Raw genomic sequence first — 71,336 nt, 5'->3', positions numbered from 1 at the left:
CAAAGTGCTGGGGTTACAGGCGTGAGCCACTGTGGCCGGCCTTGATCATACCCTTTTTTCTAATCACAATTTTACAGGTTGTCCACGCTTCAGTTATGCCTATCCAATGAAGTCTCCATAAAGCCCAAGCGGACAGGGTTTAGGGAGCTTTCAGAGAGCTAAACACAAGAAGGTAAACAAAAACTCACCCATGTCTACAGTGCAGGTCTACAGAAAAATACAAAAACAAAAACAAAAAAAATCCAAACTCATCTGTGTCCTGGGAGGGTGGCGTACCAGAACTCGGGGGGGCATAGAAGTTTCTGTGCTCAGGACCCTTCCAGACCTTGCCCTATGTATCTCTTCATCTGGCTGTTTATTTGTGTCATTATCCTTTGTAATAAACCAGTAAACATAAGTATTTCCCTGAGTTCTGTGGGCAGTCCTAATGAATTAATCAAACCCAACAAATGTCATGGGAACCCCAACTTGAAGTAACTGGTCAGCAGTTCCAGAGGCCTGGACTTGTGACTGGTGGGAGGGTGGGGATGATCTTGTGGGACTGAACCCTCAACCTGTGGGATCTGAAACTATGTCCAGGTAGATAGTATCTGAATTGAACTGGAAGATACCCAGCTTGTGCCTGCTGCAGAATAGATTGCTTGCATTGATTACGGAAGTGTTCTCTGTTGACTGTTGCTGTGGTATGAGAACAGAGGGAAAAACAGTTTGTGTATTTTTTCTGCTCGAGAGTCTAGTATCCAGAACATATAAAGAACTCTTAGGTTGGACATGGTGGCTAATGTCTGTAATCCCAGAACTTTGGGAGGCTGAGGAGGGAGGATTGCTTGAGCCCAGGAGTTCAAGACTAGCCTGGGAAACATGGTGAGACCCAATCTCTACAAAAAACTTAAAGAAATTAGCTGGACAGGGTGCTGTGAGCCTGTGGTGCCAGATACATAGAAGGCAGAGGCAGATGATCTCTTGAGCCCAGCAAGCCGAGGCTACAGCGAGCCATGTGTACACCACTGTACTCTATCATGGGTGACAGAGCAAGATTCTGTCTCAAAAAAAAAAAAAAAAAAAAGAGAGTGAGAGAGAAGAAAACTCTTATAATACAACAACAACAGACAAACAACCTCATTTAAAAATGGCCAAATGGCCACTTAAAAGACTTAAGTAGACATTTCTTCAAATATTTACAAATGGCCAATAAGCACATGAAAAGATGCTCAATATCATTAGTCACTAGGGACATGCAAATTAAAACCACAATGAAATACTATTTTATACCCACTAGGATGGCTATAAACAAAGAAACAAACAAAAAAAAACCCAATAACGAGTACTGTAGAAATTGGAATCCTCATATATTGGCTGGTGAAAATATAAAATGGTGCCGCAGTTGTGCAAAACAGTTTGGCAGTTCCTCTAAAGTTAAACATAGAATTACCGTATGACCCAGCAACTCTACTCCTGGGTATATATCTAAGAGAATTAGAGACATGTGTTCAAACAAAAACTTGTACAGGAATGTTCAAAAAAGCATATTCATAATGGCCAAAGAGTAGACACACTATCAACTAATGAATAAATAAACAAAAGGTGGTATATCTATACAATGGAATTTTATTCAGCCATAAAAATGAATGAAGTGCTGATGCATGCTACAACATGGATAAACCTTGCAGACATTGTGCTATGTGAAAGAATTTAGACACAAAAAGTCACTCATTGTATGATTCCACTTATATAAAATGTCCAGAATAGGAAAATCCATAGAGACAGAAAGATCTGTGGTTGTCATGGACTGGAGGGAGGGGGAAATGAGGAGTGTCTACTTAATGGGTATGAGATTTTTCTTTTGAGGGTGATGAAAATAGCCTGGAATTAGATAGTAGAATTATATACATTTTTTAAGTCAGTATGACTTTTTTGGTTTTTTTTTGAGATAGAGTCTTACTCTGTCACCTAGGCTAGAGTACAGTGGCATGATCTTTGCTCACTGCAACCTCTGCCTCCTGGGCTCAGGTGATTCTTGTGCCTCAGACTCCTGAGTAGCTTAAATTACAGGTATGTGCCACCACACCTGGCTAATTTTTGTATTTTCAGAGAGACAGGGTTTCACGATGTTGGCCAGGCTGGTCTCAAACTCTTGGCCTCAAGTGATCTGCCTGCCTCAGCCTCCCAAAGTGCTGGGATTACAGGAGTGAGCTACCGTGCCGGGCCTGTCAGTATGACTTCGAAGTCAAGTAAACCTAAACTAGAGTTCTGGTTCCATGTGACAATGGGTTAGATATTTAATCTCTGTAAAGCCTTAATTTCTTTCCTCTCTGTAAAATGGGTCCATTAATATTAACATTTCATGTATCTTTGGCTTTTGCCTGTATCTCAGCACTTTGGGAGGCTGAGGAGGGTGGATCGCTTGAGCCCAGGAGTTCGAGACCAACCTGGGCAACAGAGCGAAACCTCATCAGTACAAAAATTACAAAAATTAGCTGGGCTTGGTAGCGTGGACTTGTAGTCCCAGCTACTCAGGAGGGCTAAGGTGGGAGGATTGCTTGAGCCCAGGGGGCGGAGGTTGCAGTGAGCCATGATCACACCACTGCACACCAGCCTGGATGACACAGTGAGATCCTGTCTCGAAATAATAATAATAATATTAGTATTATTATTTTTGGTAAGTATTAAATTAGACAATAATAGAAAGCTGATGCTGTCTCCCTGAATGGCACTGCCATCCTTTCTGTTTGCAAGCCAGAAACTTAGAAATTACCCCTGACCTCACCCTCTGCCCCCATGGCTAGTTGTATAAATTTTGTTTTCTAACTATCTCTTGAATTTACGTTTCTCTATCTCCTCTACTATCCCCTGAGAAAGATGAAAAGAAAGCAGCCCCTGACAGTTGAAAGCTGGCTTGATACTCACAGCTAAGACAAATTATTTTCCTATTGGACGTAACAGTCTCCCAACCTCAGAAAAAGTTACTCTAAGACTATGATAAAATAAGAGAAAGCAAAGCCTCTTCATAATTTTTTCTAAATACACAAAACGAACAAACAAATATGTTCACTGTGCCACCCACAAAATATCAAACACAAAATATCAAACATCCCTCTCTTGGCTAAAAAGGAATGACTGCTACATTTTCTTTTTTCTTTTTTAATCTTAAATTGTCCTTTCCTGCCAGCCCTATTCTTAGGAGACGGCCCTCCTAAACTGAGAGGGAGATTGCTGTGTGTCCTGCCAGACTACTCTGCTAGGACTGAGCGCGGGGGAGCGGAAATGGCCTAGGCCAGGACAAGTGACTGCTAACTTCTTTACCAATTACAGCTTTATCCTTGTTCTAACCTGCCCTCCCTGAGATAATATCTATTCACATCCCCAATTACAGAATTGACCCGATTCCCTAACAACATCTAATCCAGAGCAAATCTTCATTTTATTTGACCTTCCCTCCAAATCACCCGACTGTCATGAGTGGTGTAAGGTTAGAAATAACCAAGTCTATGTATTTTTGTGTGTTTTTACAATGTTAGGATTTTATCGATGTTATTTTAATCACAAAAGTTACAGATTATATGGAGTTCTTAAGGAGGCCATTTTTTTAAAGTACTTTTTGTTTCTTTGGTAGTCAGAGCTGCAGAGACACGGGCTCAAGTCACTTTATAAGTCAGTCAATATTGTAAACCATACCTTATTATAGTATATTAAATTAATATATAAATATTATAGGTTAAGTATTTTACGATAAACAAAGTAACATTTAACATTAAAAAAAGAGAGAGAGAGAGAGCTAGGAGAAAGGGTTAATGAACTAGTTTAGTGGGAGTGAAGATGATAAAAGGAGTCCGGGTCTGGGGTGGGTGGTTTGCTGGTCATGTAAGGAAAACTGGGAGGTGGTAGAGCCTTTGGTGGCAGATGCCAGGTTTTTATCATGAGTGACTGCAAGAAAGTGTCACTTAGGATGGCTGTTTTGAGTTGTCGAAGGCCTAATCTGTTTCATATTCATAGAGTATTTGGTGAGAACTGATAGTGGAAGAGTGTGTTTGTGTTTTTATCTGGTTGTATGCAGCCTTTAAAAAAATTAATTTATTAAACAAAACGTGTTATTCTTATTGGCAAAGTGCCCTATGAAATGTAAAATGGTGTCTTTTTTAATAAGATGGCGTTAGTTATGTCTTTTTGTTGTTTTTTTTATTTTGAGCTGGAGTCTCACTCTGTTGGAGTGCAATGGCGTGATCTCTGCTCACTGCAACATCTGGCTTCTGGGTTCAAGTGATTCTCCCGCCTCAGCCTCCTGAGTAGCTGGGATTACAGGCATGCATCACCACACCCAGCTAGTTTTTTTTTTTAGTAGAGATGGGGTTTCTCCATATTGGCCAGGCTGGTCTCGAACTTCTGACTTCCAGTGATCCTCCTGCCTTGGCCTCCCAAAGTGCTGGGATTACAGGCATGAGCCACCACGCCCGGCTGGAGTTAGTTACATGAAGGGTGCTCTATACGCTTACCAAAGTCCAACTTCTATTACTCGTTCTTTCTAACACCTTCTTACTGAGACAACTCATAGCTCATGTCTCCCCATGATGTGTGCTCTCCCCTCACTGCAATGAGTAATAGACCCAATTTGTTCAACTCTAGGTGCGCTCCTGGTGCCTTTAGGCTGGAAGCCATTGACACACTTTAGTTCAAGCCATCAATAACTTTTGCTTAGTCTATTGCAATAGTCTGTAATGTTCACTGTTTCTTATACATTACTGAGAATCACTTCGTAATAGAGACAATGACTATTATTATTATTATTATTTTTTGAAACAGACTCTTGCTTTGTCGCTCAGGTTGGAGTGCGGTGGCGTGATCTCAGCTCACTGCAACTTCTGTCTCCTGGGTTCAAGTGATTCTCCTGTCTTGGCCTCCTGAGTAGCTGGAACTACAGGCATGTACCACAATGCCCTGGTAATTTTTTGTATTTTTCATAGAGATGGGGGTTAGCCATGTTGGCCAGGCTGGTCTCGAACTCCTGATCTCAAGTGATCCACCCACCTTGGCCTCTCAAAGTGCTGGGATTATGGGCATGAGCCACCGTGCCCAGCCAACAATAATTATTTTTAAGATTTCATGAGAAATAGAGTTTGTTAATTATTTATTTATTCTTTCAAATATTTGCTGATTACTCTACTATGTGCATAGCATTGTGACATCATGAAGATATATAAAGAAAACTTTTAATTCAAAAAAGTCTCTGCCTTCAATAAGCTTTGGCAATCCATGTACATGGATAAAATATTATATGAAGTTTTAAAATGAAAGTTGGCAGCTGGGCACAGTGGCTCACACCTGTAATCCCAGCGCTTTGGGAGGCCGAGGTGGGTGCATCACCTGAGGTCAGAGGTCGAGACCAGCCTGGCCAATATGGTGAAACCCTGTCTCTACTAAAAATACAAAAATTAGCTGGGGTTGGTGGCGGGCGCCTGTAATCCCAGCTACTTGGGAGGCTGAGGCAGGAGAATCGTTTGAACCCAGGAGGCGGAGGTTGTAGTGAGCCAAGATCGTGCCACTGCACTCCAGCCTGGACAACAAGAGCGAAACTCCATCTCAAAACAAAAAACACAAAAAAACTTTTCATCACAGAAAGCATTATTCATAGTATTTTGGAATTTTAAGCCTTTATTTCAAACTTTTTTTTTTCTTTTTTGAGATGGAGGCTTGCTCTGTTGCTCAGGCTGGAGTGCAGTGGCATGATCTTGGCTCACTGCAACCTCTGCCTCCCCGCTGGTCAAGCAACTCTCTTGCCTCCTGAGTAGCTGGGATTACAGGCATGCACCACCATGCCTGGCTAATTTTTGTATTTTTGGTAGACACGGGGTTTTGCCATGTTGGCCAGGCTGGTCTTGAACTCCTGACCTCAAGTGATCCGCCTGCCTTGGCCTCCCAAAGTGCTGGGATTACAGGTGTGAGCCACCATGCCCGGTCCTATTTCCAACTTAAAAATTGTGTTATATGACTTACAAATCTAATTTTTTGCATTAAATGACAACCACTTTCACTTGTTCTTTAATATTGGAGCAACCCAAGATAGAGATTATATTTTTAAAAACAGAATTATTATTATTTTTGAGACTGAATCTTGCTTTGTTGTGGGGGATAGGTCAGAGTGGTGGAAGAACCTATAGGGAAAGAAGCAGACCTTTTGAAATGTCAGAAGGCTCTGCAAAGCTTCTGGGGAGAATAAGCTGGAGGCACCTGTTCTCTTACCCTGAGGCAGAGGGCAAGAAATAGGTACAAGGAAGTATAGCGGAATTTATCTAAATAGGCTTGTTTACCCATGTTGTCCAGAAACCATCTTTGGCCAACCCCGAGTGACTGCTCCAGGTAAGGGGGAACAATAATGTTAATTACCTGCAGATTGTGTTTGCTCCAGACTTTCGCATTATGTCTGTACTAAATAAATGCAAGCAGCTCCAGCTGCTCAAGACTGCTTACTCTGCCAGCAGTCCCCTAGCGGCTCTGACACTGCATACCTGTGTCTGAGTATTCCTTTCATCCATCGCTCGGCCAGGGTCTGTGGGACAGATCCGGCATTCTATCACCAAGGCTAGAATGCAATGGTATGATCATAGCTCACTGTGCAGTCCCAAACTCCTAGGGTCAAGCAATCCTCCTACCTCAGTCTTTCAAGTAGCTGGGACTACAAGCATATACCACCATGCCCGACTACTTTTTAAAAAAATATTTGTAGAGGCCGGGCGTAGTGGCTCATGCCTGTAATCCCAGCACTTTGGGAGGCCGAGGCAGGAGGATGGCTTGAGCTCAGGAGTTCAAGACCAGCCTGGGCAACATGGTAAAACCCCATCTCTACCAAAAATACAAAAAATTAGCCAGGCGTGGTGGCACGCATCTGTATTGCCAGCTACTGGGGAGCCTGAGATGGGAGGAGCGCTTGAGCCCAGGAGGCAGAGGTTGCAGTGAGCCAAGGTCGTACCACTGTACTCCAGCCCCAGTGACAGAGCGAGCCCCTGTCTCAAAATAAGTAAATAAGTAAATAAATAATTTGTAGAGGGCCGGGCACTGTGATGCATGCCTATAATCCCAGCACTTTGGGAGGCCGAGGCGGGAGGATCACTTGAGCCCAGAAGTTTGAGGCCAGCCTGGGCAACACAGTGACACCTCGTCTCTATATAGAAAAAAAAATTAATTAATTAAAAAATAATAAAATAAATAAAATATTATTTGTAGAGATGGACACTTGCTATGTTGACCAAACTGGTCTCAAACTCCTGGCCTCAAAGGATCCTCTTGCCTCAGCCTCCCAGAACACTGGGATTACGGGCCTGAGCTGCCACAACTGGCTAAAAAATCCTATTGGCAAATTTGATTACACTGTTTCCTTCCTTCCTTCCTTCCTTCCTTCCTTCCTTCCTTCCTTCCTTCCTTCTTTCCTTCCTTCCCTCCCTCCCTCCTTTCTCCCTTCCCCTCCCTTCCCTTCCCTCCCTTCCCTTCCCTCCCTTCCCTTCCCTCCCTTCCCGTCCCCTCCCCTCCCCTTCCCTCCCCTCTCCTCCCCTCCCCTCCCCTCTCCTCCCCTCCCCTCCCCCATCGTCTCCTCTCCTCTGGTTTCCTCTCCCTTCCTTTCCTGGAGTCTTGCTATGTTGCCCAGGCTGGACTCAAACCACTAGGCTCAAGTGATCCTCCTGCCACAGCCTCCCCTGTAGCAGGAACTACAGGCACGCACAACAGCACCCAGCTTACACTAATTTTAATGTTTTAAATTACATCGTGCATATTAACATAAACTCTTTTAACCAGCTTAAATGCTTTACATGGCAGATTTGCAAGTAAATCTAATAAATTAAACCTACAAAACGGCAAAACAAGTTTTCTTAAATATCCTAAATATCGCAATGATGTTAACAGCTCTAATCAAATTTTCTCAGCTCTTTCATCATTTTTGTTCATTTTATTTTATTTTTTGAGACGGAGATTTGCTCTCGTCGCCCAGGATGGAGTGCAATGGCACAATCTAGGTTCACAGCAACCTCCGCCTCCTGGGTTCAAGCAATTCTCCTGCCTCAGCCTCCCTAGTAGCTGGGATTACCGGCACCCGCCAGCATGCCCAGCTAATTTTTGTATTTTTAGTAGAGAGAGGGTTTCACCATGTTGGCCAGGCTGGTCTCGAACTCCTGACCTTAGGTGATCCTCCCACTTCAGCCTCCCAAAGTGCTGGGATTACAGGCATGAGCCACCAAGCCTGGCCCATTTTAAGGACTTCTTTTTAAAGACTAGTCAAGTGCAGCAGTGGGAAGGTAGGGAAAGAATAGAACAAGGAGTTTCATCTGCAACTGTGAACAGTCAGTTGAGGTAACTTGCTACCTTTGGATCAGCCAAACTTTTCATCTTAAAATGCCAACATCTAAAAGATCAGAGTCAGCCAGATGCAGTGACTCATGCCTGTAATATCAGCCCTTTGGGAGGCTGAGGCGGGAGGATCACTTGAGGTCTGGAGTTTAAGAACAGCCTGGCCAACATGGTGAAACTCTGTCTCTACTAAAAATACAAAAATTAGCCAGGTTTGGTGATGGGTGCCTATAATCCCAGCTACTCAGGAGGCTGAGGCATGAGAATTGCTTGAACCCAAGAGGCGGAGGTTGCTGTGAGCCAAGATCTCACCACAGACCTCCAGGCTGGGCAACAGAGTGAGACTCTGTCTTTGAAAAAAAAAAAAAAAAAAAAAAAAAGCAGCCGGGTGTGCTGACTTGTGCTTGTAGTCCTAGCTACTCAGGCTGATGGAGGAGGATTACCTTAGCCTGAGAAATTGAGGCTGCAATGAGCTGTGATTGCGCCACTGTACTCAGCCTGGGTGACACAGTGACACCCTGTCTCAAAACAAAAACAAAAAACTGGACAAATAATTTGCATAGCTTGATCTCATTTATGTTTTAACGTGTGTGTGTGTGTGTAGATAGATAACACACAGAGACACATATAGCCTTCTTTTCAAACATATCCATACATATATACATATGCTTAGCAAAAGGGCTAAAGAGAAACTCCAACCTACTAGCTGTGGTTATCTCCAGGAAGACAGAGTAGATGAGAGAAAGAAGCATTGGCTATCTTTAATAATTAAAATTGAAGAAAAGAAATGCTATTTTAAACTTAGGAAGCAATATAAAATTTCATTATTCTATATTCTCCAGCATTTTCTTATTACCCTATAGGATATTTCACAGCTTTAAGGAATTAAGAAAATTTCAGTAAAATTGAAATCTAGCAGAGGAGAGGGCATGGTTCTCTGAGTGTCTAAAAACTGTCCTTCCACATGTAATAGCCTGGGACAGTGATCATAAAGCTACGTCTGTGGGACCCCTGTGCTGTAACATTCCACAGCAATGGGATCAACCTGGATAGGATGGCCTCAAGCGCTCAAGTCCTTATTCCAACAATGACTTACAAAACATTTTGTGAGGGTTGAGCAATCTGTAGGAAAGAGTTTAACAGTCAGGGTTAAACGGGAGAAAGAGGACTGTAGGTGGAGCTATATTGGCGTAGGTGGTTATGTGGGATGGCAGGGGAAGTCCCAAATCTGCAGGGGAGGCTGTCAAGAAGGGCAGGCTAGAACTCTAGTACGTGAACAATGCTATATTCCGTAGGTGGAATTTCTTCTTCAGGGAAGCCTCACTTCTGTTCTTAACTTCTTTCAGCTAATTCAATCAGGCACACCCAATGATCTAGAATCATCTTCCATACCTAAAATCAATGGATTATGAACTTTAGACGTATCTACAAAATACCTCAGAGCAACACCTACATTTGTGTTGGATTGAATAACTGAGATGGCTGTAGTGATTGGCTACTTTTTCTGTCTGTTTTTCAGGGACCACACAGCCTCTGTCTCTCTGAATATCTCCTTTTCTCTCTAAGGGTTTCCTCTGCTCACCTCCCTTGTCAGCTGAATTCCTGGCTTACTCAGTTTATGTTCTATAAGATTTTAACTTGCATGCAACCCATCATACCTGCCCGTTTCTTCACTTTCTATTTTATATTCTTAATCCTATAGCTACTGGGCATTTTTTTCCTCAAATTCCCCAAAGAGGGTCAATATTATTCTCCCTACTCATCTTTTCACTATGAAGTGATAGTAAGGTGGTAGTGAGAATTAGAATGACAGCTATAAAACAGTTTATGAAGAATCAACTTGAAGAAGTGAATGACTAGATATGAAAGTTGCAAAAGGAAAGCGAATTAAAAGCAAACCACCATTTTCTACACTGACTGGAGCTTTGCTCCTTGTTAACAGTCATACTCAAAGAACAAATTGCATCTGAGCCTGGGTCTTACCCAGTGGCTGTAATTCCTTGCCTAACTGGCTGTCTCTCCTGTCCCTGGTCCCATAAGCCAGTATGACTCACAAACATGTACCTAATAGCATTTAAACTCAAAGCCCAAATACTAGCTTATGTTTCTCGCCATCACCCCAGGACACTTTTGGCTTATTTCCGTCCTACCTATGCTCTGATGAGCTCTGCTAGGTCTGTATTCTAAACTCTAGTCTCATGAAAATACCTCAATTCTAGTCTCTGTTGTTCTAGACTTTTGTTTTTGAGACAGGGCCTGGCTCTGTCACCCAGGCTGGAGTGTCATGGCATGATCTCAGCTTACTGCAGTCTCCATCTCCCGGGCTCAAGGCTTCCCACCTAAGCCTCCCAAGTAGCTGAGACTACAGGTACGAGCCACCATGCTGAGCTAATTTTTGCATTTTTTTTGTAGAGACAGGATTTCACCATGTTGCCCAGGCTGGTCTTGAACTCCTGAACTCAAACAATCCGCCAACCTTGGCCTGCCAAAGTGCTGGGATTACAGGCACAAGCCACCATGCCCAGCTCTTGTTCTAGACTTTGAATTTCCATGTTTATTCCTGAAATGAGCATGTTGGTTTTCCTCTACTCAGGCTTAGCTCAGCTCTACAGTTTCTGATAAAGTTGTTGTTTTGGGTAGGAACAGAACTCTATAGCACAAAGGCTACAGAATTTAATCTTACTTTCTGGTGACTGTGACTGGCTAGGTTGGCCATATCTTCCTCAAGCAAGGGAGATCATTTGTTTCTGTATCACATATCTTTTGAGCGCCTGCTGTTTGTCGAACCCCATTGTAGGTGCTACGAAGTTAGTGAAACACAGCCTTTCCCTTTAAAAATGCTCCTAGAGGAAGGAGAGACCAACGATACCCAATTTCAAACACAAACTTTGACACCAGCATGCACAGAAAGCACATGGAGGATATCATCTTAAATCAGCTTAAAGGTTCAAAGGCGGCTTACTGGAGCTTATAGCACACTACGGCCTTAAACCCCTGGGCTCAAGCAATCCTCCTGACTTAATCTCCCAAGTAGCTGGGACTACAACCCCACGCCCCCATGCCTGGCTAATCTAAAATAATTTTTTGAAAGGGGAAGTATGAGTTTGGTGCAAAAGTAATTGCAGTTTTGGCAAAACAGCAATTACTTTTGCACCAACTTAATAACTAAAGTTGAGGATGGTTGTGTGTTCCTCTAGTCCCAGCTACTCAAGAGGCTCAGGCAGGAGGATCACTTGAGTTTGAGGCTGTAGTGTGCCATAATCATGCCTGTGAATAGCCACTACACTCCAGCCTGGGCAACATAGGGAGACCATGTCTCTAACAAAAAAGTAGGAGTAACTTCATCAAACTTGCAATTTATTTATTTATTGTTTACGTGGAGATGCTAATGTGACAGAACAAACCTGTTACTTAGAAATATTCTGGCAGCAGTGTGGAGGATGAATTAGAAAGGGTGGACTGGAGACTAAAAGATTTCCTAAATGCTAATGCAGTTAGGCCTGGATAAAAGGGATAAAGCCTTCATGATAAAAGGAGCTAGTGAATACGGTGGGTGGGGGGTAGCATCTACCTTTGGCTGATGAGTTGGCACAGGTGAGGAGGGGGTTAATCCCAGGCACCAAGAGAGAAAATAGAGGAGAAAAGAAAATAGGGTGATAAAAACAATGAGTTTACTTTGGGACATGCTGACAGGTAAATAATTGTATACGGAGGTATGAGTTGGAAATAATAAATCTGGTGATTATCAGCCTCATATTAATTCAATGAATCCACGCATGCACATGAGGCCCCCAACATGGAAAGTCTGTAGAAATGAAAATGATAGAGGAAGGAGAAGCACAGATGTGTGAATTATGGGAGAGGAAAGAATGAGTCTTAGAAGAGATACCCAAAGAGAAAAGGGAAACAAAGGGAGTGGTTTATACAGAGACAAAAAATTAGCAAGTTTTCAGAAAGAGGGAGTGCTTACAGAGAGATAAGATAAAAAGTGCTGACTGAATTTAACAGTATAGAAGTAAATAAGGCATTTAGTAGAGTGGTAAACATATTGGATTGAAGACTGAATGAGCAGTAAAAAATTGGGGATGATGAAAAACAATCAGATATTGTTCTTTTGTGAAATTTGTGAGTGAGAGAGAATGATAGGATTTGTATTGTTTATTTTGTCCATTATCATCTTAGAAGATTGTCTGAAACATAATAGGCTCTTGATATATGTTGTTCTGATGGACTGATTAAGCATCTTAGACTGAGCTACCAATCAAGCCCATCAACAAATTCTTAATTCTCTCAACATTGCTTGGGACCAGGCCATCCCTTCTTTTGCTTGGGCATCCGCACATGGTAAATACCTACTTGTTCCATGGAGGGCAGGACAGTTTTATCCAGCCCATAGTGGGTCAGGTGAGTTGGTGCCTGGTATCAGAGCAGGCCAGGGGATTACACTGCCCATTTGTCAACAGCAAATTAGCAAATTAGTCTGGTCTTACCAAGTTGACAGATGCTAAGATACTCATCAAAAGTTGGGGGTTACATAAGCCATCATTCCTAAACAATGTGGAGGTAGATTCAGGACATCAGGCAATTTGATAGACTAGGTTATGGCCGGGAGTCTGAGATAACACTAGGGTCTATGAGTTTTTCAAGGGTCTACAAACTATTTGAAACCTAAAATCAAACAAATGCCTCCAAAATACCCATCTCCCCAGTGCCAAATTCCTGCAAAATCAAAGTAAATAAATGTTGGATTAAACGTCAACAAAACATAAGATGCTAATTAGCCAATTGTAATTCAACTCATATATTAGTTCTTTGTTTTTAATTTTTTTTTTTTTTTTTTTTTTTTTTTAGAGATGAGGTCTCAGTATGTTGCCCAGGTTGGTCTCAAACTCCTGGCCTTAAGTGATCCTTCTGTCTCAGTCTCCCAAGGTGCTAGAATTACAGGTATGAGCCACATGGCCTGGCCATATATATAAATTTATTTTGCAGGCTGGGCGTCGTGTCTCATGCCTGTGATCCCTGCACTTTGGGAGGCTGAGGCGGCTGGAACACTTGACCTCAGGAGTTCAAGACCAGCCTGGCCAACATAGTGAAACCCTGTCTCTACTAAAAATATAAAAAGTAGCTGGGAGTGATGGCAAAAGCCTGTAGTCCCAGCTGCTCAGGAGGCTGAAGTAGGAGAATCTCTCGAACAGAGGTGGAGGTTGCAGTGAGCTAAGATTGTGCCACTGCACTCCAGCCTGGGTGATAGAGTGAGATTCCGTCTCAAAAAAATAAAAATAAAGAATAATGTTGCACATGAATATGGGCAATTGATATGATGCACAGGAGGGCCTTCTGTAGTGTGTGTGTGTATACACATATAAAATTTTATGTATATCAGCCAGGTGAGGTGGCTCATGCCTGTAATCCCAGCACTTTGGGAGGCTGAGGTAGGCAGATCACCTGAGGTCAGAAGTTCGAGACCAGCCTGGTCAACATGGTGAAACCCCATCTCTACTAAAAATACAAAAATTAGCCAGGTGTGGTAGCAGGCACCTGTAATCCCAGCTACTCGGGAGGCTGAGGCAGGAGAATTGCTTGAACCCAGGAGGTGGAGGTTGCAGTGAGCCAGGATTGCGCCACTGCCCTCCAGCCTGGGCAACAGAGCGACACTCTGTCTCAAAAACAAAAAAAAATTATGATGTTTTAACATGTTAAAAAATCTTTCTGGCTAAGTGGAGACTGTCTCTCCTAGGGCCAGCCAATTCTTAGAGATAGCAGTCTCAGCCAGGAGCACATCTTTAATATGCAGACTAATCAGTCGAGAGCCAAACCTCCTCTATCTGGTTCATAAACCCCAAGAGGCACTATTTCTCTATAGTAATCATCCCAGCACTAGACACCAGGCACCATGTATCTAGTATATTCTAGGTGTACTCTAGACTATAGGTGTGGTTCCTAGTTGCCTGGTATCTAGTGCTGGGATATCTAGAGACTAGATATCTAGAGTACACTAGATACCAGGCAACTAGGAACCACGCCTATAGCTTAGAGTATTCAAATTAGCCAATCCTAAACTTACCCCACTCTGTCTTACCTCTTCCCTTTCCCAAAACTGCAAGAAACGCTCTGTCCTAAACCTTCGCTTGCTCCTGTCTTCAGCATCCTGACCACCCTGGTGTTTTCCATGTGGCCCTGCATGCCATGCCATGCCTCTGTGTCTCTAGGATCTAGTATAATAAACTTTTCTCAAGCCTCTCCTCTGACTTCTCTTGTGAACTCACCAGACTAATCATCCCAGAAAAGAATACAAAACACTCCCAAAAGAAGGACCATCGAAGGCCTATAGGTCTTGAAATGGTTTTGCCATCACCTTGATCCATCGCTAGTGATTTTATCTTAAATTCACCTCTTTCCCAAGGACATGAGCATGTCTAGTTGGTGAAAGATACCTTCACCCATCACCTGGGCTATACGCTACACTGGGTATTCCCTTTAACCCCTGATTATAGTCCTTGTTTTATCAGATACATGTAGCAGTCTTTTTCTTTTCTTTCTTTCTTTTTCTTTTCTTTTTTTTTTTTTAAGCAACATAGTGTTGCTCCATTGCCCAGGCTGGAGTGCAGTGGTGTGATCATACCTCACTGCAGCCTCGAATTCCTGGGCTCAAGCAATCCTCCTGCCTCAGCCTCCTGAGCAGTTGGGACTCAAGGGGGGAGCCACTGTGCTTGGCTAATTTTTTTGTTGGTTTATAGAGATGGGGATGTAATTATGTTGCCCAGACTGGTCTCAAACTCCTAGTCTTGAGCAATCCTCCTGCCTCAGCCTCCTAAGTAGTAGGGACTACAGGTATGAACCACCATGCCCATCCCTATAGCAGATTCTTAATCATTCTAAGGTTTAACATTTTCTGGGGTTTTGTTGTTTGTTTGTTTTATTTGAAATAGGGTCTCCCTCTGTTGCCCATGCTGGAGTGCAGTAGTACAATTATAGCTCACTGCAACCTTGATCTCCTAGGCTCAGGTGATTCTACCAGCTCAGCCTCCCGAGTAAGTGGGATTAGAGATGTGTGCCACCACACCCAGCTCATTTTTTGTAATTTTTGCACAGACAGGGTTTCACCATGTTGCCCAGACAGATCTCAGATACCTGGGCTCAAGTGTAGGGGCCAGCCCCACAGGGTCGGTGGGTCTCTCCCTGTGTACGGCGACGAGAGAGTCTAGAAATAAAGACACAAGACAAAGAGACAAGAGAAAAGGCAGCAGGGCCCGGGGGACCACTACCACCAATGCGTGGAGACCGGTAGTGGCCCCGAATGTCTGGCTGCGCTGTTATTTATTGGATACAAGGCAGAAGGGGCAGGGTAAAGAATGTGAGTCACCTCCAATGATAGGTAAGGTCACGTGGGTCACGTGTCCACTGGACGGGGGGGCCTTCCCTGCCTGGCAGCCGAGGCAGAGAGGGAGAGGAGACAGACAGAAAGACAGCTTACGCCATTATTTCTGCATATCAGGGACTATTAGTATTTTCACTAATTTACTACTGCTATCTAGAAGGCAGAGCCAGGTGTATAGGATGGAACATGAAGGCAGACTAGGAGTGTGACCACTGAAGCACAGCATCACAGGGAGACGGTTAGGCCTCCGGATAACTGCAGGCGATCCTGACTAATGTCAGGCCCTCCACAAGAGGTGGAGGAGCAGAGTCTTCTCTAAACTCCCCCTGGGAAAGGGAGACCCCCCCTCCACTTTCCCGGTCTGCTAAGTAGCGGGTGTTGTTCCTTGACACCTTTTGCTACCGCTGGACCACGATCCGCCTGGTAATGGACATCTTCCCAGACGCTGGCGTCACCGCTAGACCAAGGAGCCCTCTGGTGTCCCTGCCCGGGCATAATAGAAGGCTCGCACTCTTGTCTTCTGGTCACACCTCACTATGTCCCCTCAGCTCCTATCTCTGTATGGCCTGATTTTTCCTAGGCTATGATTATAGAGCAAGGATTATTATAATATTGGAATAAAAAGTAATTGCTACAAACTAATGATTAATGATATTCATATATAATCATATCTAAGATCTATATCTGGTATAACTATTCTTGTTTTATATTTTATTATACTGGAACAGCTCGTGTCCTCTGTCTCTTGCCTCGGTGCCTGGGTGGCTTGCCGCCCACACTCAAGCAATCCTCCCGCCTCAGCCTCTTCAAGTGCTGGGATTACAGGCGTGAGCCACCACGCTTGGCCACATTTTCTGGTTTTATTATTTCCCTAGAGGACTGCTTGAACTTTATTTTAAGACTGGTGTAAAGGAAAACATTACTTAGCTAGTGAGTGAGCCCAGCTGACCATCCAGAATCTATATTTCAGCATGGCTCTGTTGTTATTTATTTTTTCATCATGGAGGAAGTAACTTCTGTTTCCTTATTTAAAAAACTGCCTTGAAATGATATATTGTGTAAACATTCACTGAAGTTGGCAAAAATGATTACTCTGTGGGATGAGGATATTAATAGGAAGCATATGATTCCATCAAAATGTAACTTTGGATATGACTAAGAAATTGTACATTTACATACTCAGGGATTTGGATATTCAGTAAGGTGTAATGTTCCTTATTACTTTAAGACTCTAGCTTATTTTATCCCTACTGTTTACCTGGTATATTAGGCTGATCTTACATTGCTATAAAGAAATACTTGCCAAACATGGTGGCTCACACCTGTAGTCCCAGCATTTTGGGAGGCCAAGGCAGGCACACTGCTTGAGCCAAGGAGTTCAAGACCAGCCTGGGCAATGTAGTGAGACCATGTCTTAATAAAAAAAACCAAGAAGTTAGCCGGGTGTGGTGATGCATACCTGTAGTCCCAGCTACTTGGGAGGCTAAGGTGGGAGGATCACCTGAGCCCAGGAGGTCAAGGTCAAGGTTGCAATGAGCCATGATGGCACCACTGCACTCCAGCCTGGGTGACAGAGTGAGATCCTGTCTCAAAAAAAAAAAAAAAAAAAGAAAGAAAAGAAAGAAATACCTGAGCCTACGTAATTTAAAAAGAAAAGAGGTTTAATTGGCTTACGGTTCTGCAGGCTGTACAGGAAGCATGACACAGGCATCTGCTTCTGGGGAGTCCTCAGGAAGGTTACAATCATGGTGAAAAGTGAAGAGGGAGCAGGTGTCTCACATGGTGGGAGCAGGAGCAAGAGAAAGAGAGTGAGGTGCCACAGTTTTAAACAGCCAGGTCTCATGAGAAGTCACTCCCTATTGTGAGGACGACACCAAGGGGATAGTGCTAAACCATCACGTGAAATCCACCCACATGATCCAATCACCTCCCACCAGACCCCACCTCCAACAGTGGGAATTACACAATTCAACATGAGATGGATTTGGGTGGAGGCCTTATATCCAAACTATATCACCCAGTTGTATAATCTCTCATATGGCTCTTTATTATTATTATTATTATTATTTGAAACGGAGTCTTGCTCTGTTGCACAGGCTAAAGTGCATTGGCACAATCTCTGCTCACTGAAACCTCCACCTCCTGGGTTCAAGTGATTCTTGTGCCTCAGCCTTCCTAGTAGGTAGGATTACAGGTGCCTGCCACCATGCCTGGCTAATTTTTGTATTTTTAGTAGAGATGGGGTTTCACCATGTTGGCCAGGCTGGTCTTGAACTCCTGACCTCAAGTGATCTGCCCACCTCGGCCTCCCAAAGTGCTGGGATTACAGGCATGAGCCACTGCGCCTGGCATAGCTCTTACTATTATTATTTTTTTTTAGAGACAGGGTTTTGCTATGTTGCCCAGGCTGGTCTTGAACTCTTGTCCTCAAGCAATCCTTTCGCCTTGGCCTCCCAAAGTGCTGGGTTTACAGGCATGAACCACTGTGCCCAGACCCAAGCTTTCATTTTATATCATCATTACAAAAATCACTGTTCAAATCCTCTACTTAATGGCCAATCAGAACCTGGGAGAAAATATATGTAATTAATCTATCAGAGAATATGATTGGTCCACCAATCTTGCCTTCAGAAATCCCGTAGAGTAATTCATTTGTCTACCACGAGTATGTCATGGTGTAGAAGCTCTGGCTTTATCCTAAGCAACTGGCTCATACTTCTGTCACAAGCACAGCAAGAGCTGCAAACTATTCACTACATTTTTTTTTTTTTCTTTTGAGACAGAGTTTCACTCTTGTTCCCCAGGCTGGAGGGCAGTGGCGCAATCTCGGCTCACTGCAACCTCCGCCTCCCGGGTTCAAGTAATTCTCCTGCCTCAGCCTCCGGAGTAGCTGTGATTACAAGCGCTTGCCACCACGCTGGGCTAATTTTTGTATTTTTAGTAGAGACGGGGTTTCACCATGTTGGTCAGGCTGGTCTTGAACTCCTGACCTCAGGTGATCCACCCACCTTGGCATCCCAAAGTGCTGGGATTACAGGTGTGAACCACCACGCCCGGCCATCCACCAAATTTTATAAGATACTCAGTATACTTAATAAATTGTAGCATAAAGTGAAAGCATCAAGCACCAAGAGACAATCCAAGCCAAATATGTTGACTGATTTGCTTTTTTATTTTTGAGACAGAGTCTTACTCTGTTGCCCAGGCTGGAGTGCAATGGTGCTATCTCGGTTCACTGCAACCTCCGTCTCCAGGGTTCAAGCGATTCTCGTGCCTCAGCCTCCCAAGTAGCTGAGACTACAAGCGACTGCCACCAGGTCCAACTAATTTTTGTATTTTTAGTAGAGATGGGGTTGCATCATGTTGGCCAGGCTGGTCTCAAACTCCTGGCCTCAAGTTATCTGCCTGCCTTGGCCTCCCAAAGTGCTGGGATTACAGGCTTGAGCCACCGTGCCCGGTCGGTTTACTTCTTATTATGTCTTTCCTACCTATTTCAGCCCAAATGAAGCTGTCCTCACAGAGTTAAGAGGAATTCTGGACAGAAATATAATTATAATTAATCATTAATCAGGCTGCTCTTTGGTCCCCTTCCTTGTAATCGATAGTCAGTAGCATTAGACGCTGACCATTTGAATCCCCATTGTCACTATAGATAGGGTCCCTGACATTAGAATCATAAGGCTTTTGTTCAAGAATTGCTTAAGATGTTTTTCAGACCCCAAATTCCAGCGAAATAGCTGAGCTAACCAGTTTGAAGGCCACCCCCCTACCCCCAGAGGAGCCAAATCAGCCTGAGAAGGCAGGTTCTTCCTGTGTCCCATGACTTCACCCTGAACTCTGACCTATCAATGATCTCCACACTTTGGCTCACTCCAAAACCTTTAAAATCCTTAGCCCCAAACTACTTGGGGAGAGAGGTTTGAGGTTTCCTCCTATTTCCTTTTCAGGCAGCCTTGCCATTAAACATCTTTCTTTGTTGCAACTTGGTATCTTGGTGCATTGACTTGCCATGTGCACTGGGGAAAGATCTATTATAGTTCCATGAATTAGAAGACTGGCCCTTTTCTTTCTTTCCTTCTTTATTTTTTTTTTCCTACAAAATGACCAATGCAAAAGTATTTATTAATACATTTTATCTGGTTAAAAGATTAATATCTATTGTTTGGTTAAAGGTTGTTAGGCAGAAAGAAACTTAAATAAGCAGACTAGAAGACTGTCCCTTTTCTTTCTTTTCTTTCTCCTTTCTTCTTTTTTTTTCTACAAAATGACCAATGCAAAAGTATTTATTAATACATTTTACCTGGTTAAAAGGTTAATAACTATTGTCTGGTTAAAGGCTGTTAGGTAGAAAGAAACTTAAATAAGCAGAAAGATAGATTGTATGATGATTAAAATTATTTTAAAAGTTTAATATTACAAAATAGCTATTTTATGCATATATGTCTAGATATAAGAATGGACAAATTAACAACCTGTTATTTTCTCTCTCTCTCTTTTTTTTTTTTTTTTTTGAGATGGAGTCTTGCTCTGTTACCCAGGCTGGAGTGCAATGGCGTGATCTCGGCTCACTGCCACCTCCGTCTCCCAGGTTCAAGCAGTTCTCCTGCCTCAGCCTCCCAAGTAGTTGGGATTACAGGCATATGTTACCATGCCCGGCTAATTTTTACATTTTTAGTAGAGGTGGGATTTCACCATGTTGGCCAGGCTGGTCTCAAACTCCTGACCTCAGGTGATCTGCCCGTCTCGGCCTTCCAAAGTGCTGGAATTACAGGCGTGAGCCACCGCGCCCGGCCTATTTTCTCTCTTTTTTAAAGCTACCTAAAGTGATGGAAGTAATGAATTCCTTAGATTTCCTCTCCAACAATCCCTCTCCATTCAGATACACCCTTTCTGGCTCTTCTAGTCCACAAACCAGCATCCAGCCCCAGTAAAGATGAAAAAAAGAGTAGATACTTGAAGTACTGGCCTTCCTCTGAGTTCTTGGCCGTGTCTAATACTTGATGCAGTGGGAAGGGCATGTGGCCCAAAGACAGGTTCTGGGTACTTGCATACTGTAGTTGAGTGTGCAAGAGATGTGCCTACCTTCTAGTCTATTTAGGTATTCATGTCTGCTTTATTGCTAGTTCTGTAAACCATAATAACTCATGCATCCACATCCTGGCCCATAAAGACAATCACCAAATATTACCAATGCCTACAAAATCTGGGGAAAGTAAGGATGTATCTCCTATTGATTTCATAAAAACAGTCAGAATCCTGGCAGGAACAGATGGCACACTTTACCTAGGAAACTTGAGAGATGTTTAATAAAACAATGTTTGCAAAAGTGAAGCTTAAAGGAGCCAAAAAGAAAGAGTGAAGTGTCCTGGGGCTAGCAACAGCTCAGGAGCTGTCCCATTCCTTTGCTTGAGAAGCCTGGGGGAAGGTGTGATTACCAGGATCAGGAGGTGTTGACTGTAGTGAGGGGGCCACCTTGGGAACTTGTCTGAAGTCACATGTCATCAGGGAGATAGGCACAAAGACTGGCTAGCTTGATGCATAGCAAGCTGTTGTAATCTTTGGACCATGAAATCTGCACAGCAGAAGTAACCACCTTTGATTGCTAAAAACATCAAATCTGCCCCTAGGGTTTTAAAGTTGTCATGGTCCATGAAATTTGGTTTCTTTTTCCTTCTAATTGAAATCCTGCAGAGGCTTCATGTATCCTTTATCATAGATGAGATCTGGATACGAAATTAAGCCAAAAGAGATAGAGTACATTGAAATCTGTGAATTACGGAAGGTTGCAAAGACATTAACAAAGATCTATGAAGTTGAACCAGTCTTAGGGGAAAAAAAATCAATGATAAAATAATAAAATTAGAAGGAATCTGTGGTGATCATCTACTTGTATTACAAACCACCACACTTATTTTTTCCTAAGAAGGTTTCAGTGACTATTTCTAGTAAGATGTGTCACACTGATTCACACAAAGATGAGATTTCATAAATATGTACCACCTAATAAATATGGCAGTAACTTATACAGCAATGGAAACTTGAGCTTAAAATTCCATCTTACATTCCAGGATGCCTCAGTTGTTCCATAGTTGTTTTTTTTTTTTTTTTTTTGAGACGGAGTCTCGCTCTGTCGCCCAGGCTGGAGTTCAGTGGCACGATCTCGGCTCACTACAAGCTCCGCCTCCCAGGTTCACGGCCATTCTCCTGCCTTAGCTTCCCGAGTAGCTGGGACTACAGGCGCTCGCCACCACACCCGGCTAATTTTTTTGTATTTTTAGTAGAGACGGGGTTTCACTGTGTTAACCATGATGGTCTCGATCTCCTGACCTCGTGATCCACCCATCTCGGCCTCCCAAAGTGCTGGGATTACAGGCGTGAGTCACTGCGCCTGGCCTGTCCCATAGTTTTAATTTTATGAAGCTACCACGAATCTTTCTTTGACCCCGTGCCAGCGCTCTCATTCAGGCTTCCCTGAACATTGGCAACTATTGGTTATGAAACAGTGATTCCAGATGAACGAGTGTATGAAAGGTTGTAGTGTACGCTGAGAATTTAAGAACCTAAATTTGAGAAACACTGCCTTGGCCAGTTTCAGAAGATGCCAGTTCTCAGCAAGTACAGGGTCTCAGTAAATCTAAGTGATTATCCTTGACACTGGACACAGAAGTAGCACCCTTCTTATTATAGTCTGTAGGAAGTGTAGACTTTCTACAGGCAGATTAAAGTCCAGCATCCAAGTCTGTACACAGATGTGTACATCTGTGTGTTCACTTGCCCTGAGTCCTGGGGACGAGGTAGGTAGTCAGGAAATGACTCCAGTTCATCTGTCTCTGGCTTCTATTGTATTTGTTTGCTCTTTAGTAATTAGGCAAGGAAGGAGGACTGTTCAAGCTCAAAGAGATTATTTTGTTCCAGAAAATTCGTTTTATAATTTAAAGTGAGAAATATATCTTTCATGATGGAGGATCAGATGTTTAAAAATAGTAAATCAGAAAACAAGTCACCACTAGGGTGTCGATTCCAAGTATAGAAAGGATGCATTGCTTTACATTAACTGGCAGAATAGGAGTCTACAGCTTGTTTCCTCCAGGGGATATTTTGAATTGTAAAATCTGAAAAAAAAATAGATGTGATATGTAAAGAAAGTTGTAAGAAATGCTCCTTTTGTCACAAAAGACTGCTTCCTCTCTGGTGAGACGGTACAGTGGTGTGACAAGAAACGTAAGCTCTGGAGGCAGAGTGGCTTAAAACTTAGTAGCTATATTCCCTTGGTCAAGTCACTCGAACCTTCTGTGCCTCGGTTTTCTGATCTATAAAGTGAGGATAATAATAGTACTTGCTTGGTGCGGCAGCTGTTAAGATCATATGAGTTCACACATATGAACCCTTAGTACCTGGCACATGGTGAGGACCCTATATGTGTTTTCTGTTTTTATTATTTCTACCATCTGACTCAGTACGTATAATCAAGTATATATAAAATTTATTGTTCCTGTTTGTTTAGAAGTCTACCTCCACTAATTATACTGAGAGTTCCTTGTAGGAATAAGCACTTAGGGTATATTTGGCGGAATAAACAATCTATAACTTTGCTGCTCAGGAAGAAAAAGATAGGATTAGAGACATAGCTCTGGAATAATAAATAATAACAGCGATCATTTATTGAATACTTATAATATGCCAAGCAGTTCTAAATGCTTCACGTGTATTATCTCATTCAATTTTCATAACAACCTTGATGATGAGTTACTTTATTATGCTCATTTTGTAGAGGAAAACAACTGGTACACAGACAGGTGAAGTAACTGCCCAAGGTCACACAAGCAGGATGCCACAGAGCTAGAATTTGAGAGGCCCTGTGGCTCCCATCTGCACTCAAAGATGTCATTATATTATCATAATATTGATGTTTTATAGGGTGGGCTGATATTCAGCCAGTACAACAGAGTGTGACGTTGTCTATTTGGTTGATACCCTGTTCTGATTTAGTTGGTGCTTGGATGATATCAGTTGTTAAATAAATTATGACTATTACTCCTGATTATAGGTTGAAGCTGTGAAAATAAATGAACTCTCCTGGGAAGTGTATTTATGAGTAAACTAATATTTAAGCACCAAGAAAGCAAAGATAGTGTTTTTTTCCCTTCCATATTCTCAGTTCCTAGAAAAGACTGTTTTTACTCAATCTATTGAATGAATGAATGATTAACAGAGGATAACCTTGTAAAACATCTCTATTTAGGGCTGGACAGAGTAAAAGAAGCCTAGAGAAGAAAAATAAGAAGACAAGATAGAGGACAATATATGTTATGCATGTCAAGGAGTTTTAAGAATAATGTGGGCCAGGCGTGGTGGCTCATGTCTGTAATCCCAGCACTTTGGGAGGTCAAGGCAGGCGGATCACCTGAGGTTAGGAATTCAAGACCAGCCTGGCCAACATAGTGAAACCCCGTCTCTATTAAAGATACAAAATTAGCAGGGCATAGTGGTGCATGCCTGTCATCCCAGCTACTTGGGAGGCTGAGGCAGGAGAATCTTTTGAACCTAGAAGGCGGAGGTTTCAGTGAGCTGAGATCACGCCATTGCACTCCAGCCTGGGTGACAAGAGTGAAACTCCATCTCAAAAAATAAAATAAAATAAAATAAAATAGAAAAGAAAAGAATAGTGTGGTCAAACACGTGGACCACATTTGTGGTCCACATTGTACCTATGCTACAAATAGGTAAAGGAAGATAATGATAGAAAAGAACCCATGAGTGTCCTTAGCAAAGGGTTTCCAAAGGAGTGAGGAGCAGAAGATAAGGACACAGACTAAAGAGTATTACACTATTATTTTTGAGAAACTTGGCAGAGAAGAAAAGAACACATGTGCCAGGCACAGTGGCTCACCCCTGTAATCCCAGCACTTTGGGAGGCTGAGGCAGGCGGATTGCTTGAGCCCAGGAGTTCAAGAACATTCTGGACAACATGGGGGAGACCCTGTCTCTAAAAAAAATTTTTTTTTAACTAGCTGGGTTTGGTGGCACATTCCTGTGGTCCTAGCTACTCAGGAGGCTGAGGGGGGAGGATCACTTGAGCCCAGGAGGTTGAGGCCACAGTGAAGTGTGATCACACCACTGCACTCCAGCCTGGGCAACAGCAAGACTCTCTCAAAAAACAACAAAACAAAACAATAGAAAAGGACACATGTGAGTAACACATACCTGGAGAATAGAAGGAAGATGATCTTTTTTATCTGGTTTTTAAAGTTCCATTAGTGACAGTTTGAAAATTCTAATAGATCTTAGGAACCCCACAAAATTATTCTAAAGTTAATCTGATAGAAGAAACATGTAGAACACAAAAAAAATTCTGTAACAGAAGACCAATGATGGGGCTTACCTTTTAGTTACTTGGCCTCCTCATTTCTGTGTTTCTCCTCTACCTCAGCTGGGACTCCGTTAGTCACACACTTGCATTGTTACCAATTGTAACTACTTTGCTTTCAAAATAGTTAATCCATCCTGTGTCTGACAATAACATACTTTTTTTTTTTTTTTTTTTTTTTTGAGATGGAGTCTTGCTCTGTTTCCCAGGCTGGAGTGCAGTGGCATGATCTTGGCTCACTGCAACCTCCACTTCCTGGGTTCAAGTGATTCTCCTGCCTCAGCCGCCCGAGTAGCTGGGATTACAGGTGTGTGCCATTGTGCCCGGCTAATGTTTTGTATTTTTAGTAGAGACGGAGTTTCACCATGTTAGCCAGGATGGTCTTGAACTCCTGACCTCGTAATCTGCCCGCCTCAACCTCCCAAAATGTTGGGATTACAGTTGTGAGACACCATGACCAGCCTCTAATAACATACTATTCTTTAGCTTGTTTGTTTAAGCACACACACTCCACTTATTTGATGACCTTATCAAGATGGCTGCTTCATTATCTTTCTGGCTTTTCCCAACCCACCTTTCTCCATTTTCCTTCTTATCCAGCTCAGAGACTCCTTCCTACCCGAAGCTGCTTTCCTGTCAGTCTTTGCATTGATTCCACCTGCCAAAATTCTAAACCTGGTTAGCCCTAACCATCAGTATTCTCCATGCCTGCACCTGAGCAGCTGAGCACTAGAGACAGTCAAACAATAGATCAGAGACTATAAAATTATAACCACTATAGGCTCACTCCTGTAATCCTAACACTTTGGAAGCCAAGACAGGGGGATTGCTTGAGGATAGGAGTTTGAGAACAGCCTGGACAACAACAACAACAACAAATTAGCCAGGTGCATGCCTGTGGTCCCATCTACTTGGGAGCTGAGGCAAGAGGATCCCTTGAGGGGTTGAGGCTGCAGTGAGCCATGATTGCATCACTGCACTCCACCCTGGGCAACAGAGTGAGATCCATCTCTTAAAAAAAAATACAAACTATGACCACTATAAACTTATAACCAAAATTCCAAATGGGCTCTTATAACTACAGTATAGTAAATCTGCTCTAGGCCAGGTGCAGTAATCTCAGCACTTTGGGAGGCCAAGGCAGGTGGATCACTTGAGGTTAGGGGTTTGAGACCAGCCTGGCCAATATGGTGAAACTCTGTCTTTACTAAAAATGCAAAAATTAGCTGGGCGTGTGCCTGTAATCCCAGCTACTCGGGAGGCTGAAGAAGGAGAATCGCTTGAACCCAGCAGGCAGAGGTTGCAGTGAGCTGAGATTACACCACTGGACTCCAGCCTGGACGACAGAGCAAGGCTCTGTCTCAAACAAACAAACAAACAAACAAAATCTGCTCTATTTATCTTGTCAACTCACTATCCCCTCCCCAAGTAGCTGGAGATGGAGATGAATAAGTGTATTTATTTATTTATTATTCATTTATTTATTTTGAGACAGGGTTTGTTCTGTCATCCAGTGGCATGATCAGGGATCACTGCAGCCTCAAACTCTGGGGCTCAAGTGATCCTCTCACCTCAGGATCTCAAGTAGCTGAGACTACAGGCATACGCCACCACAGTTGGCTAATTTTTAAAAAATTTTTTGTAGAGACAGAGTCTCACTATGTTATCCAGGCTAGTGGTCTCAAATTCCCAGGCTCAACTGATCCTTCCAAGGCTGGTCTGGAACTTCTAGATTCAAGCAATCCTCCGGGATTATGGGAATGAGCCATTGTGCCTGGCTGACAACTTCTTAAAGTTTCTTTTTTTTTTTTTGAGATGGAGTCTAGCTTTGTCACCCAGGCTGGAGTGCAGTGGTGCGATCTCGGCTCACTGCAACCTCTGCCTCCCAGACTCAAGCGATTCTTCTGCCTCAGCCTCCCGAGTAGCTGGTGTTACAGGCATGCACCACCACACCCGACTAATTTTTTTGTATTTTTAGTAGAGACGGAGTTTCACTATGTTGGCCAGGCTGGTCTCGAACTCCTGACCACAAGTGTTCCACTTGCCTCAGCCTTGCAAAGTGCTGGAATTACTGGAGTGAGCCAACTGTATTCCCATTCTTCTCCTGCAACCCCTATGTTCAATTCATTATCTTCCCTACTTTTACATCCTAATAACTCTCTGGATTCCATCCCCTTCTCTGTATATCTACTATCTTACCCTGATATCATTTCTTGCCTGTCCTACAGTGGAGGAAAGGCAGGATGTGAAAAGAAGAGTGAGATTTCTAGGCATCTGTTCTTTGGTTTGAGTGACTGGGTAAATAGTGGAGTCATTTTACAAAATCAAGAATATCTCCTTTTAGGCTGGGCGTGGTGGCTCTCGCCTTTAATCCCAGCACTTTGGGGGGCCAAGGTGGGTGGATCACTTGAGGCTAGGAGTTCAAGACCAGCTTGGCCAACATGGAGAAACCCTGTCTCTACTAAAAATGCAAAAATTAGCTGGGTGTGGTGGTGCACGCCTGTAGTCCCAGCTACTGGAGGAGGCTGGAATTACAGGAGTGAGCCACCTGTAATCCGAGAATTGCTTGAACCGGGGAGGTGGAGGTTGCAGTGAGCCAAGATCACACTACTGCACTCCAGCCTGGGAGACACAGCAAGGCTCTCTCTCTCTCTCTCAAAAAAAAAAAAAAAAAAAAAAAAAGAATATCTACTTTTTAAAAACTGAGTTTGAATTGCTTCTGCCTTCATGCTTGCAGATGTTTTGTAGGGAATTCAATATAATTTTCTTAGGAGAGAGGCCTAATTAAACGTGCAGATTTAGAAGATGTCAACATAAAGGTGGTTGGAATATAGAGGTATATATGAGAATTCCTATTGCAAGTGTATATTATGAGATAAAGCCACAGATACACTCTAGAGAATACCATCATTTAAAGACAAGTAGAGGAAAAGCAAGCATAAAGAAATTGAGGAAGAATAGTCAGGGTTAAGTTGTTTCCACTGTCTCTAGACAACCAGTGAACGGCCCTTCCCACAGGAAACCAAGGTTACGTGCTATTGTTACTGTGTGTGGTTTTTTTTAATGGCTATCTTCTTCTAAGAAGGTTGCATGAATATTTAAGCAAATACTTGATGTGTGATGACACACAAGTATCCTATGGAGAGGCCTACACGGCAAGGAACTGAATCCTCCTGCCCATAGCCCTGTGAGTGTTCCATCTTGGAAGCAGATCCTCTGACATGAGCCCAGCTTTCGGAAGAGCAAACCCCTGCAGACAGCCTGACTGAAACCAAATGAGAGACCTGAGTACCAAGGTAACCTACTCGCAAACTCCTGATCCACAGAAACTGTGAGATAATTAAATGTGCCTTGTGTAAGCCACTAAGTGTTGGTATAATTTGTTCCACTTTAATAGATCATCAATATGACAGAGAGAAATAAGAGTTTCTGGCATTCAATTTCTTTCTCCTTAAGCCACATATCGTCTTGATTTGATAGTTGAGGAAATTAAAGCTCAGACAAGTTAATGTATTTGTCCAGGGTTGCAGTGTTGAAGTGACAGAAGTATGAACATTTTTAGGCTTTCTGACATATAGACAGTGCTCCTTGTACCATCTCACATTGCTTTTAATAATTCTAAATAATTCCCTTTTCATCATTTATTAAGTGATTGCTGTAGACAGGCAGGTCTTACATTAGCCATTAACATAGGTGCTGGCAATATAAAGGTGAAGAAAGCGAGTCTAGTGGATTAGTAAAAAATAGAGCTATGGAATGATGGAATACTGGAGAAATTAGCTTGATAAGAATAGTGGACATGAGGCCAGGTGAGGTGGCTCACGCCTGTAATCCCAGCACTTTGGGAGGCCAAGGTGGGAGAATCACTTGAGGCCAGGAGTTCCAGACCAGCCTGACCAACATGGTGAAACATCAACTCTACTAAAAAAACAAAAATTAGCCATGGCACACGCCTGTAGCCCTAGCTACTAGGCAGGCTGAAGCACAAGAATCGCTTGAACCCAGGAGGCAGAGGTTGCAGTGAGCTGAGATCATGCCACTGCACTCCAGCCTGGGCAACAGAGTGAGACCCTGTCTCAAAAAAAAAAAAAAGAAGAAGAAGAAGAATAGTGGACATGAGAAGAGTCAGATAACAAAACCATGGGAGCAAAGGCAACCGAATAGGTGTGTTTGGCAAGAAAGAAATTAAAAAGATTGAGAAAATTTGTATCTACCTCAGCTATCACTCGAATCAACCCAAATTTATCCTTCCAGTATTATTATGATTGGAGGCATGGAATTATTTAATATGTTATCTATTTCAATTTTTAGGTCCTTCCTGTATTGCTTCATAACTTTATTTCTCACATAGTTTTTTTTTTCAAATATACTTTTCTTAGAGATGGGGTCTTGCTATGTTGCCCAGGCTGGTCCCGAGCTCCTGGGCTCAAGCTATCCTTCCTCTTCAGCCTCCCAAAGTGCGTGATTATAGACAGCCACCACACCTGGCCCTCGAATAGTTCTTATATTGCTTATCACTCATGTTTTTATGACTAATCTATAACAACTTCTCAAATCCCAAATAAATTCCCAAATTTGAATTTATTTATTCAAATTAGCAAAAAAATGTTAATGTACAAATAAAATGACAGATGATAAGTAATTGGAGTATGGAGTGTGAAGGAACATATTCACATATATGACAAAACTACAGATTTTTCTTTTTTTAAATTGAGATGGAGTCTTGCTCGCATCGCGCAGGCTGGAGTGTAGTGGCACGATCTCGGCCCACTGCAACCTCCACCTTCTGGGTTCAAGCAATTCTCCTTCCTCAGCCTCCTGAGTAGCTGGGATTACAGACATGTGCTACCACACCTGGCTCATTTTTGTATTTTTAGTAGAGAGGGGTTTTGCCATGTTGGCCAGGCTGGTCTTGAACTCCTGACCTCAGGTGATCCACCCACCTTGGCATCCCAAAGTGCTAGGATTACAGGTGTGAGCCACCGTGCCTGGCCAAGGTACAGATTTATATAAAATTTAGCTCTCAGCTTCTTCGAAACCAAAACATATGATAATTTTTTTAAAAAAATGCTTTACATTGTTCTTCTTGTATAATGTAAGGAAACATATCAGCTCATGTGAGAGACTGTCTTCTAACTTTGAGGGGATTTTTTCACATATATATTTTTTCACGTATATATATATACACGTGTATATCACGTATATATATATACACGTATATATATATATATACACATTTATATCACGTATATATATATACACGTATATATATATATACACATTTTTTAGACGGAGTCTTGCTCTGTCACCCAGGATGGAGTGCAGTGGTGTGTTCTTGGCTCACTGCAACCTCACTGCAAGTGACTCTCCTGCCTCAGCCTCCTGAGTAGCTGGGATTACAAGCATGTGCCACCTCACCCAGCTACTTTTTATATTTTTAGTAGAGACGGGGTTTCACCATGTTAGCCAGGCTGGTCTCTAACTCCTTACCTCAGGTGATCTGCCCACTTCAGCCTCCCTGAAGTGCTAGGATTACAGGTGTGAGCCACTGCACCCGGGTCACCCAATATAAATATTTTCGTAAGAACAATTTATAAACAATATCTGTCACAGCAGTTAAAAAATGCATAATCTTCATATGGACAGCTAGCAAGTTCCCAGCTCTTTTCATGCCCCCAGAAGAGACTCCCTTATTGCCACACCAACCCAGGAAGGGCAAGCCAGAAAAATGACCGAGCCAATCTGAATCCATTATGCTGATATATTGATTCCTGGCAGATCTTGAATGCCTCAGGAGAAGAAAAAAACCACATTAAGTTTTAGTCCCATTTCTGCCATGGTATTTTCTATCTGACCCTGGCCAAGTTGCATGTTTATTTCCTAGTTTTCTCATTATGACAGGGACGCTATGTCTCTATGTGTTCTCCTTTGCTTTCTTTCTTCTTTTTAACTTTTAATTAATATATAATAGATGAAGATGTTTTCAGGGTAAATGTGATTTTTTTGTTGTTTTTGTTTTGTTATTTTTGAGATAGGGTCTCACTCTGTTGCCAAGGCTGAAATGCAGTGGTGAGATCATAGCTCACTGCAGCCTCAAACTCCTGGACTCAAGTGATCTTCCTTTCTCGGCCTCCCAAGTAGCTAGGACCGCAGGCACATGCTGCAATGTCTTTTGTGGAGATGGAGTCTTGCTATATTGCCCAGGTCAGTCTCAGACTCCTGGGCTCAAGCCATCCTCCTGCCTCAGCCTCCTAAAGTGCTGGGTTACAGGCATGAGCCAACATGCCCGGCCCACATGTGATATTTTGATACAGTCATATAATGTGTAAAGATAAAACAAGGTAACTGGGATATCACCATCTTAAATAATTATTTTTTCTTTATGCTAGGAACATTTGAATTATTCTCTGCTAGCTATTTTAAAATGTACAATAGAGTATTGTTAACTATAGTCACTGGATCGATCTATCAAACACTAGATCTTATTTCTATCTAACTATATATTTGTACCCATTAATTAGCTTCTCTTCATCTCATCTTCCTTGCTACCCCTCCCAACCTCCATTAACCATCATTCTACTGTCAATCTTCATCAGAACCACTTTTTTAGCTCCCACATATGAGCAACAACATGTGATATTTGTCCTTCTGTGCTTGGCTTATTTTATGTAACATAATGACCTCCAGTTCTATCCATGTTGCTTCAATTGCAGGATTTTATTCTGTTTCATGGCTTAATAATATTCCATTGTATATGTATACCACATTTTCACTTTTCTAATTTCAAATTTTTAAATTTTTTAGAGACAGGGCCTTGCTATGTTGCCCAGGCTGGTTTCGAACTCCCGGCCTCAAGCAATTTTCCCACCTTGGCCTCCCAAACTGCTGAGATTACAGGTGTGAGCCACTGAGCCAGCCCATATACCCCATTTTCTTGATCTATTGATGGACGCTATGTCCAAACTCCATTTTCATTTTTCCCTAGACATACAGCTGGACTGTTTCTTAGTCTTCTTCTTAGTCTTAGTTAGTTGGAGCCACATGACTGATTTTTGGTTAGCAGTGATGGCAGTAGCTGCTGCCATCACACTGCCTGCAGCAGGGGCTGCACACTCCAAGGAGCCCGTGGGAGCTGCGCCCCCTTCTGAGTTGAGGCCAGAGTTCCCTGGGTGTTGCTGCAGCTGCCAGAATGGTGGCTGCAGACCCAGGTCTCCTGCACGAAGGAGCCCCACCTCCTGGGCAAGGCTGCAGCTGTCCAAACTGCCACTGTGGATCTGAGCCTCCCTGTGCTCTTGGAGGGGGCCTGGAGCAGACAGGATCTGCCCTCCCAGGTGCAGCTGCAGCTGCCCCACCCATGGCTACAGACCTGGGCCTCCTAATCCACAGAACAGGCAGGAGCTGGGGACAAGTGGGACCCCCACCCCTTCTGAGTTGGTAGTGTGGGAGCTCCCCGGATGCCTCTGCAGCCACCCTCCCAGGCACAGGGCCAGGCATCTCTGCAGCCTTCACCATCAGGCCTTGGGAAGGCCCCCCAGTCCCTGCAGGCTTGAGGGGATATGCTTCCACTGCCTGGCCTCTCCTCTCTCCCACCACCTGCTTCAATCTTGGGGTGGAGTTGCAGCTGAGCCAGGGACCATAAATGGCAGTGGGAGGTGCACAGATTCCTGGGTGGAAGGGGGCGGTCCCCAGTAAGGCCTCTCCTTCAGGCCAGGGAAGCCTTGAAGGCTGGGGGCCCAGCTGCCAGTCCCACAGACTGGAGCGGGGACATGTGGTATCTCCTCTGGGCCCACCCATGGCCAGCCATGGACCAATCGGCAGGCACTTCCTCCCATCTGAGGTCCATAAAAGCCTAGGGCTCGGCCAGAGTAAAGTAGAGGGCAGAGAAAAGCCCTGGGCTCAGCCAGAGAAGGGCAGAGGACAGAGGACTGAGAGAGGACTGGACAACCAGCTGCAAAGAGGAGCTACCTTCTCTGTGAGAGCTTCAGAGACCTGCAGAGACATTGAATGAACTGCCTGCAGAGAGGAGTCACCCTCTCCAAGGTCTCCGCTCTGCTAAGAACAGCAGACAATGGGGCAACCAGTGGGCAGAGAGGAGCTACCCTCTTCAGAGCCTCCTCTCTGCTGAGAGCTGGACACTTGATTGGATGATCTGCCTACAGAGAGGAGCAACCCACTGTGGATTTTCTCTGAGCTGTAACACTCAATAAAGCTCTTCTTTGTCTTGTTCACCTTCCACTTGTCTGCATAGGCAGGATTTGGCACCACTGGCAGTGACACTGTAACATTTTGGGGGCTCATCTGGGATCTGCAAAAGGGTGAGTAAAAGTGGATCTACTTTCTGTCCTTTCTTTTGGAGTCTCTAAACTCCACAATAGTCAAAATGAAAGAAAAATACCAGGCTTCTGTAAACCAGTTAAAAGCAACTAGTGCAGCTGCAGAACTTAAGACATGAAGGACAGGCTTGCTGGGGAGGGACACTGTCAATCCCCCATCAACCTCAGGTGTTGGGAATGTTGGCTTTGTTCTAACCCAATTTCCCTTCCTGGAGGTCTAGCCATCTCATGGGACTGGAAGGAGGTCCTGGGGCAACTGAGGGTATCTGGCCAAGGCTACACTTTGGTGTTATTCAAAGGCTCCTGGACTAACTCCAGTCCCCAATTGCCCATTAGGGTGTCCGCACTAGGACCTTCAGCCTTTCCTATTGTTCTTTTCTTTCTTTCATGGCTATCATGGTTCCTATCTCTTTTATATATGATGTTAAGTGTAAAGGATTTTGTTGCAAGCCAGAGATATTACTGAGTAGAATGAGCATTTGGCTTGGTCATCAAAAGTGTAAGAGTAGCACAGATATAGCAAAGTGTGTCTTGGTATCTGTATGTAAATTTGTGGTGAAAATGTTCTTGTAATTTACTTGGTTGCCAACTTAGTGCCAAGCACCTTGAGGCACAGAAGAGAAGCCTTGCCTCAGGAAGGAAGCTTTTCTGTAAACATGAGGGCAAAGGGTCCTAGGTCCCTTATGTGCAGGCCTTCTTTGCCTTGCATGTTAACCTGGATCTTTGCCAACATTGTAGGATTGATTCAGCCCCCCTAGTGGCCATCTCAGGAGAGGTTACAAGGGGCAATCCCAAGGAAATGGGGAAGCAAGCCCCAGAGATACCTCTAGGTACCTCTAGAAATCCTCATTTTAGGCGGGTGCCAGTCTCACTCCTGCCGCTACAACAGATGCCTGATGAATATGGCCCTGTTAAGATCCAGGTGCCCTTTTCTCTTCAGGATTTATTGCAAACTAAGGGGGATCTTGGCAGGTTTTCAGATGGCCCTAATAGGTATGTAGAAGCTTTCCAGAAATTAACCCAAGTAACATGGCATCCTGCCATGAGTTCAGTTGGCTATGAGAGTGCAGAGGTGAGCTCCATATTGTCAAGGAAAAACTGGGGGATGAGTTATGCCTCGAAGAAACTAGAGATATTTGGTCCAACAAAACGAAACAACATTTTTAAAAAACTCTCCTATTTCCCCGTGGCTAGCCTATTTGTGTTGATGCTTACCATTTCATAATTTCCTCATTTTGTTGTTACATGGAGTGAAGAGAACTGACATGCTGTCCAATAAACTTCCTTGTCCTCCTTATGCAAGAAAGGAAATCCTGACTTAATGTGTAGCCACAGAACAAGTTAAAAGTGAAATATCTACACAAATTATTTGGAATCCTTCTGTATGAGAAAGGAGATTTGTCTATTTTCCCACATTTATTCATTTATTGACATCAGTATAGACTCATGGATATTTGTTTTATGGTTGGTTTGTAATCCAATGCTACATTATTTATTTTGTTGTTCAAGTTGTTCCAGCTTTGGACTGGGAGCTCTTTCGATTGGCTTCTGTTTTCTACAGCTAAAATTAGTGAAGAGATAATCTTCTGTTATTTCATTTAACCTTCAACCCAACCTTATAAAAATGTATTTTTGTTATTCTTGTTTTACAAATAAGGGAGCTGAGGTCGAGAGTTTAATTTATGCAGCTGTTGATTGGCAAAGCCAGGATTTGAATAAAAACAGTCTTTAACCAGCATGCTATGCTACTTTCTGTCAATGTCTTCATTCAAAGACCACCAGGAACACACCTGTAGTTAAACAAGTTGTGTTTTTTTTTGCAGTGAGGGAAAATGCATGTACATCTCCCCCTTTTCTGTTTTTTGCATCAGGTTTTGTTGATTGAAGAGTACAAATGTGTGCGACAACAGATTGGTCAAGTGTGGTGGTCACTGCTCGCATTCTGGCTTTGCATCCTAGAATTAGTAAATAACATAAGACAAACATGAGTATAATTAGCAACATTCTTTTTCAATCAAGGAGTGACCCCCCCCCCAGGAGTGGGGGTCTGTCTATCCAGGAGAAATGATCTCGCACACCCTTCCATCCTAATATATGAATCTATTGTGAGTACACCATTTCACATTAAGCTCCAAATCGCTCTCAGATTTTTCTTTCATTTGGACAGAGCTATTAATGAGTCATGTAGTTACACTATTCTTTATGGAGGAAAAGAGTGAATAACCCCTTTTCAGAATATCCTGATGAAGAGAACTTGAAACAACAGAGAATATCAGAGAGGATATGTCCGGTTCATTCTTTTAAGCTACAAATATTTTATTCTATATCAGGATAATCATGAGCATTGAACCCTGACTTCCTGGACTCAAATCCTGGCTTCCCCAAATACTACTTGTGTGACCTTAACTAAATTATTTAATCTGTCTGTGCTGCAGTTTCCTTATCTGATTCTGCCACTTACTAGATGTGTGATTTTCAGCAAATCACTCAGTGTCTTGGAACGTTCCTCATCCTTGGGCGCTCCCCTTCGTCTTTGCAGCGCTTGCTTTCGTTGCCTGGCAACGGGACGCCACACCAGGATTGAGCGTTAAGTGCGTGCTTTGGACGAGCGCATTACTGAGGCGGTTTTGACCGTTGGGCCTTGTCAGTTGCTAGACTCACCTGGGTCCCCAGTCAGTGCCCGGCTCCTCCTCCTCCACCTCCTCGGGGCGGCACCTGCGGGGCAGGGGGAGCCTCTTCCACAAACCCCGCTAGGAAAACCAAGGTGGAGCGTTGCCAGATACAATACAGTAACGCATGCGCCGTCAACTTTGAAGTTCAGATAAACGAGTTACTTTTGAGTACAAATATAGTATCATACAAAGTTATTCGTTGGTTATCTGAAATTCAGAGTTACCTGGGAGTGCTGTGTTTATTTGCTGAGTCTGGCACCCCGGCCCGGGCCGCCTCCCTGTCCACTCTGGCTGGGTCTCCCAGGCGTGGGCAAGGGACCTCCTTCTACCTCCTGTGGCAACTTCTTCAGGCTGGAGGCAGCTGTCTCTGTGGAAAGGGGCTTTCGTATGTTGAGCCAAGATGCCTATTGATGTATATGACAAATCACACTTAAAACAGGAGAGATGGGTTATTCTCATCGTTCATGGAAACAGGTGCTGAGCGAGATGGCAATCCTTGCCCGTGTCCTACCGATATGTCCACAATTCCCAGACAGGTCCTGGACTTGGGCCGACCCTTAGGACGGAAATTTCATACGGCAAATTTTTATTTCTATAATCGATAGCTTTTAAAATTAATAAAATGTCGTTTAATGTCTCTTTGAATGTGTTACTTATACTTATTTTCTATATTTTGTCTGTTTTTTTAAAAATATTTTTTGAGTGTAAAGTATTTCATTTGTTGTATTTATTGTCTCATTTTCATGGTCTTGCAAACCAAAAATGATTTCTTCCCAGGGCAATCAAGGAAGAAGCCTTTCACTCAATTATCAGCTCCCAAAGCTGAACTTCGATTTAAGCTATTCCCTGCATTTTCTACATGAGAAAACATTAGAGATAATGGTCCCTTTCTCATGTTCATCTTTCTGGAGCAGCAGCAGGAGTCTGTTCCCATTTTTATGTTATTTCACTTCAAGTGACATTGAGATGTCTATGCAGTATTTGTGTCTTTGGATTATATCATACTGAAGAAATACAGTGAAGATACTGTGCTCTGAAGTCAGTTACTTTCCTCTGTGTGGTTAAGGCAGCAATGCCAACTCGATAGGGAATTAGGTTTATTTGTGCCACTTTGTTTTCAGTTTTAATGACTGTATTTACATATACATGCATACACATTCCTTTCCCCGCTGCTTTGTATTCCTTTCCCCAGTACAAAAGATGGCATACTGTGTGCAATTTCTGCACCTTGCTTTCTTCACTTCACCCTGTGTCCTGGAGTTCACACCCTACTTTACAGAGCTTCCGCATTCTCTTGTATATCTGCATAATAATCCATTTTGTTGCTCTGCCTCATCAGTCCTGAATTTGATGAATATTCAGATGGTGCTCCAGTTTGACTTTTGAAAATAATGGTGCAAATAACCATGTGCATCTGCCATTTCATATTTTTGCAAGCATATCTTTGTTTTGTTTTTGTTTCTGTTTGATACAGAGTCTTGCTCTGTTGCCCAGGCTGGAGTGCAGTGGCATTTTGTATCTTAAAGGTATTTTCTGACTTTCTTGTACCTGGAAGTCTACTTCTCTAGTAAGATTAGATAATTTTTTCTGAATTATTCTTTTAAATATGCTTTCCAGGTTGCTTATCTTTTCTTCTCTTCCAAGAATGCCTATAAGTCATAGGTTTGGTCACTTTACATAATCCCATATTTCTTGAATTTTCATTTTTTAAAAATTATTTTTTTCTTTATTTTTATTTGACTGAGTTAATTTGAAAGAGCAGTCTTCAGGCTCTGAAATTCTTTCTTCTGCTTGACCTAATCTATTATTAAAGCTTTCAAATATATTTTGAAAATCTTTAAGTGAATTTTTCATTTTTAGAACTTCTGTTTTTTAGATATCTATCTCTTCATCTCCTGGATTGCTTTCATGGTTTCTTTGTGTTGGTTTTCAAGCTTCTCTTGGATCTCATTGAGCTTCCTTGCAATCCATACTTTGTATTTTTCATCTGTCATTTCTGAGTGTTCATCTTGGTTAAGGTCTATTGATCCTTAGGTGGTGTCACAGCATTCAGATTTTTCATGGTGCAATAATCCTTACTCTGGTTTCTTCTCATTTGGGGAAGCTGACACTTCTTATTTTTAAATTTATTTTCATTTTGATGTTTTTTTCCCCACTATTATTCCCCTTCCCCTGGGGGAGTGACTGTGGAAATGTTGGGTAGGGTCTTTTTGTTTTGCTTCTATAGATAGCCAGGTGCACTTTTCTCTGCAGGTTTTACATTGAGCTGTGCAGTTTGACCTGCAGGCCAGTAGGTGGTGCCACCAGCCCATTTACGAGAGGGTTAATTGCGGTCACTCTGCAGACCTCTTTCTAATAATGGCCATTGTTATTATCTCTCCCCTACCCCTGACGTGGCTCTCTCAAAATCCTATTTGGGTAGAACAGTGACCTTTAAAGGGAGAGAAATTGCAAAGAGCCCATGAATTAGTTGAGGAGCAATTAAAAGCCGGCCATACAGAACCGTCAAACAACCCTTGGAATTCGCCCATTTTCGTCATCCCCAAAAAGTCTGGTAAATGGAGACTTTTGCACGCCTTGCGTGCTATCAATGCTAATTTGCAACCTATGGGGCCCCTTCAGTAGGGGCTCCCCTCCCCTGCAGCGATTCCTTGAGATTGGCCTATAATTGTTATTCACTTAAAAGACTGTTTTTATACTATTCCCCTTGCAGAACAGGACAGAGAAAAATTTGTGTTTACAATACCAGCTATCAATAATGAAAGGCTAGCTCACCGATTTCATTGGAAAGTGCTACCCCAAGGAATGCTGAGCAGTCCTACCATGTGTCAGTATCATGTAAATCAGGCTTTGCTCCCCAGTAGAAAAGAATTTCCTAATTGCAAGATTATTCATTTTATGGATGATATTTTACTAGCAGCCCCAACAGAGCCAGTACTTTTAAAGTTACGTGCCTCTGTCATAAGGAATACACAGTTAAGAGGTTTAATCGTAGCACCTGAAAAAGTACAAATTTCCTCTCCTTGGAAATATCTTGGGTATATACTAACTACCCGGTCAGTAAGACCCCAAAATGTTAAATTAAATACTGGCAACTTACATACCTTGAACGATTATCAGAAATAGTCCGACTAGGTGATATTAACTGGCTTCGCCCAACCTTGGGCATAACTACTGATAAGTTACAGAACCTGTTGTCTATCTTAAAAGGCAATGCTGCCCTAGACTCTCTAGGTATTTAACTCCTGCAGCACAAAGGGAAATTGAAGAGATAGAGCAAGCTGTTTCTTAGAGGCAACTAGATTGCATTGATCCATGGTATTCAGTTCAATTATTTGTTTTTCCCACTAAACACACCTCTACAGGGTTAATAGGACAGATGACCCCAGGGCTGTCCTAGAATGGGTTTTTTGCTCACATACTGGGACTAAAACAGTCTCTCCCTATATCCAGTTAGTTAGTAAAGTCATCTATTTAGGCTGCAGACAAGGCAATCTATTACTAGGTTATGACCCTAATATCATCAGAATTCCTTAAAGTAAAAAGCAATTTGAAGCAGTATTGCCCTTATCTATGGACCTGCAAATAGCACTCTCTGATTACACAGGCCATATAAAGCATGCCCTTCCTGCTGACAAACTCCTTCAGTTCTTATCTCGTACTTCTGTGGTTTTGCCTACAAAAATAGATCAATCCCCCATACCTAACGCTTTAACACTGTTTATTGATGGCTCTGGTAAAGATGGAAAAGCAGCTGTCTGGTGGAGACGGCATAATTCCCTCACTCGTTCTGGATTTATTAGCACTCAAAAAGTTGAGGTTGGAGCCTTAATATTGGCCTTGGAAACTTTTTCTGCTCAGCCCATCAATATTGTTAGTGACTCTGCTTACTCTGTTTAATTTATTGCAGAACCTTTACACAGCCCTCATTAAGTCCACTCTGGAGCCCACCCTGTGTGCACTTTTTCTCTGACTTCAGCATTTCCTAGATCAACGTACGCATCCTATTTTTATCACACATATTCGAGCCCACAGCTCACTGCCTGGCCCATTGGCATATGGCAATGATCAATCAGACCTACAGGTTAAGACATCACTGCTTGACCAAGCCCCCCAATCACATCAATTTTTTCACCAAAACTGGAGAAACTTATCTAAACAATTTCGACTTTACCCAGAGACTAGCTAAACAAATTATCCTACGATGCCCAGATTGCCAGCTCACAGGTACATCCTCTCCTTCAACAGGTATTAACCCTAGAGGACTAGAACTTAATCAGTTATGGCAAACAGATGTTACACATATCCCTGAAGTTGGAAAACTTAGATATGTACATGTATCCATTGATACCAATTCTCAATTAACGCTCATGCCTTTCCTGTAGGGTCCACCCGATATGTCATTAAACATCTTCTTTTAACTTTTGCATTTATGGGGTGGCCCACAAAAAAGAAAACTGACAACGGTCTGGCTTATGCCAGCTCACAATTTCAACAATTTTGTCACACGCGGAACATCCAACATTCCACAGGCATCCCGTATAACCCCCAAGGACAGGCCATAGTAAAATGTATCCATTCCATCCTTAAAAATATGCTCAGAAAACAAAAAAGTGGGAATATGAGTAAGGACCCTGCAACACTACTAGCACAAGCCTTATTTACCCTTAATTTTTAAAATTTAGATGATAAATTTTAATCAGCTGTAGAAAAGCACTTTGCTAAAACCTCTCAAGATGTAAAACATGCAGTTTTATGGAAAGACGTAAACAGTAATATATGGTGTGGTCCAAATGAATTGTTAACGTTGAGGAGAGGATATGTTTGTGTTCACACCCCCTCGGGTCCTCTCTGGATTCCAGCACGACGCATCAAAGCATACTGCGGCGTGGCTAGGACCCAACCCGGTACCAGAAATGAAGAAAATGACCCTACAGGACCAACAGCCCTGGATGATGCAGCTTCCTCGGATGACACAAGCCCCAGATATTACCTAGGGGATCCTGAAGAGGATAACTTAGGAGGCCGAGCAAATCCTGCTCTGGACACAGACACCATTCACTCCAGATAATTTGTTGCCTGCTATGCTCTCTGTTGTACATCACAACTCGCGTAGTGTATTGATTCTTTTTATGCTCTCACTTTGTCTTTAACCTGTACCTGCTACACTCTGTTGGGCTCATATCTTAGATACGGCTTTCTTTTGCCCTGCCACCTGGGCAGACACCTGCTTCCCAGCCTCTAATAACATAATTGCTTGGCTGGGAGGGATAGATTTACCCGCAGTGGGGTCCCTCATTAATAGCACACATGGGACTAAGTGCCAGGTAACACTACATATCACTCTGCTATCCTCCCACTGTATGCAAATTATAAAAGTTCTAACCCTTACTGTGTACCTGCCCAAACACAATTATGGCTACATCATGGCAAAGGAAATGCCTTAACAGCCTTAGTTCCAGGTAGCCTCAAACTGGCAATGCAATCAATACCACTCTCCCAAACATTCCTGCCTGTGCTAAAGAACAAAGCCAGGAAAATAATGGATTCCACTTTAGCTGGGAGATCTGTCATGGGGAACAGGCTCGTAGCCTCCAGTTAGGCAATTATAACATTTTAGACTGGAACCCCCACAGCCATTTGCAGGGCGATCGTACTGATGTCTGCGTCTATCATGGCATCAGTGATAGTTTCATAGCCAAGTCCCATTCCCCTATAATTTGGGCTGAAGGGGGGATGGGATATCTCAGACCCCAAGTAGAGTCCATCCCACCTCAAGACACTTTATGGCACCTGGGACATCTCAGCACCCCCCTTAACATCTGGTGTGGGACGTATCATAATTCTAGTCACAACTATACTATGACCGTTTTCCATAATGACACTGATCAGTGCCTGACTTGCACTACCCATCCATATGTTTTCCTTATGGGAACCAATATTTCTATTACACCCCAAAACTCCATGTTTGTGACCTGAGTGCAGGGACAGGCTTGGTTTGCCTCTTGTATCTCTAATTATATCTAATTTAAATATTCCTAATGTCATGGTATTGAGGAGACAATCTGAGGCTTTCCTACTAGTCAGTTTAACGCATGATTGGCAAGGTTCCTCTGCCCTTGACACCTTAGAACGTGCCCTGTTCCAGGTCAGACACAAGAGATTCACAGTTACACTTGTAGCCTTTATAAGTCTCAGCCATAGTCATCCTAGCAACTGCTAGTGTTGCTGTAGCATCTATTACTGAATCAGTACAAACAGCTACTTTTGTAGATGGTTTGGCCAGAAATGTGTCTAGTGAACTTCTTTTACAGCAGGGTATAGATAAAAAGGTTCTTGTGCATCGGCAAGCCCTCCAGGCTGGAGTGCAGTGGCACAATCTCAGCTCACTGCATCTCCACCTCCTGGGTTCAAGTGATTCTCATGGCTCAGCCTCCAGGGTAGCTGGGATTACAGGCGTGCGCCACCAGGCCCAGCTAATTTTTGTATTTTTAGTAGAGATGGGGTTCACCATGTTGGGCAGGCTGGTCTCGAACTCTCAATCTCAAGTGATCTGCCTGCCTCAGCCTCCCCAAATGCTGGGATTGCAGGTGTGAGCCACCGCACCCGGTCTCGAACAGAAATTCCTTTTTTTTTTTTTGAGATGGAGTCTCACTCTGTCGCCCAGGCTGAAGTGCAGTGGTGCGATCTTGGCTCACTGCAAGCTCTGCCTCCCAGGTTCACGCCATTCTCCTGCCTCAGCCTCCCAAGTAGCTGAGACTACAGGCGCCCACCACCACACCCGGCTAATTTTTTGTATTTTTAGTAGAGAAGGGGTTTCACCGTTTTAGCCAGGATTGTCCCGATCTTCTGACCTCATGATCTGCCCACCTCAGCCTCCCAAAGTGCTGGGATTATGGGCATGAGCCACTGCGCCTCAAACAGAAATTTCTTAAAGTGGATCCATTACCTACAGTACCATGCTCCAACTTCATAACTGTTTTTAATCTTACAAACTCCATGAACTTTGTCTATGGTCTCTAATCAAGCATAATGTTAAATTTAGATGTAATTGGCCTTACAGTTTTCATGTTCACAGTGGATTAGATACAGCAGGTCTAAAGAGGTTGAAGGGAAAAAAATATAAAAACCAAAAAGTGACATCAGTGAAAAGAAAGCCGATAATAGTGAGAAATCAAAATATACAACTATCTCAGTCTGGAATTAAATAGTCAAGGAAAAAACAATCATATACATGTCAGTATCCATTGCACTGTATTTCTAAACTGTGTTTAGAGAACATCTTTTACAACAATGACCCTACGTGATTAAGAAATCTCAAATTATTTTCAGCATATTCAGATTAAGAAAGTATGAAAATGAATATCATTGTTAGGAAGATGTTTGCTACATGTATTAAAAGTACCAAAGCAAAGCAAAATTTTAAAACATCTTAAAATGGTATTTAAAAAACTCACCTTAAGAAAAAAACTTCAGTTTCTGAAAATGGATAAACAAGAACGAGAAAAGCATCCCTTGACATCTGGGAGCTAACCTGACACTCAGAGGACCTCTCCATGGCCTTGTCCTGTGCAGCAGAAAAATTTCACAGAACACCAACCTCAGACAAGGAGCAAGATGAAAACAAGACTACTTCGCAATCATGGACACACAATAAAAGCAGAGAAGCATAAACATTTTTCAAACCACCAAAGTGACCACACATCTTCCTATTCTGACTACTATGGGTTAGTGTTGTTTCTTTACCAAATAAAGCTTCAGACTTCTTGTAGCTATTCTTCCTTCTAGAAAAGATTTATCAAGATACTCAATGGTAGAATTAGTCTCATTTCCTGACAGCATCTGCATTAGTCAAGGCCCTCCAGAGAAGCAGAGTCAATAGAATATAAAGAGATATAGAAAAGGAAACTTTTTAGGGGAATTGACTCACATAATTATGGAGGCTGAAAAGTCCCATCAGCTGCCATCAGCAAGCTGAAGAATGAGGAAAGCCAGGGGTGTGATTCAGCCTGAGTTTGAAGGCCTAAGAACAAGGGGAGCTGATGCTGTACTCTCAGTCCGAGGCTAAAGACCTGAGAACCCCAGGGCTGGGAGGTAGGAGGAGGCTGGTGTAAGTCTCCAAGTCCAAAGGCCCAAGAAACCAAAGCTCCATGTCCAAGGCCAGGAGAAGATGGAGCCCCAGCTCAAGGAGAAAGAGAGAGAGAAAATTCCTCCTTTTTCCACCTTTTTGTTCTACCTGGGCCCTCAGCAGATTGGGTGATGCCCACTCACATTGGTGAGGGTAATCTTCTCCACTCAGTCTACTGATTGAAAAGGTCATCTCCTCCAGAAACACCCGCACAGACACACCAAAAATAATGTTTACCAGCTGTCTGGGCATGTAATTCAGTCAAGTTGACACATAATATTAACCATCACGGCATCCAATCCAGAACAAAACCCTGCTTGTTTAAACCCTCTCCAAACTACCTAACATCAGCCCAAATCCTATAATAAATTATTTCTAACACCCTCTTATGAAGCACCACAAGGTCCTCCATGGCATGCATTTTCCCTCACTGCAAAAAAAACAACTTGTTTAACTACAGGTGTGTTCCTGGTGGTCTTTGAATGAAGACATTGACAGAAAGTAGCATAGCATGCTGGTTAAAGACTGTTTTTATTCGAATCCTGGCTTTGCCAATCAACAGCTGCATACATTAAACTCTTGACCTCAGCTCCCTTATTTGTAAAACAAGGATAACAAAAATACATTTTTTGTAAGGTTGGGTTGAGGATTAAATAACAGAAGATGATCTCTTAACTAATTTTAGCTGTAGAAAACAGAATATCTAACCAAATTGGCTTTAAAAATAAATGTTAAAAACCTGTTAACATTTATCTCACGTTACGTTAGTTTAAGATGGCCTGAGAGTTTGATGGGTGGTTCCTTGATGTCAAATGAATCCAAGTGCTTCACATCTTTCCACTGTAACCTCATCCTGTGTCCCGAGTGCTGCCACGTGCATGGTTGCAGGATGCTGTGGTCTCAAGTGTCACACCTGCAACACTTCAGTCTTAAAAACTAGGAAGTAAGGAGGACAGCAGCCTTCTCTTACATCTTTCTGTTTTGGGCAGAGAGAAAACCCTTTTCCAGAATTCCTACCAACAAATCTTCCCCTTTTGTCTCCTTCCTGAGAGTCAACATTGTGCTAGCTCCAAGCTGGGATTCTAGAGCTGCATTGTCTGAAATAGAATCCTGGCTCCACCGCTGACTATGTGACCAGGGCATGTTACTTAAGCCTCACTATATGTTAATTTTTCACTTATAAAATGGGAATAATAGTATCCACATCAAGAGCTTATATGAAGATTGATTACATATGTATGTATATATGTGACAGAGCGCTTAGAACAGTGCCAGACACATGTTAAGTGTGAGTGCTAATTCTTATGATGTGCTATGTCACATGGTCATTCATACAAAGGAGGCTGTGAATGGATGTACGTGGCCTTTTTAGCCTCTTTCTTAGAAGGGAGGCTGTGCTAACAAAGAAGAAATGGAAATGAAAAAGGTTCTTGCATAGGCCAACCGTGTATGCCACTACCTGTAGAGTATTTTGAAGAGTGCTTAGCACAGAGTAAGTTCTAATAAATAATCTTCATTATTTGTCATAATAGTCTTTCCTCATCAAGTGACAAAATACTCTGGAACAAGTGAGCATTTAATAAATAGATCTCCAAATCCAGCAACATTAATGTACTCCTTCTTTATGTGGCCAGCCACATTCCTGCACCGCCCTGCAGACTCCGTGGACACAAGTGGCTATGACTCAGTGGCAGGAAATGATGCCACATGATGCCTAAGGATGCAGGGAGGTCATTAGGCTCAAAGAAAGTGTTTTTGCAGGGACTTGTCCCCATCTGTGGAGATGTGCTGAAGGCCTTACTCCTCCTGCTCAGGCACCTGCCTGCTCAGGCGAGGCATCTGCTATACTTACTCTGCCTCTATGGGGGCCGCCACATTGCTATAGCAAATGGTCCCCAAAAATATCCACTGAGGGAAGAAGCAGGGCAGCTTTCTCTCTCAGTCATCAGTGTTGGTCTGTTTACTCAATTTAATTTCTGAATTTTCTTTATCTCACTATTTAGGTTGCTTGCTCAGCAAATTCCTGATCTATGACTCAGACTCCAGGACCTCAGACCATTGTCTTGAGCTTCAGGCTCTGATTAGTTCATCTCATAGAACTATTTTATTGGTTAAAAAAAAATAGCACACTACGGTGGAAAGCACACTTGACCATCTAGAGTTATGGATTCTAGCTATATCTGGACCACAAATTAAATGTGTGATTAGGTTAAATTAGTTATTCTTTTTTTTTTCTTGAGATGGGGTTTTGCTTTTGTTGCCCAGGCTGCAGTGCAGTGATGCGATCTCGGCTCACTGCAACCTCCGCCTCCCAGTTTCAAGCAATTCTCTGGCCTCAGTCTCCCAAGTAGCCAGGATTACAGGTGCCCGCCATGATGCCTGGCTAATTTTTGTATTTTTAGTAGAGATGAAGTTTCACCATGTTGGCCAGGCTGGTCTTGAACTCCTGACCTCAGGTGACCCACCCACCTCGGCCTCTCAAAGTGCTGGGATTACAGGTGTGAGCCATCACACCTGGCCAAATCAGTTATTTTTTATTTTATATTTATTTTATATTTATATTATTATTAAAATGATGAGTTCAAACCTGATGAACAAAAGTTTTCTTATTTCTCTATAATTGTAACCTTTGGAGTATATTGCACTCAGTTTTCTAAGGGTCTAAAAAGTCCAGAAACTCTCCGCAGAACTGCGTGTGTCTTGGTTACTTATTAGATAATTTATCTTAAAACATCTGGTCCTCTATTTTTTAAGTACTGAAAAACATAAATTAGGAATATCTGGGCAATATTAACAACTAAAACCAAATCCTTGGATTTCTGAGTAATTATAAATTATACAAAATCTACTTAACTTCATGTTTACTGAACAAAACATTTCGGAAGGTCCGCTCAGCAGGTAAGTCATTAGGCTCATCTTCAGGTAATCAATGACAACCTTATAAATATAGGACATTCAAATTCTTGCATTCCTGGGATAGACATCCACAAAATAAAAAATTTCTGGGTGGAGTTGCCTCAACCCATCTGTCAGAGTGAATTTAATCCTACCATTAATCCACTTCTCTTGGTTTGAAAGACTTCTCTAAAATATAATAGCTGAAAATATAAAAGGAAGTCTTCGTTAATTTCTAACAAAATCATGCCTCATATGAGGTCATGGAGGTAGGTTAGTAGGAAGGACAGATGTTACATAGTAACAAGAAACAGTTATCTCTTAAGGTGAGCTAACTGTGGTGATCCACCAGAGGCGGCGCTAGAGGGTGCCTGGCAAACAAATGGACACGGTATGATAGAGGGTCTTGGTTGAAGCATCAGATGTGGACCACGAGAACAGTGACAGGGAGCAGGTGCTACTCTAACAAACTTTAGCAACTTTCTGATTGTGCTGAGCAACAGGTCTCCTAACACCCCATTGAGACCAGATGCCAAAGTTGGCATCTCCTAAAGGCAATATTGTTTTTATTGCTATGATAAAAAGTTCACATTCATTCATTAATATTGTTATTACTTTTCTCTCCTTTCACTCGCAAACAGAAATTACAGGCCTTGAGGAGTTAATGGCCTCTGGCTGTGCACCTGCCTCCAATTAGTACCAAGGCAATAGGTGAAAAGTATGTTTGGAAGCATGCAAACCTCCAGGGGCTGGTTAATGCCCTATTAAACCTGATACTTTAGAAAAGTTCTGAGCCATGGAGTTGTATTCTGTTTTTGGATTGTCAACAAAATCAACACCTCTGGCAGTTCAAATAATTGCCTGGCCCAAGAGGCTGAATAAATTAGAAAAGTTAAAAAGAAGTAAAAAGTAACGCTGACAAGTTCCTGCAAACAAAATAGCCTTTCAGGCTCACTGATATAACAAACTGAGCCTATGAAGAGCAGCAAAATTAAAAATCAAACTGCAGATTTAAAACAGAATATTTTGTTTTAAAAGTCTCCACAATAAGCTTTTTAGAAAAGATAACTTTAGAGTTATAAAAGAGTTGCAGAAATAGCACAGACTTCCCTTCTGCCCTTTATGCAGTTTTCCCTTATGTTAATATCGTACATAATAATAAAATAATAATATTTTACATATTGTACATAATAATAAAATAAATGAAGGAATTATCCTTGGTATGATACTCCTAGTAAATATAGAACTTTTTTTGAATGTCACCAATTTTCCCATCAGTTCTCAGCTTCAGGATCCAATCCAGGATTGCACTTTGGATTTAGTTGTCCTGTCTCCTTTGTCTCTTCCAACCTGTGATGGTTCCTTAGCTCTTCCTTGTCTTTGTGACTCTGACACTTTTGAAAGGTGCTCATCAGTTATTTTGCAGAATGCCCCCTCAATATGGGTTTGTCTGAGGTTTTCTCATCAATAGATTGAGCTCAAGCACTGTTGGGAAGGATGCCACAGATTGTGTGCTCTTTCCAGTGCACCCTATCAGGACGTTCTTGATGTGGATATATATGTACTTTGGTTATTTTAATCTTGATCACTTTACTAAGGTCATGAAAAACGTTTTATCGTTATTTTTGTAGGTGAAGAAAGAGAGGATTAATGAGAAAAACAAATTAGACGGCATAGCCTGGATGCAGAAAGTCTGACTCCAAAATTCATGAACCTTCCAAAATTTACCATGTTGTCCCTCTTCACTTGGAACTCTAGTGACACACAAAGATGTATGTTTTTTCATTTGTACTTCCTCTGCTAAGATTCTAAGTGAGGCGAAAGGACTAAGCCGTTGTCTATTATTTGTTTTCGTGTTCTTTCAAAGCTCTAGAAAATACGTGAGCATAATTCAAGTAAAAATGTTGGAAGCTTAAAATTTGTGGTCTGTTGGTGTATTAAATATTAAATATCAATGTCATGTGCTTTCTCCTGAGCCAGACATACGTTTTCTGAAGGTCTTGGACAAATATAATTTTGAGTAATGGTTAACAAAAAAAAACAATGCTATGAATGTGGGTATTAATATCTTCATTATTGAGATATCTGGACATTGACAGACTGAGAAACAAAATTTTCTAGAAAAAATTTCCAACAAAAATTTCCAGAGAAAGTTCAAAAATTTCCAGAGAAAATCACTCATAATCTTGAGATAATGATTGTGTTAGGCTCTAATAGTGGAAAAATGGAATAAATTTTCCTTACTCTGTCTCACTCCCCTTTCTCTCCACATCAATTCTATACTTGAGATAACTATGTCCTTAGAAATGTGTCACATATAATGGACCTTATATTTTGTTGGAAAGAATTTTAGTCAGTATTGTAAAAATATCATCCAGAATAATCTAAATATCTGGTATTTGGGGCTGGGGGAGGGAGGGTTGAACTCTTTTTATTATTGTTATTAAAGAATCCACTTCTCTGCTTGTCATGATGCCCAGGTTGAGTTGACAGCAATGAGTTCTGGAGGTTGCTACATCCACTCTAAATTTTCTGGTTACCATCCCTGTCTTCTCTCTCGACCTCAGCCGAAAGCCCAGACTCATGAGGCCTCACTCCCTGCCCTCCTATTCCTGGAAAATCACAAGGCAACTATGTAGGAGGCTTTCTCAGAGGAGAAAATGGCTTTGTCCTCCCGGAAGTCAAACCCTCCACTTTGCATCATGAGGCAGATAGCAACCCCAAAACATAGAGAGTTTGAGGCCTGAGCAGTCCTCAATGAAAAGCTAACTGTTTGGTATGCTAAACATAAAATTGCTTTCCATTAATTTGTATCTGCTTTTATATTTACCCATACCTAGAATAGATTTATTTGAATGAGCTAATATATGAATCTATTGTGAGTACACCATTTCACATTAAGCTCCAAATTGCTCTCAGATTTTTCTTTCGTTTGGACAGAGCTATTAATGAGTCATGTAGTTATGCTATTCTTTATGGAGGAAAAGAGTGAATAACCCGTTTTCAGAATATCCTGATAGAGAGAACTTGAAACAACAGAGAATATCAGAGAGGATATGTCTGGTTCATTCTTTTCAGCTACAAATATTTTATTCTATATCAGGATATTCATGAGCACTGAACCCTGACTTCCTGGACTCAAATCCTGGCTTCCCCAAATACTGCTTGTGTGACCTTAACTAAATTATTTAATCTGTCTATGCTGCAGTTTCCTTATCTGTAAAATGGGAATAACAACAGTAACTACCTCAAGTGTTGTAATGAAGATTAAATGAGGAAATACATGTAAAACATCTAGAATAGTTACACACAGAGTGGCCATGCATCCTAGCTGGCTTGGAACAGTCTTCATTATTTCCATCATTCTGGCATAATTATTAATAGAGCCTTCTCTTTACTCTCAAAAGTGCCCCACTTAGAAATATAAATTACATAATCATCCTAGTTACAAAGCACATAGTAAATGCTGTACAAACACTAGTTATTATTGTAACTTTGTTCTAGGCATTGGAACTAGAGCAGAGTAAGTGACCACAACAATAAAACAATCCTGCCTTCATGGAGTTTGCATTCTTTTTTTTTTTTTTTTTTTTTTTTGAGACGGAGTCTTGCTCCGTCGCCCAGGCGGGAGTGCAGTGGGGCAATCTTGGCTCACTGCAACCTCCGCCTACCCAGGTTCACAGCATTCTCCTGCCTCAGCCTCCTGATTAGCTGGGATCACAGGCGCTTGCCACTACGCCCAGCTAATTTTTTTGTATTTTTAGTAGACATGGGGTTTCTCCATGTTGGCCAGGATGGTCTTGATCTCTTGACCTTGTGATCCACCCGCCTCAGCCTCCCAAAGTGCTGGGATTACAGGCTTGAGCCACCGCGCCCGGCCCAGAGTTTGCATTCTAGTTGGAAGAGACAATCAATAATCAAAATCAGTTGGTAAAATATGTATTAGATGATGATAAACACTGTGTGGTGCAATAGCAACTAAATTCCTGGAAACTGCCTCAAAGCCTATTGTCTTGGATGTGTCAGTATGATCGTTCAACTTTTCTGAACAGAGAAATATAATAGGATTCGCGATTAAACAAAAATGTTATTCTCAGGACCTGACTGCTAGATCGAGTGAGAAAAGGAGCCAAGAAAGTTGTGAATAGAACCAGTGTGAAGTCATCACAGTAAAAGATTCCTTCCAGATGGGAGACTTCTCACAATGTGTAATCTGACCCTGCCCCCCCGCCCCCCACCCCACCAATGACCAATTCTGTGGTAGACTGTTGGTTATATTCCAAAATCCATTTTTCCTTCTTCTTGACAGTCGGCCACCCAGGTATAGACCCCATTTTATGATTGAGTGCTTTACAATATCTTAGTAGAGAAACAAATATAATCTTTTCCTAAAAGGAAAGAGTTTGTCCTGCTTTCTTCTATTTCAGTTTCCTGTGGGCTGGACATGGCAATGACTGTGCTTTGACCAGTAAGACAAAATGCATTAAGGTGGCCTTTCTCAACATGGCTCCCAAAGAATTCCCTTAGGAAAATTATTTGAGTGACCATTTTCTCAATGCTCTCAAGGACAGTACATAGTTGCTACTACTTTATGTGCATGGAAAATAAGTTAATGCATCACATCACATAAAATAAATGCATGGGACATTAGGGTTTAATTCTTTCCCAGAATAGATTAAGAAGAGATGGCAGAACTACAAGGTGGAGGGAACCTGAATCCCTGAATTACCTTGTGGAGCAAAGCTACCTAGCCAGTCTAGACCTGCTACACATATCATTAGTCTTAAGGAAAAATAACATTTTTATCTTAATTAGTCCTCTGTATTGATGTATATTTTTGTTATAACAGTATAGCATTTATTTTCACTTCTATATATCCCTTCTTATCTCTTTTAAGGAGAATACACCTTATTGCACTGAAGTACATTGGGCTAGGGTAGATTGATTGTTAGCTCATAAGTGGTTTGGATACTTAGGTATTTTTACTCTCAATCAATGATTGATTTTGAATGATGACTGAGTATGGACTCTGAATCTAACTTGTTCTCTAATAAATCACAGCAAGATGGAGAAAGTAACTTACTTGTTTCTCTTACCCATCTTCTTCTTTAGCAACACCTCCACATTTGCCCCCAGTGATAGGCCTTGGTAGCTTAACTGGTTGTGATGTCATAGGAAATGACTGCATGCATGTAGAAGGATGAAAAAGATGGAGAATAACCAGAGTGCATAAGAGGGTAAGATGGAAGGTATGAGGAAGTGGTGATTATCAGAACAGAAAAGAGAGAAAAAGTCAAAAGGGAGAAAGGGGAGGAAAGCAAACTAAATCTCAGGAAACATTGTGAAAAAATAGTGAGAAGTGAGAAACTCTTCCAGCATAGTAACTGTATTCAACAGGTGTGTCTATGCTGTGGCAACAAATAACTTCAAAGTCTCAGTGGCTTAAAACCATAGGAAATGTATTTCTTGCTCACACTACATATCCAACATGAGTTAGGGGTAGGAGGTGGCATAAAGCTGTGTTCCATAAAGTCATCCAAGGACTTGGATTAATGAATGTTCTATTATCCCTCGACACCAATATCTCAACAGGATGCTTCATATTTTGCTGCAGTTAGGTAAGTATTAGAGGGCATATCGCCAGAAATGAAATTATCTTTTTGGGGGGTAAATACCCAGGAATGAAAGGAATGGGTCATGTGTATATATAATTTTAGGTGTATGTTTAACTTTTTAAGAGACCGTCAGATGGTTTTGCAAAGTGGTTGTACCGTTTTACACTCCCAGCAACAACATGTGAGAGTTCAGTTGCTCTACATCCTTTCCAACACTTGGAATGGCCAAACTTTTAAATTACGCATTCTAATAGATACATGGTGAAATCTCATTATTGTTTTGATTTGCATTTCCCTGGCAACTAATGATGTAGAGCTTCTTTTCATGTACTTATTTGTCAGCAGTATATCTTTCTTGAAGTGTCAGTTCAAGTCTTTTTCTCATTTTAAAAATGGCATTGTTTACATTCCTCTTATTGAGTTCTAAGAGTTCTTTATGTATTCTAGGTACAAGTTCTTTATTAAATATGTAATTTGCAAATATTTTCTCCCTGTGTGGGGCTTATCTTTTCATTTTCTTTTTTTAATAGTGCCATTTGAAAAGCAAATATTAACGGAAATACTTTTTTTGAGGCTGCTGAAATGTTAAAAATGTGAGAAATTTTGGAGTCCTTATATAATTATGCTAAGCTTTTTCATAACTCTATGCCCCACCCTCCCCACCCAGGTGATAACTGATGCTGTGATAAAAGTGCTTTTGCTGCTTGGGCACCTTATTTGATTTATTGTTGGAAAGACCCCGTGATGTAGGGGAAGCTGTCAGGGATCTCCTTGCTCAGCTCCTGAGAATGAGCTTAATGATAGGGAGGTTTCAATTATTAAGAAGAAAGGGAACAATAAGAGTAAACAAAGTGGAAAAATATGGGGACAGTTATATTGAGTGAAGTGTGCAGATGGTTGATTTCAAATGGCATGAAATACTTAGCACTGAGATCTTTGTTTCTAATACTAGTCTCCAAAAAGATACCAGAGATCCTTGACAAAATGGATGATTCTAGGACTGGAACAGAACATAGATGAGAAGAGACTGAAGCATCTTATAGTGGCAGAAAGTAAGAAAATGCTCAAATGCAATGATGGGCATATGTCAAAGGGACACAGAAGCCAATCAAAAGAGCTCCCAGTCCAAAGCTGGAACAACTTGAACAACAAAATAAATAATGTAGCATTGGATTACAAACCAACCATAAAACAAATATCCATGAGTCTATACTGATGTCAATAAATGAATAAATGAGTAAATGTGGGAAAATAGACAAATCTCCTTTCTCATACAGAAGAATTCCAAATAATTTGTGTAGCTATTTCACTTTTAAGGAAGTAGAGCATAACTCCCCACACCCTAAATATGAGCCATGTATAGTGACTTCCTTCTAAAGAGCACAATTTAAAAAGAGAGACAAGAGTGAGGAAACCTGACAGATACTGCCTCAGTCGAGTGTTCAAGGTTCACATTAACCATGATGTCGTATTGATAGTAGGTACCCTTGATACTCTGCGATGAGAATGGCACTTGCTTTCGTGGTCTTCCTTCCCAAACCCATAAACCTAGCCTAATCATGAAAAACCATCAGATCAACCCCAATCGAGGAACATTTTACAAAATACCTGACCCAACCAGTACTCCTGAAAACTGTCAAAGTCATCAGAAACAAGGAAAGTCTGGGAAACTGTCATAGCCAAGGATCCTGGATGGAATCCTGGAACAGAAAAAAAAATAGGCAAAAACTAAGAAAATTTGAATAAAGGACTTTAGTTAATAATAATACATCAATGCTAGTTCACTAATTATGACAAATGTGCCATATTAAAGTAAGATGTTAATCATTGGGAAACTGGATGTGGGCCATATAGGGACTTTCTGTACAGTGTATTAAGTGACAATTTTTCTATGTATCTGAAACTATTCCAAAATTTAAAATGTAGTTTAAAAGTAATTTCTAATATTTTTTAAGTGGCGTGAAAGGGGAGGAGATAGATGGGGGAAGTACCAAAATGTTAATGGATCACTGTGAGAGATTAGGTTGTTCGGCTGTCCCACCAGCTCCTCAAACTTTAAGAAGGTCCGCAACAGACTTGTTCAATTTGTCCTAACCTGAATTTTAAAATCTGATGATTACACACACACACACATGCTCTCTCTATATATGTATATGTGTGTATATATATGTATGTATGTATATATATACATACATAATCTCTTCAGAGTCAGTGCAGACTAAAACAGTACAAAGTAAAGGAGAGGATTGTGAGGAAGGTGAGTGACATGGGGTCCAATGTCTCTTGGCACAATCCCCAGCAGAAGACATAAGGCCATATGCATCAGTATGAGTAAAATGGTGAGGGATGATGAAGAAACATTATTGGATTGCTGGACATTGGTACTTAATCTACTGTCACACCTAAACCTGCCAATGAAAAGTGAAAGGGAAATATAATTAAATACAGAAAACTTGCAGGTGATAGTATGGCCAGAAGTAGATACAATCATCCCTTGGTATCAGTGGGGGATTGGTTTGAGGATCCTGCTTTGAATACCAAAACCTGTGGATTCTCAAGTCCCTCATATTAGTACGGTATTTATGAATGAAATTAATGTATGATTTTGTCTCAGTCCAACTAGAATATATTTTAAAAATGAGCATGATGTCTGAATGGAGGACTCTTTCCTTACCCAAACCATTGGAAAAGACTGCCAATCTTCTCTTCATCCTGTTTTTAATTGGACCTGCTAGATGGGAACCCTTAGAATTGCTTAAGCACATTCAAATGATTATTTTAAAACAATATAGGATGGGGGGGTTCAGTTTTAATTAAGAATAGGCTGGAGGAAGAATTTCAGCTTTAATTAAGAATAAGTTAGACACAGTCATGTTAATGCCCACAGATTCTTTGTTTAATAATCCAGTATGGCCTAGAAGAAAACTTGGTGGATCCTGGAGATGAATTGTATATTAGAGAGGACTGAATAAAATCATGCTTCCAACAGCATCAGCTGTGCCCAAGATGGCATCACAATTCAAGCTTTGCTAAAAGCTAAAAGACAGTAATATTCTGTTATCTATTTGCCTAAAACCTTATTTTCTATCTCTATTTAGGGAGAAAATCAAAGCTAATACACATTCATGTGGGATGGATTCCAGTATACATTTGCTATGTTCCCATAAGGTTATTTAAATTCTCCTTTTTATCACGGCACTTGGCAAGAAGATACTTAGATGTGATCAATTGGAAAGTAATATTATTAACTGCATAATGTCATATTAACTCAATTTGAAGATCTAGCAAAGATTGAATTACTGTATAATGCTTGTTAATCATATGAGGCTGATTAACCCAACTAAAGAACAGGGTCCAGGGGAAATGGTAAAATTCTTAGGCATCACCTGGACAGGGGAGATGAGAGGCATCCCTCAGACAACGAAAAATAAGTAATTGTCTCTGCCAGCTCCAAAATGAAAGCAAGAGGTGCAAAGATGTGGGCTTGCTAATGTGGTGGAGAAATGGCATACCCCTGTTAATAAAGTTATTAAGAAAAAAGCTAAATTTGACTGAAGTTTTGAGCAAGATAATACATTTGTTTTTTTTTTTTTTATGTTTTTGGAAATTAAAAAGCCCTTGTAAAGCCCTGTGGGGCCCCACGAGTCCCAAACACAAACGATTTAAGAAGTTTCTGCAGCACACAGTCAAGCCATGCTGACTGGAGCCGCTGGCAAAAGCCTGTTACTGCCACCTAGTGGCTGCCTGTGGGATTTTGTAATAAAAAGCTACCTGGCTGCAGCTTGAAGTAGCACCATCTAAAAGGAATTGCTAGCTTGTTACTGGGTTTTAGTTGAAACTGCTTTTTGTACTGAAGGACATAAAATTATTTGAAAACTCATAACATCCTGTTTATATCATATCATCATTCCAACAAGAAATGAAATGCACAGAATTCCCTCCTTGAATAGAAAGGAGATACTCAAGAATGTGAAATGGGGTTACCCAATGCATGCACAGTCAGGTGGCTGACAGGTCACCATAAATTTGGTTCCCCTGAGGAATTGGCTAAACCTATAGCTGAATAGGCCCCTCTCTCTGGTCAGTTGTCAAGGCAGCAGTGTGGCTTACAGATGGCAGTTCAAGGGTAAAGGGCTGGCCGTCAACCTGGGAAGCAGCAGCCCTGGGATCAGTTAGTGATTGCATGTTAGATGAAAAGACAAAAAATAAATCTGCCCCAAGGCTAAAATTGAGTGATGTTTCTCTTGGCATCAAAGAAAAGTAGATACTAACAATACTCGTATGGCATAGATGTTTACAGCTTTTATTGATTCTTTTCCAGTTGCCTGAAATATTGACAGGCAATATAGTTTAGAAAAGGGACTTAGATGATAAGTTCCTGGATGATATTTAGAAAGGGAAATCAAAGAATCTATTGCTGAACAACAGGTGCTGGGGAGGATGTGGAGAAATAGGAACACTTTTACACTGTTGGTGGGACTGTAAACTAGTTCAACCATTGTGGAAGTCAGTGTGGCGATTCCTCAGGGATCTAGAACTAGAAATACAATTTGACCCAGCCATCCCATTACTGGGTATATACCCAAAGGATTATAAATCATGCTGCTATAAAGACACATGCACACGTATGTTTATTGTGGCACTATTCACAATAGCAAAGACTTGGAACCAACCCAAATGTCCAACAATGATAGATTGGATTAAGAAAATGTGGCACATATACACCATGGAATACTATGCAGCCATAAAAAATGATGAGTTCATGTCCTTTGTAGGCACATGGATGAAGCTGGAAACCATCATTCTCAGCAAACTATCGCAAGGACAAAAAACCAAACACCGCATGTTCTCACTCACAGGTGGGAATTGAACAATGAGAACACTTGGACACAGGAAGGGGAACATCACACTCTGGGGACTGTTGTGGGGTGGGGGGAGGGGGGAGGGATAGCATTAGGAGATATACCTAATGCTAAATGACGAGTTAATGGGTGCAGCACACCAGCATGGCACATGTATGCATATGTAATAAACCTGCACGTTGTGCACATGTACCCTAAAACTTAAAGTATAATAAAAGATAAATAAAAATAAATAAAAATTAATCCCCCCCCCAAAAAAAGAAATCATTAAGCATGGTCAACTTTAGAAGAATGCACTAAGGATAGTTAGGAAGGCTTTTACTTGTCACATGCTTTTCATAGTATTAATCATAAAACATATTACTCGTATAATTTGGGGAAAATCAATGAAACAAAAGATATAAAAACATTTTGGCTGAAAAAATATTAATTTATTGATTTCTGTTTAATTGTATATTGATAAAAATTAACATACAATTGTTTAGTAATATTGATGGTTGCTGGTTGATTGTAATTAATAAAAGATGGACTGTGGTAATTATGTTCATCATTTTATAATTCATATAGCTCGTCTACTAGATAGTTTCTCTTTTTTTACTGATCAAAATCTATTTGCTGAGAATACACATATTAAATATGGGTATATTCTATAATATACACATATATAATTTAAAGATATTTTTAAAATTGTATTACTATAAAACAGAGAATGCAGAGAAAATTGACCAGTACCTTGAAATAATAAAAAGTCCCTTTGAGAACAAGAATATTTTCTCATACATGGAAAATTCGTTAGTCACTGGATGTGGGGATTTACCAAGTCATGTACATCATACTTATGCCTCCTGACTCATGAACTTAAATAAACTGAGACCAGTGTGATCTTATTCTTAAGTATCTTTAAGTAAGGAGAAGGCACATATCTAACTATTCTTCCAGAGAAGCATTAAATTCTTTTTTTTTTTTTTTGAGACAGAGTCTCACTCTATCGCCCAGGCTGGAGTGCAGTGGTGCAATTTTGGCTCACTGCAACCTCTGCCTCCCAGGATCAAGCTATTCTCCTGTCTCAGCCTCTCAAGTATCTGGAATTACAGATGCGTGCCACCACACTTGGCTAATTTTTGTATTTTTAGTAGAGGTGGGGTTTCACCATGTTGGCCAGGCTGGTCTCAAACTCCTGACCTCAAATGATCCACCCACCTTGGCCTCCCAAAGTGTTGAAATTACAGGCATGAGCCACTGCTCCCGGCCCAGAGAACCATTAAATTCTAATATCTAATTGAAATTGCTTTTTCTGACCTTCAAATACATTTCTCCTACTGTAGGCTGTAACATAGAACTAAAATCCCCAAATAATTCAGAACAGGAGAATTAAACTGCCTGCTGGGTCTCTGAGACTTCAGAAGCTGCGTTATGTTGTGAAAAACTAAGCTGAGTTTCAAAGTGGTCTAATCACATGAGGCTGTCCTGCTGAGGGGGACTCTAGTAGTCAGCCTAGTAGTAGCAGCCTAGTAGTCGGCATAAGATAAGAGGGACATAAATCCACAACATTAGAATATTCAAGAGCTGCAAATGAAGAAGAAAGAAAAACCATAAAAGATGAAAAAGAGGCCGGGCGCGGTGGCTCACGCCTGTAATCTCAGCACTTTGGGAGGCTGAGGCGGGCGGATCACGAGGTCAGGAGATTGAAACCATCCTGACGACCACAGTGAAACCCCGTCTCTGCTAAAAATACAAAAAATTAGCCAGGCGTGTTGGCGAGCGCCTGTAGTCCTAGCTACTCGGGAGGCTGAGGCAGGAGAATGGCTTGATCCCGGGAGGCGGAGCTTGCAGTGAGCGGAGATCATGCCACTGCACTCCAGCCTGGAAGACAGAGCGAGACTCTGTCTCAAAAAAAAAAAAAAAAAAAAAAAAGATGAAAAAATTCAGGTTGCCATGTCCTAAATACATACACTATACGCCCAGCTTTGTGCTATGTTGTCTAAGTCTTCTTTTCAGTTACCAAATGTGTGGATGGTACAGATCCAAAGTGAAATTCAGAGTGCAGAGGTGAGCTCCATATTGTCAAGGAAAAACTGGGGGATGAGTTATGCCCTGAAGAAACTAGAGACATTTGGTCCAACGAAACGAAACAACATTTAAAAAAAAACTCTCCTATTTCCCCGTGGCTAGCCTATTTGTGTTGATGCTTACCATTTCATAATTTCCTCATTTTGTTGTTACATGGAGTGAAGAGAACTGACATGCTGTCCAATAAACTTCCTTGTCCTCCTTATGCAAGAAAGGAAATCCTGACTTAATGTGTAGCCACAGAACAAGTTAATATTCTACATCTATCAGAGCTGAACTTCCTAAAAGACAAAGTGTTTATCTTTCAAGATTCATTCTCCCTGAATCTTACCAACAAAACACTCCTGAGGAGAAAGAAAGAGAGGGAGGGAGAGAAAAAGAGAGAGAGAGAAACAAAAAACCAAAGAGAGAGAAGAAATGAATTCATCTAAATCATCTGAATCACAATGCACAGGTAAAATCTGCAACTCTTCCTTTTCTTCCATAGATCTCTTTTTGGAACAAGTGATAAATATGGTGAAAGACAGGACAATAGAAAAGTATTCACTGAAGTTAAAAAAAAAAAAAGGGGGGGGGGACAGAGGAAGAGAGAGAGAGATTTAAAGACTATTTCTTATACCAGAAAGCCTGCTGGGCTCTAGCTAAGGGAGAGCTATCACAGTTTCCACCCTTTCTGCAATACATTATGTCCCTTTTGGCAAGTCACTTCACTTCTCTGGAACTCTCTTTGTCTGTAAAATGTTTAATGGGAGGAAGAGAGGAACTAAAAGATGACTGTTAACATTTTACCTAATTTACAAAGCGCTTGAAAAGTGAGACACAGAAAAAAAAAAAAGATCAGGAGAAGGACAAGAAAAGCAAAGACGAGAAAAGGGAAAAGAAAGAAAAAGAAAGAAGGGGGGCCTTAGAAAATACTGAAAAAAATTTAACTGAGAGACTTAGAAAGGAAAAATTGTATATCTGAGTTCATGAGTCAGAGTCTTTCTCCAGGGGTGCTAAACGTGTGGTCCTCAGACCAGCAGCAGCAGTAGCCCCTGGGAACTTGTTGGTTCCATACAAACTCTACTGAGTTGCTAACTCTGGGGGTAAGGGTCAGCAATCTGTGTTTCCATAAACCCTCCAAGTGATTCTGAAGCATGCTGAAATTTGGGAATTACTCAGTACAAACAATGGAAGTAGAAGGAAATAAGTAAGGATGAATAAAAATCTCTTCTATCTCTTTTGTACCTTGCTTAGGGAAGATTGATCATGTTTGTGTCTTTCTTTCTACAGAGAGAGGATGCTTCTCTTCCCAAATGTTCTTATGGACTGTTGCTGGGATCCCCATCCTATTTCTCAGTGCCTGTTTCATCACCAGATGTGTTGGTGGGTTCTGAAGGTCAAATTCAATTTAATTCTTCCTGGTGCATATTAGGAGAAAACTCTTCCATGCTGCCTGTAGACTCTCTTTTCCCTCAAAGGGTCTTTCTATTTCACCCTTTTTTTTCCCTATTAATCTCTAGGTTATTTCTCAAACCAGAAACCTCAACAAGCAGGGAACTGTTTCTGAATTTTAATCACCTGTGACTTACTTTTCATGATAGACATTTTTCACTTCCTTGGCAGTCCTGAATCCTCCTCTTTCAGCCTCTATCATTAGTGTAACCTTCTCTAGGAGAGTCTGCCTTAGAGCTTGAACTACTGGTCGGCACCAGAGATATGACTAATTACTTTTGGAAGGAAGGGTAGAGAGAGTTGGACTTGGCATAAGAGGTAGTGCAAACATATCTATTTTCTCTGGGTCATAAGAAAAAGCAGATTGTAAGAAAAAACATGATAATTATTGGCACTTTTGTTATAAATACAAAACTGAGGGAACTGACATTTTTAACCGAAATAAGACTAACAAACATTATGCCTTTTCTTTTACAGTGACATATCGCATCTTTCAAACCTGTGATGAGAAAAAGTTTCAGCTACCTGAGAATTTCACAGAGCTCTCCTGCTACAATTATGGATCAGGTATAATAGTCCCAAAGGTGAACATCAAAATTTACATAGCAACATTTTCTGGCTTCTAGATTGACTTTGGGACAGGTGAGATATAGCTGGATTAGGTCTTATTTTTCAAAAGCAAAATGTAAAATCCTAGAAATTTGGTGATGCAATTAGCATTGGGGCAGAAAGTCTTGGGGACATTATAGTAAACTTTTAGAATAAATTTGAGGTGTATGTCTGAACAGTAAATCTGGAAGTGGAAGGTATTATTCCCAGGAGTGTACTTTTTTTTCATTCACCTACTTCCAAAATGAGATGGAGAAAAAACGTATGGAGTAGAGAATTTATAAATATCTCACAAATATACTCTCTATGCTCTTCTATGTCATCCTGTTGCAAGTCCTAGCAAAATGCTACATGACACTAAAAAAGTGACTTCCTTCTCAGAGCTATAATTTTCTCACCATTAAATTGAGAGAAGTTAGAAGAATTATTTATAATAGACCTCAAAGGCAAAAGTTCTGTAATTCTAAGAAATCTAACTGTAGGGACCAGCCCCACAGGGTCGGTGGGTCTCTCCCTGTGTCCGGAGACGAGAGCGTGTAGAAATAAAGACACAAGACAAAGAGATAAAAGAAAAGGCAGCTGGGCCCGAGGGACCACTACCACCAATGCACGGAGACCGGTAGTGGCCCCGAATGTCTGGCTGCGCTGTTATTTATTGGATACAAGGTGAAAGGGGCAGGGTAGAGAGTGTGAGTCATCTCCAATGATAGGTAAGGTCACGTGGGTCACGTGTCCACTGGACAGGGGGACCTTCCCTGCCTGGCAGCCGAGGCAGAGAGGGAGAGGAGACAGAGAGAAAGACAGCTTACGCTATTATTTCTGCATATCAGGGACTATTAGTACTTTCGCTAATTTACTACTGCTATCTAGAAGGCAGAGCCAGGTGTACAGGATGGAACATGAAGGCAGACTAGGAGTGTGACCACTGAAGCACAGCATCACAGGGAGACGGTTAGGCCTCCGGATAACTGCGGGCAAGCCTGACTAATGTCAGGCCCTCCACAAGAGGTGGAGGAGCAGAGTCTTCTCTAAACTCCCCCAGGGAAAGGGAGACTCCCTTTCCCGGTCTGCTAAGTAGCGGGTGTTTTCCCTTGACACTTAACGCTACCGCTAGACCACAGTCTGTCTGCCTGGCCACGGGCGTCTTCCCAGACGCTGGCGTCACCGCTAGACCAAGGAGCCCTCTGGTGGCCCTGTCCTGGCATAACGGAAGGCTCGCACTCTTGTCTTCTGGTCACACCTCACTATGTCCCCTCAGCTCGTAGCTCTGTACGGCCTAGTTTTTCCTTGGCTATGATTATAGAGCGAGGATTATTATAATATTGGAATAAAAAGTAATTGCTCCAAACTAATGATTAATGATATTCATATATAATCATATCTAAGATCTATATCTGGTATAACTATTCTCGTTTTATATTTTATTATACTTGAACAGCTCTTGTCCTCTGTCTCTTGCGTCAGCGCCTGGGTGGCTTGCCGCCCACATCTAACCCATCTATATACTACAGTATGGAGATTCGATTGAGGATACATTGTTTAGGTAACATAAGAGATGGCTCTTTGGGGGTCACCCAAATAAAATGCATAAATTTCTCTGACATTAGTAGTCTAAGAACAGATAATAAGGTTCTATATCAATAGCATAACTAAGATAGTTTGCATATATAGTTGCATTTCCTGGCACTGACATCCAGAGAATGAGAATTACGTTCAAAAGACCAAAAACATTCTGTTTATGTTTCTTGACATTGGAATTATCTAAAGTCTTAGATACTAAGATGTAGGGTATGAACAAGTGATTCCAAGGCTTCTGACTTAAATGAGGACTCCATGGGGCCAGATGAAGCTTTGGGTTTTCTTATTCGGTTCACCTGGGACACTCACTGAAACATCTCTCATCCTAGGTTCAGTCAAGAATTGTTGTCCATTGAACTGGGAATATTTTCAATCCAGCTGCTACTTCTTTTCTACTGACACCATTTCCTGGGCGTTAAGTTTAAAGAACTGCTCAGCCATGGGAGCTCACCTGGTGGTTATCAACTCACAGGAGGAGCAGGTAGCTGGAGTCCTCCGATGCCAATGTAACATTCCCGACATGGTCCACCTCTCTTTTCATACATATGCACAGTGCTTGACCCCCAATGACTATCGTTAATGAATGTACTAAAATGCATGCTGTTCTTACTATTTCGGTAAAGTCACTGCCTACCTTAATTTATTTTCCTTCCTAGAAGAACCTGAGAAAAAGGGAATTTCCATGTGGAGTTCCTTTAGTTAGGCAAGGGGAAAAAAGAGGGTTGGAAGTGTTAATTTTAGACGAATCGTTACGTTTATGAACATATTATATGAAAGAAGAGAAGCAAATATTGTCCATTTTCTTTAAGCTGTGATTAATAATATTTTGCGCTAGATATATTCAATAAATTTGGCCACCAATAATAGTAGATAAACTTTGAAAGAATTATTGAGGCTCTCCTTTTCTGTTGAAGGTTATTTTTTCAGTTTAATTTTATATTATGTCTATTTTACCACAAAAAAAAATCAGTAGATAATCCTCATGATCTTACAGTTTCATTTATCTGTTATTTCTCATCCAGATTCTTTTTTACTTTTTGAGATGGAGTCTTGCTGTGTTGCCCAGGCTGGAGTGCAGTGGCGCAATCTCGGCTCACTGCAACCTCTGCCTCCCAGATTCAAGCGATTCTCCTGCCTCAGCCTCCCAAGTAGCTGGGACTACAGGCACCCGCCACCATGCCTGGCAATTTTTTTTATACTTTTAGTAGAGACAGGGTTTCGCCATGTTGGTCAAGCTGGTCTTGAACTCCTGACCTCAGGTGATCCACCCGCCTTGGCCTCCCAAAGTGCTAGGATCTCATCCAGATTCTTACCTCTTTGAATAACAATTACTAGCAACGTTTATTCAAAACTAAAATAACTGATCTCCTTTTATTTTGTATCTTCCATAGGAATTCCTTTCCTACAAGAAACCTAAAATGAGAGAGTTTTTTATTGGACTGTCAGACCAGGTTGTCGAGGGTCAGTGGCAATGGGTGGACGGCACACCTTTGACAAAGTCTCTGAGGTAATTACCCTCCTATTGAGAGGAGTTCTTGAAACCTCCTTCTGTTACCTGCAATAGATCAGGTCCATTATTGGTGGTGGTATTAAATGCAGGAAAGAGAAGAGCTAAGGTAGAAAAGATGAAGGAGAAGTACAAGCACCCACTTCTCTCCTTTCCTGGAATTGTCTCAAGAATAAAGGGGAAATAATAAATGAAAATGAACTGAAGAATCATTCACTGAGAATGCAAAAGAGACGAGAGGTGGAATTAAGAGTCTTATTCCCCAAAACTGAAGGAAATGAGGAAAAAAATAGTAAGTTGAGAAAGACAGCAGGTTCTTATGCAGTGAAAAATGAGAATCTCTTGATAATGTCTCTTTTCTCCTTAATAATAGCCTCACATCATTAGAACATAGCATTTTTTGTTGTGGATATGCTTTTTTTGTTAGATTGGTTAATTGATATATAAAATATTTTGCTATATATGTTGATTCTCATGATTTGTTAGGGAGTGAGTTTTTTTCTTTTTTCTTTTCTTCAACTTTTATTTTAAGTTCCAGGGTACATGTGCAGGATGTGCAGGTTACATAGGTAAACGTGTGCTGTGGTGGTTTGCTGCACAAATCATCCCATGACCCGGGTATTAAGTCCAGCATCCATTAGGTATTCTTCCTGATAGAGCATAGCATTTTTAAGTTTTTTTCTCATTTATTATTTCATTTACCTAAATTACACTTTCTTGGAATGTATCAGTATTATTAATCTTTATTTAGCATTTGAGGAAACTAAAACTCAGCAGAGTTAAGTGACTTAGCTAATGAGCAGTTCTAAGAGTACAACAGAGATACTCTGACATGTTAGAAATGCTGCTTCACTACCACACTGTAACACCACTGCAGGATGCACCTAAGTTAATACACACTCTGTGCAGAATAAAGAGAGCTAAGCCGATATGAGGTATGAGTGTGAAGAAAACAAATCTATCAGAATATCAATCTTCCCCATAACTTCTCATTCTATAGCTAAGGAACAGGACAGAATAGAAAAGGAACAAAGGAACAGGACAGAATAGAAAGTCAGAAAGATCCGGTTCAGCTTCAGTACTCACAAACTGTGACTTCGACAACTAGTTTAGCTTCCTGAGGTTCCTTTTCTTCTTCAATAAAATGGACATTATAATACCTACCTCGCAAAATTGTTGTGAGGTTAAATAACACAAATGTAATTTGCCTAGTATATTAGGTTACTTTACCTCTTTTTGCTGGGATTTTAAGTCGCCTATGTCATTCTTTTTCAGCTTCTGGGATGTAGGGGAGCCCAACAACATAGCTACCCTGGAGGACTGTGCCACCATGAGAGACTCTTCAAACCCAAGGCAAAATTGGAATGATGTAACCTGTTTCCTCAATTATTTTCGGATTTGTGAAATGGTAGGAATAAATCCTTTGAACAAAGGAAAATCTCTTTAAGAACAGAAGGCACAACTCAAATGTGTAAAGAAGGAAGAACAAGAACATGGCCACACCCATCGCCCCACACGAGAAATTTGTGCGCTGAACTTCAAAGGACTTCGTAAGTATTTGTTACTCTGATATAAATAAAAATAAGTAGTTTTAAATGTTATAATTCATGTTACTGGCTGAAGTGCATTTTCTCTCTACGTTAGTCTCAGGTCCTCTTCCCAGAATTTACAAAGCAATTCACTACCTTTTGCTACATTTGCCTCATTTTTGAGTGTTTGTATGAAAGTACAGGGACACGGAGCCAAGACAGAGTCTAGCAAAGAAGGGGATTTTGGAAGGTGCCTTCCAACAATCTCCTGAATCCGGGCTCTGTAGCAGGTCCTCTTCTTTCTAGCTTCTGACAAGTCTGTCTTCTCTTCTTGGTTTCATACCGTTCTTATCTCCTGCCCAAGCATATATCGTCTCTTTACTCCCCTGTATAATGAGTAAGAAGCTTCTTCAAGTCATGAAACTTATTCCTGCTCAGAATACTGGTGTGGCCTTTCTGGCTACAGGCCTCCACTGCACCTTCTTAGGGAAGGGCATGCCAGCCATCAGCTCCAAACAGGCTGTAACCAAGTCCACCCATCCCTGGGGCTTCCTTTGCTCTGCCTTATTTTCAATTGACTGAATGGATCTCACCAGATTTTGTATCTATTGCTCAGCTAGGACCCGAGTCCAATAGTCAATTTATTCTAAGCGAACATTCATCTCCACACTTTCCTGTCTCAAGCCCATCCATTATTTTTTAACTTTTATTTTAGCTTTCGGGGGTACATGTTAAAGGCTTTTTATATAGGTAAACTCATGTCGTGGAGGTTTGTTGTACAGATTATTTCATCACCCAGGTATTAAGCCCAGTGCCTAATATTGTTTTTTTCTGCTCCTCTCCCTCCTCCTACCTTCCGCCCTCAAGTAGCCTCCAGTGTCTGTTATTCCCTTCTTTGTGTTTATGAATTCTCATCATTTAGCTCCCACTTATAAGTGAGGACATGCAGTATTTGGTTTTCTGTTCCCGTGTTTGCTAAGGATAATGGTCTCCAGTTCTACCGATGTTCCCACAAAAGACATAATCTTCTTTTTTAAGGCTGCATAGTATTCCATGGTATCTATGTATCACATTTTCTCTATCCAATCTATTGTTGACTCACATTTAGATTGATTCCATGTTTTTGCTATTGTGAATAGTGCTGCAATGAACATTCGTGTGCATGTGTCTTTATGGTAGAAAGATTTATATTTCTCTGAGTATGTATCCAGTAATAGCCCATTCATTTATTGCATAAAATTCTACCAATACTGATGACGTTACTAAAGAGTACATCAATAACGTGGCAGCTTTCATAACCATGTTTCTTGCACAAAGTGCCATGAGGAGACCCTCAAAATTCAATCACTGGACACCACGTGTAATCACTGAATGAGAAAATTCAACTGGACAAGTGAATATAACACATCAGCTTTCATTGCAAAAATTTATTTCTCTTAGGCATTGTGACAATCTGGTTTTGAAATCAACACATCTTTAAGCCAAACATTATTTAACCTAAAAGTAATTTTAAACATACTTTCAACTTTCTAATTCCCTTTTTTAAAATCATGAACATCAATAAGGAGATGCTGAAAGACTTTTTTTTGTTCATTGGTGTTTCCCTGAAGGTGGCTATAATTTAAGTTTTATTTCTAGATTGAAAGACATATGGAAATATTATTCCATATTATTTCTCCATATATATTTAGAATTTAAGTTTAAAGACAAGTTTTAAAGACAAGTTTATAAAACTAAACTTGTCTTTATAGTTTGCCAAGAAAAGAAAGAATTGCTAAGGGTTTAGTGGTTAAAGATTATTGGAACATAAATTATCTATTAGGGAAATTATTTTTTGAGAAGTAGATCATCCAATTGAAATTGTTTTAAAGTATAATATCTTATAAGTGGGGTTACACAAACACTTTACCACCTTAGGCACCAGAAAACCCAGACATTTTCAAAGAATAGTAGATTAATTAATGATACATATTCTTAAAAGCATATTCCCAAAATAAAGTACTGTTAAGATTTACATATTACTAAATGGGTCCCCAATTTTTTTAAAGAAAAATTACTATTTTTTGTAAAAATGATACATGTTCATTACCAAAAATTCCTACAGATCACAATTATAGAAAGATGAAAATTTTTAAAATTCCAATTCCACGTTGCAGTAATAATTATCATGAACGTCACTCCAGGAAACTTTTTATGCCTTTAATGGGGTGCAGGAAATGCTACCTCAAAATATGGCACCTTGGGAACTGAGAAAACTGCAAAAACGGGAAGTCCACTCTCATCTTTCTCTTGCCCTTCTTACCGGAAGCAGGCCATAGCATCTAGGAAGGTCATCTCTGACCTTCTTCCTCCTTTCTCCTCTGAACACTCTCCTATGACAGGTGTCCTGCTCTATACCCAAAAGGAAAGAATGTCGTACAGGGAAGCCAAGAAGAACCTGAACAAACAGGCCTTGCTAAGTCTCATTAGGTTATTATCATTAGATCATATCGCTTTTTGTCTAACCATGTTTTTTTTTTCACAACTATCCACTTCATGAGGCTTAGCACAAAATTTACATAGATTTCTCTGTTTTTTGAGTGTTCATTTCTGAAGGCTCTCATGTCATGTAAAACTTACGTTAAATACATCTGTATGGTTTTCTCTTGTTAATCTGTGTTTTGTTATAAGGGCCTTAGCCATGAACCGTGCAATTGGTGAGAAAAAGATGTTACTTTTTCTCCCCTATGACTTCAAGAGTTAGATGAAAAGATGGAAAAACAAAGAGTTAAAAAAACCCAAATATATATATATATATTTACATGTATACACACATACACACATGCATTGACACACTTTTAGAAAGGAATTATACAACAGATAATACTTTAATTTTTTAAATTTTATTTTGGTTTTGATTGACACATAATAATTGTACACATTTGTGGGATACAATGCGATGTTTCAATACATGTGTATGCTCTATATTAATCAAATCAGGGTAATTAGCACATTCATTACCTCAAACGTTTAAAAAATTGAAGTGAAATTGAAGAATTACTGAGTTCAAGAATGTCACAGCCTTTATAGATTATGAAAAAGAGTTATTTCCCAGAAGGTCCCTCTGAAGTAAAAAACAAAACAAAACAAAAAATTATAAACAATCAACAATTAAGTCAAATGTTTTTGCTCTTCTGTTTCCCAATCCCCTTTTCTACCTTTCCGTTTCCTGATAATGACTCCTAAAATCATTGCACGTGGGTGGAGCAGAGCAAGGTGGTCTTTATACGTGTGTGCATGTATATGCGGGAGGGGGAGAGGGGCGCATGACTACCCCTCAGAGAGTTAGATCCCAGACAGTGTAAAGGGGAGATTGTGGGGGAAGCAGGAGAAAGTAAGGACGTCAGAACGCCAGTGGGTTCAGCAGGGCATCCTGGTGGGGGTTGGACTGGCCCAAAGTCTCAAAGCCTGAGCTAGAGTGAGGAGGACGCCCATACGTGGGGGTGGTTGAGCAAAGGTGTCTGAGCCGAAGCAGGAGGATTATCTAGGAGGGCCACAGGGCACCGGGCAGGGTGAGGTGGATGTCCACACAGGTCATTCAGCACAGGATGGAGAGGTAGAGCCTGAGCGGGTCAGCATATATGTCGTGCAACCAACTTTAAAATTTCACACGGTTTACTCTTGGGCATCTTAGAATTGTATTGCCATTGTAAGTGTAATATCATTTTGTACATTTTGCAGAGTATTATATTGTTGATTTTTGTATAATAATAATTTATCCAGAAACACTGTTTAACTTTCCTAATTTTTTAAAACATTTTGGCCATACATTCCCTTTTATTTTCTGTGTAGATAATTATACTGCCTAAAAAACTGAGCTATCCAGTACAGTAGCCACCAGCCACAGTAGGCTATTAAGCACTATCCTAATTGAGATATTCTGTAAGTGTAAAATACACACTAGTTTTTTTGATAATTTGAAAAAAGAATATAAAATATGTCACTAAGAATTTTATATGGATTACATGTCAAAATGATAATATTCTAGATATGTTTGTTCAAATAAAATAAGTTATTAGAATTAATTTCACTTGTTTGGGCTTTTTTTTTTTTTTTTTTTTTTGCTTTCTTGATATAATTACTGGAAAATTTAGACATATGCAACTCACATTTTTGCCTTTCACTATGTTTCCCTGGGACAGTTCTGGTCTAGAAATAATGATAGTTGTGGGTTTTTAAAACTCCCTTCCAGTTCTTTTGGTCATATTGAGCTGGCTAGGAACGCCAACATATTGTTGCATAAAGCTGCTATAGTTTTGTTCTTAAACTTAAAGAAAATGCTTCTAATGGCTTACCATTAAATCTAATAGTTGCTACAGGTTTGGGGTAGACACCCTGCAGAAAATTCCTTTCATTTCTTCTTTGTTAAATGTTTTAACACTAAGTGGTTTATTGATTTTACTAGATGATGCTTTAGCATCTCTTTTAAAATGTTGATAAGATTAATTACATTAATAGATTTGCACACTATGTGCATATATGCACATTGTTTAAAAAAACAAATTCTTCTAGAGGATTGTAATTAAAAATAGCTGTTTCCTGCCCACTTCTGATTCCCACACCTAAGCGGCAATCGTATTCAACCCTTTAGATGCTTCTTTTCTATTGAGTTCCATGTTTCTATTTCTATCAAAAGTTTATACTATAATTCCTTGATTTTTTCAGTTTTAGATAATTTCTATGAGCTCCACACTAATGAAAACAAGAATAGTCTTCTTTCTCTCTCTCTTTCCCATCCCCCTGCTATCACTATATAATCATTTATTTAAAAATCAGTATTCAACATTTGCACTGGTATGAATATGTAAATATTATTCACAGCTGAACCATTTACTGTATTCTTACTACATATTTTTAATTACATTTTGCTTTTTATGGAGTTAATATTGACATCTTTTCTTTTTTTGGAGACAGGATCTCATGCTGTCACCAGGCCAGGGTACAGTGGCATAATCATGGCTTCATTGGAGCCACGACTTCCTGGGCTCA

General features: G+C 41.1%; 1 protein-coding gene and 1 non-coding gene across 2 annotated transcripts; one reads left to right on the top strand and one right to left on the bottom strand.

The window, feature by feature from the left end:
• Positions 1-3,151: 3,151 nt before the first annotated feature.
• Positions 3,152-3,283, bottom strand: LOC112436814 (small Cajal body-specific RNA 11). The gene has a single exon (XR_003025504.1). It is a non-coding gene; the product is annotated as a small Cajal body-specific RNA 11 (non-coding RNA).
• Positions 3,284-58,312: 55,029 nt separating this feature from the next.
• Positions 58,313-71,084, top strand: CLEC4E (C-type lectin domain family 4 member E). The gene is made up of 6 exons (XM_003808665.4): positions 58,313-60,105; positions 60,924-61,016; positions 61,563-61,652; positions 63,602-63,753; positions 64,664-64,779; positions 66,055-71,084. The coding sequence occupies exons 1-6, from the start codon at positions 60,069-60,071 to the stop codon at positions 66,224-66,226; spliced, it is 660 nt and encodes a 219-aa protein (XP_003808713.1). The 5' UTR covers positions 58,313-60,068; the 3' UTR covers positions 66,227-71,084.
• Positions 71,085-71,336: the final 252 nt, after the last annotated feature.

This window comes from Pan paniscus, chromosome 10, assembly GCF_029289425.2.
Source record: "Pan paniscus chromosome 10, NHGRI_mPanPan1-v2.0_pri, whole genome shotgun sequence".
Lineage (NCBI taxonomy): Eukaryota > Metazoa > Chordata > Mammalia > Primates > Hominidae > Pan > Pan paniscus.
Note: the sequence above shows the minus strand (reverse complement) of the source record. Positions and strands in the feature narration are given on the sequence as shown.

Bases quoted from the DNA above. Each gene is read 5' to 3' on its own strand.
- CLEC4E (XM_003808665.4), top strand. From the start codon at position 60,069: ATGAATTCATCTAAATCATCTGAATCACAATGCACAG. The intron at 60,106-60,923 runs GTAAAATCTGCA...TTCTTTCTACAG, and splicing joins ATCTGAATCACAATGCACAG to AGAGAGGATGCTTCTCTTCC. The intron at 61,017-61,562 runs GTGGGTTCTGAA...TTTCTTTTACAG, and splicing joins TTTCATCACCAGATGTGTTG to TGACATATCGCATCTTTCAA.